General features: G+C 35.9%; 5 protein-coding genes across 9 annotated transcripts; 4 read left to right on the forward strand and 1 right to left on the reverse strand.

Moving 5' to 3' along the window:
• The first annotated feature begins 9,428 nt into the window (after positions 1-9,428).
• Positions 9,429-36,970, forward strand: LOC100264024 (E3 ubiquitin-protein ligase UPL3). Of its 2 annotated transcripts, XR_785260.3 has the most exons (18): positions 9,429-10,904; positions 11,168-11,278; positions 11,413-11,529; positions 11,638-11,808; positions 11,887-12,048; positions 12,377-12,625; positions 12,705-12,826; positions 12,926-14,351; positions 25,820-25,915; positions 26,496-28,061; positions 28,221-28,445; positions 28,569-28,673; positions 28,978-29,058; positions 29,162-29,230; positions 29,324-29,452; positions 36,144-36,269; positions 36,350-36,573; positions 36,768-36,970. XR_785260.3 is itself a non-coding variant. In XM_002278372.5 (17 exons), the coding sequence occupies exons 1-17, from the start codon at positions 10,035-10,037 to the stop codon at positions 36,413-36,415; spliced, it is 5,691 nt and encodes a 1,896-aa protein (XP_002278408.1). In that variant the 5' UTR covers positions 9,429-10,034; the 3' UTR covers positions 36,416-36,970. The 2 variants fall into 2 exon arrangements, 1 of the variants encoding a protein (XP_002278408.1); XM_002278372.5 differs by having other exon boundaries at positions 36,350-36,970.
• Positions 36,971-38,191: 1,221 nt separating this feature from the next.
• Positions 38,192-42,867, reverse strand: LOC100258852 (beta-galactosidase 13). Of its 2 annotated transcripts, XM_002278509.4 has the most exons (19): positions 42,436-42,867; positions 42,247-42,342; positions 42,054-42,166; positions 41,902-41,968; positions 41,723-41,815; positions 41,497-41,640; positions 41,307-41,401; positions 41,117-41,222; positions 40,907-40,991; positions 40,702-40,820; positions 40,437-40,604; positions 40,157-40,338; positions 39,953-40,062; positions 39,752-39,861; positions 39,565-39,672; positions 39,392-39,496; positions 39,112-39,257; positions 38,668-39,013; positions 38,192-38,565 (listed from the first exon to the last, which is right to left on the reverse strand). In XM_002278509.4, the coding sequence occupies exons 1-19, from the start codon at positions 42,616-42,618 to the stop codon at positions 38,440-38,442; spliced, it is 2,502 nt and encodes an 833-aa protein (XP_002278545.1). In that variant the 5' UTR covers positions 42,619-42,867; the 3' UTR covers positions 38,192-38,439. The 2 variants fall into 2 exon arrangements, with proteins under 2 accessions (XP_002278545.1, XP_019074347.1); XM_019218802.2 differs by having other exon boundaries at positions 42,247-42,867.
• Positions 42,868-44,221: 1,354 nt separating this feature from the next.
• LOC100250259 (uncharacterized) lies at positions 44,222-48,965 on the forward strand. 2 transcript variants are annotated; one of them, XM_010648587.3, is made up of 11 exons: positions 44,222-44,369; positions 44,727-44,895; positions 45,058-45,132; positions 45,433-45,670; positions 45,754-45,878; positions 47,191-47,224; positions 47,316-47,362; positions 47,499-47,639; positions 47,953-48,017; positions 48,100-48,160; positions 48,263-48,965. In XM_010648587.3, exons 1-11 carry the CDS (start codon positions 44,291-44,293, stop codon positions 48,426-48,428), a joined length of 1,200 nt encoding a protein of 399 aa, XP_010646889.1. In that variant the 5' UTR covers positions 44,222-44,290; the 3' UTR covers positions 48,429-48,965. The 2 variants fall into 2 exon arrangements, with proteins under 2 accessions (XP_010646889.1, XP_059591754.1); XM_059735771.1 differs by lacking the exon at positions 44,222-44,369 and adding an exon at positions 44,420-44,576.
• A 4,137-nt stretch (positions 48,966-53,102) lies between these two features.
• Positions 53,103-57,507, forward strand: LOC100253703 (rac-like GTP-binding protein RAC1). Of its 2 annotated transcripts, XM_002278559.5 has the most exons (8): positions 53,103-53,212; positions 53,333-53,464; positions 54,222-54,309; positions 54,504-54,613; positions 54,730-54,793; positions 56,712-56,776; positions 56,921-56,986; positions 57,084-57,507. In XM_002278559.5, exons 2-8 carry the CDS (start codon positions 53,366-53,368, stop codon positions 57,186-57,188), a joined length of 597 nt encoding a protein of 198 aa, XP_002278595.1. In that variant the 5' UTR covers positions 53,103-53,212; positions 53,333-53,365; the 3' UTR covers positions 57,189-57,507. The 2 variants fall into 2 exon arrangements, with proteins under 2 accessions (XP_002278595.1, XP_019074477.1); XM_019218932.2 differs by having other exon boundaries at positions 53,104-53,464.
• A 131-nt stretch (positions 57,508-57,638) lies between these two features.
• On the forward strand, positions 57,639-59,533 carry LOC100248604 (ubiquitin-conjugating enzyme E2 28). The gene is made up of 5 exons (XM_059735772.1): positions 57,639-57,865; positions 57,977-58,565; positions 58,657-58,784; positions 58,872-58,976; positions 59,201-59,533. The coding sequence occupies exons 2-5, from the start codon at positions 58,496-58,498 to the stop codon at positions 59,342-59,344; spliced, it is 447 nt and encodes a 148-aa protein (XP_059591755.1). The 5' UTR covers positions 57,639-57,865; positions 57,977-58,495; the 3' UTR covers positions 59,345-59,533.
• The last annotated feature ends 7,637 nt before the right edge of the window (positions 59,534-67,170 follow it).

Here is a 67,170-nt window from a genome sequence, read left to right on the forward strand (position 1 = left end):
TCTCTTCAAGAGACGAGTTCCCTTTAGGAAATTTTTGAAGAGACGAGTTCCCTTTAGGAAAAATTTTTTTTTTCTTTTTTTTTTTTTTAATTTGAGATTTTTTTTAAAACAAAAAATATATTTAAAAAAAATATTTTTTTTTTTCCCATGGAACTCGTCTCTTGAAGAGACGAGTTCCCTTTAGGAATTTTTTTTTTTTTAAATATATATATTTTTTAAAAAAAATATTTTTTTTTTACATAGGAACTCGTCTCTTGAAGAGACGAGTTCCCTTTAGGATTTTTTTTTTTTTTAATTTGAGAGTTTTTTTTAAATAAAAAATATATTTTTTTAAATAAAAAAAAAAAAAATCGCATGGGGAATTTTTAAAAAATTTTATCCGTTCACCCTCTCTCCTCTCTCTCACCCTCTCTCTTCTCTCCTCTCTCCTATGTGGCAAAAACTACCAAGATTTTTTTAAATAAAAAATATATTTAAAAAAAAAATATTTTTTTTCCCAAGGGAACTCGTCTCTTGAAGAGACGAGTTCCCTTTAGGAATTTTTTTTTTTTTTTTTAATTTGGGATTTTTTTTAAAACAAAAAATATATTTTAAAAAAAATATTTTTTTTTTCCATGGGAACTCGTCTCTTGAAGAGATGAGTTCCCTTTAGGAAATTTTTTTTTTCCTTTTTAAATATATATATTTTAAAAAAAAAAAAAAAATTTTACATGGGAACTCGTCTCTTGAAGAAACGAGTTCCCTTTAGGATTTTTTATTTTTTTTTTTAATTTGTGATTTTTTTTAAATAAAAAATATGTTTTTTTTAAAAAATATTTTTTTTGCCATGGGAACTCGTCTTTTGAAGAGACGAGTTCCCTTTAGTTCCAAATTGTTTTTTTTTTCATGAAAACCCTCTCTCCTTTCTCCTATCTCCTCTCTCTCTCACCCTCTCTCCTCTCTCCTCTCTCCTCTCTCCTCTCTCTTATGTGGCAAAAACTACCACATATTTATAATAACTTCTTCTACTACAATAATTTAAGCATAACTTTTTTAAATTACTGTACTATTGAGAAAAGTCCCTCAAAATCTGTCCGAGCCTTAGACTTTCAAGACGTGGGCCAGTTTGAATGTTGGGTTTGTCTCGATTCGATTTTTTATTTTTTTTAATCAAAACAACTTTAAAAAAAAAAAAAGACGAAATTTTTATTTTTTTTTTCTTGAAAATCTAATAATTTTATCAGTTATCTGAAATTGATAAATCTAACAACTGCATAATGATTAAAAAAATAGAAAAATAGTATATCAAATTCATTACTGTGAACCTTCCACTATTTTTCACATATGTTATCTTGAAATAAATCATTTTGAATTTTGAAAAACAAAAATAGCTTGATAATTTGACAAATTTTTCAAAAAAAAATAAAAGCTTTTGCGAGTAGTTATTAAAAACATATTTTTGAAATTCTATTTGAAAAATCAAATATGAAATAATTTTATCGGTTTATTCCTTATAAAAAAAAATATTGTATGTACGTAATAAAAATTCTTGAAGCATTCAAAACAAATTTTTTAAAAATTGTTTTCTATAGAAAATTGTTTCAAATGTGTTTTTTAGAATAGAAATTTGTTTTTATCCTTAGGGACAATTTATAAACAGATTCTAAATTATTTGATTTATTATTATTATTATTTTATATAATTGCTTAAATATTTAATAATGAAATTAATATTCAGAATTTGACAATAATTGGTAACACAAGTTCTTCACCATCATCTTTTGTTTATTTTTTGTAATTTTATTTATGTTCCTTTTGGTTTGCTGAGAAAATTGAGAAAAATAAAAGAAAATACAGAATTGAAACCTGATATCTTTATATTGTTCGGGCATAATTTTTGTAATTGATCACCTCGATTACCTACTTTACACTTACTTGAGGGTTTAAGTTTTCATCATAAGAATTAATTAATGGAAATTATTAAATTTTATTGTATATGGTACATTGGTAAAAATAAAAAATAAAAAATAAAAAAGTAAGTTTATTAAATGAACTCACAAGCCGTGTCAAATACTTTACCCCCATGATCGTACAATAATAAATTTATGTTAGAAATTCATGGGGCATAATTTGGATGAGTTGACCCCATCCAACCCATTATTAAAGCAAGTCTAGGTAAATATTTTTAATATTTTGATTGAATTTGGATTGAGATTTATAACTTGAAGTCAATTATCCTATACAATAATATTTATTTTCTTATTGTATTTAAAATATATATATCAAATTATAATTATATCATATATTTTTTCATTTTTAAAAAGGTATGTAAGTTTTATTATTATTATTATTATTATTATTTTGAATTTCATCTTATTTACTACTTAAAATTTGGTATAAATATATATAAATTAACAAAAAAAAACCGTTATGAACGGATTTTTGAATCATACAACCTAATCAATCAACTTGTTCTTAACTAAGTCAACTCAAATTCAATCCAAATTTAGGGAAATGAAATTGAGTTAAGCATTTCTAGTTAAAGATTTAGTTGAATTAAATTTTGATTGATTATTTCTTAATTCGAATTTGGATTACAAAAATCCAATCAACTTGCACAAGTTGTAGCCTTAGAAACTCATCTCTTTAGCCATGGAATATGGGATTGCATCACATTTTTTCAATCGACATGGGATACGAGTTTGCCCCACCATCTAAACATCACATAAGATTATCCCGTAACACAAACATAGGTAAGATTACAAGAACAATAGATGAATACTCACATTGAATTAAAATGAAGGTCTGGTGTACACATGTTTCAAACCAAGTTTTATACCATCTTTGTATGCACTCACACATCAAGTTTCACAAACCTTTTTTTTCCTTTAAGTATAGGATTTCACAATAACATGATAGGATGGTGACTCTTAGATGAAGATGGTAGGTATTTTATCTCCTTATGATGTGATGTCTGGATTCCTCTAGAAATTTTGATCTGTATTGGTGTAGGTCTCTGATTGTCTCCCTCAATCTGGCTTGTCTTTCTTGAATTATAAATTCCCTTGCCCCAATGGACTCTTGGCAAACCAAGCTTGAGGGAACCTTGGCTGCTGGTGCACTCTAGGTGTGGAATTTTCTTTTGCCTTCATTGTGAAGTTTCTCAACGACATCCTTTGGCAAGACCCAAGACTCCAAGAAGATATTGCCAATTTACTTTTGTAATCAACTTAATGCTACTATTTGGCATTGGCATTTTGCCTTAGAGTCTTTGATATCGTTTTCACTTCATTATTTAACAAATAAAAAAGTCGAAGCAAAACCAATTAATATTGACGTATGATTGAATTTATATGTGGAAGTATATTTTAAAAATAGTCTATTGAAAATAAGATTCATTTTAATATTTTTAAATATTTTAATCCAATGAAAATAGACGATTAAATAATAAAAGAAGTATTTGATCTCAAATATGGACCTCATCTTTTTTCTACGAGATTTTTTGAAAAGATAATTTTTTATTTTTTATTTTTAGTTATGCTTTTGCTTCTATTATTAAACCGATAAGTGAAATGCTATTTCAAACCGATCCTTCTTATACAAGGTTTCAGTTTTTTCAAAATATAGAGAAATGCATAAGAGAAAATGATGCATACGTTTCAAAGTTTTATCCAAATACCCTACAAACAATGCATTCAAGCATATTAGATGAATTTTTAGGTTTGGACTTTTTTTGGTGACTTGTGCAATCAAGTGGTCATGTGAAAACAAAGACAAGGTTGTGTCCTGGGATGAGAAGGAAGGTGCACTGAGGGGGAACATTGAAATTGGATTGTAGCTTTTGGCCATGTGAGTTCTGGGTGTCTGTTGATGTTTATATTCAACTTTTTCTTTCACCCACTTCTTAGAATTTATTGTCATTACCAAACTGTTCTAATGGGCTTAACCTTTACACACCCAGGATTGAACAATGAAGCTAGTAATGGTAAAGGGTCTTTGCCAGGGCAGTGAAGGAAAGACAGAGGGCCAATATGAGGTCAGAGCAAAAGGGAGAGCTATTAATGGAGGGTTCTTTAGGGGGTGTTTCCCATTTACAAAACCCTTATAACTGGAAGCTGTCTTTGAAAAAAAAAATTATTATTATTATTATTATTACTTTTTTTTTTTTTCACAATCCCAATTTGAGGAAGGTTCTCTAGGTCTGCATCTGTCTCTTGGGACATTGGAAACTGTCCTTTCCTAAGGCAAGTTGAAGGGTAGGTAGCCATTGCTAGGTTGAGGGTGTTTCCCACTCAAAGAAAAAAAAGAAAAAAAGCTTCCAATGAATGCATCCCCTAGGCCTGGCTCAGTGGGTAGGTGTTGGGTTGGGTTGGAGATGGGAAACCATAAAGAAAAAAAACCCTCAAAATTTTCAATGAATTAGCCATTGCCTAAGGTGCCTATTCACTCTGGGGATGTGCCCATCATTTCTAAAGTTTGTTAGGTATAATCAGAATAATCATTGAAAAAAATAGGACTTGGTACTACAGGCCTGGCCACATTAGGCCTCTAGCTCCTTTCTCATTGTGGGCATGTGCCCATCTTCTTCTGCTTGGTAGGTGGTCAGAATATTCATTTAGTGTCATTGATTTACTGGTAGTGTTGGGGTTCTCCATTGAGAATTCAGTTATTTGTCCAAACAAGGTAGAGTTTAGTTGATTAAGGGCATCTTCTTTTTGCCAAAAATTGGATGTATGGATTTTGAAATACTGGGAATTTCATCTAAATTTGCTGTCACAAATCTGATATTAGGCCAAATATTCCATCTTTATTTTCTTGATGGCTGCCATAAAAAATTCTGCAGAATGGTTTTCTTTTTCAAAGGTAGGTTATAATTGATAAGAATCAAAGAATAATTTTGTGATCAACTTCAACTTGTGAAGATGCCTTCTATGTCACACTGGCCGGGTTCGGGCATGTTTGAATGGATTTAGATAATCATTTTTAATACTTGAATTATTAAGTTTTTCCAACCCAAACTCAATTTAAGTTGAGTTCGGGCCAAGATTGGGTAACTCAAATCTAATCCATATATATATATTATCATATATGATAATATTCATATTTTTTTAGATTTTAAAAAAATGTTTAATTATAACTATATCATATATTAAATAAAAAACAATATAATATAATTTAATTTAGTGAGTTTTTGTATGTCATATAAAAGTTGTTATTATTTTTTAGTTTTTTCATTTTTTTAAATGAAGTGTATTAAAATAAATGTAGAGGTTCTATTTGGAAAGTGTTCTAACAAAAGTAAGCAACATATTTTTAACTTATTTATTATATTTTTAAATATGTTTAAATAAATAATTTGTATATGTAGTATTTTATTTTTAGTCCTTCCTTCTTTATATTTATATAATTAGTTTTATATTTTTTAGTAAACAATCACTTTATTTTTTTCATTTTTTAATGCATATAAAAATTATTTTTCATAAAAATAAATAATAAAAATGTATAACATTTATTTATGTATAAAATGTATTTTTAATATATTTGGAACCAAAAAACGCATAAAATCTTTGCATGGACCCCGTATTTTCATACGATGCATTCCTATTTGATGGCGTGACTGGTTTTTTTTTTGTGAAAATTTTGATTTTTTGAAAAAAAAAACTTAGAGTCGCCACTTATTTTTGTTTTATTTTTATAGGAAAAAATAAAATAAGAAACAAAAACATTTTTCCTATTAGAAGGTACAATGGTGAGTCGTAACATCCATTTAAGCCCTATAATAAGATCTTTACTAAATAAGGTGAAGCAAGTGTGACAATTAATAAGGAAATCAATGGATACCAGTAAAATGATCAAATAATAAAACAAATCATGCATAAAAATAAGCAAAGTAGGAGTGAGATCGTACCTTAACATAAAATAATAATGCGTTATCATGAAAACAAAATTAGCTCAAATATAAAATTATCACATGCATATCAAAGAGTAAGACAAATATCGAACAATATTCATTAAACATCTCATATGTAGGGTCTCAGCAAAACCCAATTAATTTTACATGAATTAATCTCACAAATTTCATTTCCACTCTGTTTTACAAAAAAATATTGGTTAAAAAATATATTTTTATCCTAAAGGCATAAAATCTTTGTCTTACCAAAAAATAAGGCTTGTTTGAGAAACATTTTAAAAAATAATTTTTAAAAACTGTTATTTAAGCGTTTTGTACAACAAAAAACTACTTGGAATCTAAAATATTTTTAACCTATTTTTTATATTTTAAAATATATATTTAAAATAATTTGTTTATATATAATGTTTTATTTTTAATCATTATTTATGTCCATGTAATTATTTTTTAAAATAATTATAAAAAATTATTTATAATATTTTATTTTTAATCATTATCTATATTTATATAATTATTTTTTATAATAACAATTAAATGAAAACAATTAAAATATGTTATACAAATTTTTTTTTTCTATTTTTATTTTTTAATGAGATATTTTTTCGACGGCCAAGTGTCACCTTTTAAAAATTATAAATTTACGTGCTGGCGGACATTAATATCATGGGACCAAAAATATATTTATTAAAAAATATCATATTATGGATTAGACATAAATACCTCACTTCTAAGGTGTGAAAAAAAAATCGGTGGAATATATGCCTTTTTAAATGATGCCACATTCCTACTTTTAAATAGTTATAATTTGAAAATTATTATATCCCTTTTTAATCAAATATCATTTATTAACTTTATAAAATACTACAATTATACTAATAGACTTTTATAAAATAAAAACCCGTAAAACACAACATAAAAATTACGTTTAATTTTTTTAAAACATATTTTAATTTTTTTTTAAAGGTAAGAGTGCATTTAATAGTGTTTTCACTCAAAGTATTTTGGGTTAAAGTGTTTTTAAGAGAATCACTAATCAAGTGTTTTTTTAGAAAACGCTATAAATAATTTTTCATATTTTTAAAAATATTTCATAAAATTTGTTAAATGCTTTATTTTTGTTTTCAAAAACACTTTTTATCTTAAAAAAACCTTCCTAAATACACTATCAAATAAACTCTAAGGTGATGTTTATTTTTTTACTTAATTCTAAATAGAACCTTAATGCTTAATAGTATTAAATATTAAGTTATTTGTTTTTGTAGTATTTTATTTCTATTAAATATTAAAAAGTAAAAAAAATCAATATGTTATTTTTTATATTTATAAAAATCTGCATATTTTTGTTTTTTTCATTTAGTAAAAAGTTTATAATAAGTCATGAAAAAATAGAAAAACAAACAACCTAAATTCTAAAACTAAATTGCTTTTAGCAAAAAGTCAAAAAAACGATCACCACCTAAGTCTCAACAAAATAAAAAACTTTTATATAAATAAGATTTTTAAAATTATTACTTTTATAATAAAGTCTATGAAAACAATTTTTTTTAAATATCATATAAAAGTTGCTATTATTTTTTTTTTTGTTTTTTTAATCTGAAATATATCCAAATATAAAAATTGATTTTCACAAAAATAAATAAAAGTTTACAATATTTATTTATTTATAAATTGTATTTTTAATATGATTTACAAATATTTAAAATTTTATTTTTTGGACAAAGACAAAAAGAAGAATAAATAACAGGGGCAAGATGGGAATAAGGGTAATCATCCCCGACTTGTCATATATATCAAGTCAATTGATTATCCTACTCATACGAATATATTTTGTGTCTAAATTCCACATGTCAATCAATTTATTAATTGGAATACTTGGCTAAAGGCATAAAATCCCTGCTTTACCAAAAAAAATATCTCTCACCTTTTAAAAATTATAATTAATATTGCAGGTGAACATAAATATCATGGACTAAAAAATTTGGCAAAACCTAGATTTATCCAAAAAAAAAATGTCATCTTATAAATGTAACTTTGATTAGACATAAATACCCCCTTTGACTCAATGTGTGAAAAAATTGATGGAATATATACTTGTTGAAATGTTGTCATATCCCTACCTTTAAATATTTATAATTTGAAAATTATTATATTCCTTTTTCATCCAATGTCATTCATTAATTTCATGAAATATTTATAAAAGAAAAATCCATATAACACATACATAAATATTCGTAATTTTGTAAGCTTATATTCAAATTTAAAAAGATGAACCAATATAAAAAATTGAGCAAAGTACAAAAACCATGGGGTGAATAGATACTGTTTAAATATTTAGTATTCTCTTATTTATTATTTGTGTCGATTATTTAGGCAAAATACCGTTATTCAAAGGGAGCGTAAAATCTTTAGTATTTTTTTTATTTATTATCTATGTTTACCATCTAATTAAAATACCGTTATTCAAATGACATTCTCAAAAAACATTTTTATACTGTAACGAGGTTTGTTGATTTAAGATCATGGGATTAATAGATATGATTCAAATATTTAGTATTTTCTCATTTATTATTTGTGTCGACTATTTAGACAAAGTACTGTTATTCAAAGGGGGTGCAAAATCTTTAGTATTCTTTTATTTATTGTCTATGTTTATTATCTAAGTAAATTACTATTATTCAAAGGACATTCTAAAAAAATCATTTTTATATTGTACTGAGATATGTTGATTTAAGATTATGTGATGAATAGGTATTGTTCAAATATTTAATATTCTCTTATTTATTATTTGTGTCGACTATTTAGGCAAAATATCATTACTCAAAGGGAGTGCAAAATCTTTAGTATTATTTTATTTATTATCTATTCATATTATCTAAGTAAAATACCGTGATTCAAATGACATTCTCTTATTCATTATCTATGTTTGCTATCTAGGTAAGATATTATTATTGAAAAGTAGCATAAGCGGAGTCAAGAGAACAATTATATGAAAATTTGGCACGTCTTGTGATATCTTAATTTGATCCCAGTATGATTTAAGGTCATTTATAAATTATACCCAAATTTAAAATAAATCATTATATTAAGATTTTTCATAAAAAGCATTGATATAAAAATTAATATTTTTCATAATTTTTTATATATTATGTTTATTTAAAAGAAACAAAGTTTTAAAAACATATATATAAAAGTGATTTTTATAATTTATCTAAAATAATGATATAAGTTTGATTTTTGTCATGGTGGCCAAGCAAAGCAGAGTAGAGACTAAAGGTCACCCCTACCTAGAAAAATCCAATGAGCCAACGGCTCTCCATGACTCTCCATTATCACTCCAACTCTGCCACCCACGGTAGAGGTGGAGGGGAGGAGGTGGAGGAGGGAGTTGTGAAAGTAGCGTGTGAAAGCAGCAAAAGGCAAAAAAAAAAAGTAAAAGAGGAAAAATGTACAAAAGGGAGAAGACCAATGAAAAAGCTACACATAGGAGACCCATTAGGGTCTACTTGGCACAACCCCATCGAAACCATTACCCGATAAAGACGCCTTTTGTGGGAGAAGGATTCACCGCCATCCATGCAAATCAAACCCACCTTTGATCTTCATTCACAATTTCATATATTATATATATGTCTACAAAACTCATGTATGTTTTATAGCTATATATATATATGGGTTTATGCATGTGGGTGTGTGAATGAAAAATTGGAAAATAGTCTCTCTTGTTCTTTATTGAAGAGCGATGGCTAGGGTTTCTATTCGTCTCTAATTCTCTGTATTGTTTTGTTTCTCTTTTCTCTTTCTTGGGGACTTACCTTTGTTTGTGAATCGGAACCTTTGATTAATTAGCTTAAGAATTACCTAGTTGTTTGTTTGAATCGGGGGGAGTTTGGGTGGGAGAGCCTAGGGTTTGTGATTTGGGGGGTTTTGGTGTTGTGGGAGCTGATTGGTGTCTGGGTTGGGAGGAATCTAGGGTTTGTGATCTGGGGTTTTGGTGTGGTTGAGGTGGGGAGGGAAAGATTGAATCTTGGGGATTGTTTTTGTTGGTGGGGTTTTGAAGATGGTGGGGAATCGTGGATCGGGTGCCGTCTGATCGCCGCTTTCCCGGTGGCGAGCAACCGTCCGATTTGAGGGGTGGGGGCTTTTGTATGGAAACTCGGAGCCGCAAGCGGGCGGAGGCGTCCTCAGCAGCCCCTTCTTCTGGACCCACCACCCGGTCGAGCAAGCGACCTCGTATCTCCTCTTCTTCTTCTTCGACGATCCCAATTTCATCGATCTCGACTCGCTCTCGCGTGTCTAGGTCTCAAGACTCATTGGCTTCGTCTACCCCCATGGACTCAACCAATGAATCCTCCGGTTCTGCTGCCCGTGGCCGCCGTGGTCGCAATCAGGGCGGTGATAAAGATAATTCCGATAAAGGAAAGGAGAAGGAGCATGAAGTTAGGGTTAGGGACAGGGACAGGGACAGGGATAGGGACAGAGAAGCGGCGGAGAGGGCATTAGGCTTGAATATAGATGGTGGGGGAGGTGGCGATGACGATGACAATGACAGCGAAGGCGGTGCAGGAATTTTGCATCAGAATTTCACCTCTGCTAGCAGTGCCCTCCAAGGGCTGCTTCGTAAACTAGGGGCTGGGTTGGATGATCTGCTGCCGTCTTCTGCGATGGGCTCCGCGTCTTCCTCTCACCAGAGCGGCCGGTTGAAGAAGATTTTGTCGGGGTTGAGGGCGGATGGTGAAGAGGGAAGGCAGGTGGAGGCCTTGACACAGCTTTGTGAGATGCTTTCCATTGGTACTGAGGAGTCACTCAGTACATTTTCAGTGGATTCCTTCGTGCCGGTGCTCGTGGGTTTGCTCAATCATGAGAGCAATCCCGATATTATGCTTCTTGCGGCCCGGGCATTGACCCATTTATGTGATGTGCTGCCTTCTTCATGTGCAGCAGTAGTGCATTATGGTGCAGTTTCATGCTTCTGTGCTAGGTTACTCACAATTGAGTATATGGACTTGGCTGAACAGGTGAATATATCTTTCAGCATGAAACAAATACAAAACAATTGTAAATCAAATATTGATGGACAGTTCCAATATTGCTATTCTCCTTGTACTTGGAATGCTGCATTTGGTGAATTACTTTAAGATTTCTTTTTTTTTTTTTTTTGTGTTTGATGTTTGATTTTGCTTCCTTTGCCAAATTTTATTGCCATAATGATGTCAATGTTACAGAAAATTTCCCATTGCCTGCCTGCTTATAGTATTTATGGTTTTTGTGATGGAAACAGTCTTTGCAAGCTCTTAAGAAGATATCTCAGGAACACCCAACTGCCTGCTTGCGAGCTGGAGCACTCATGGCAGTGCTTTCATATCTGGATTTCTTCTCCACGGGGGTCCAGGTAAATCGCCATTAAAATTTGTGTGTGTATATTCTTTTTAACCTTTTTGTTGATTATGCACGCTGAGGGAAGAATACTGTTTTATATTTTGTGGGGTCATCAAGTAATTTATCTCCTTTTACTATTTGTTTCAGCGAGTGGCCTTGTCTACAGCTGCAAATATGTGCAAGAAACTCCCTTCAGATGCAGCTGACTTTGTGATGGAAGCTGTCCCTCTGTTGACGAACCTTCTGCAGTATCATGATGCTAAGGTAAGTTTGTCATTTTGTAGTTCTACTACGGAACTTATGATCCTGTTATAGTTTTTGTTTCTTCCTCATGTGTCTTTTCTTTCTTCTTTGTTGATTTTTGGTTTCTAGGTGTTAGAACATGCTTCTGTTTGCTTGACTCGAATTGCTGAAGCATTTGCTTCATCTCCGGATAAATTGGATGAACTATGCAATCATGGACTAGTTGACCAAGCTGCCTCTCTCATTTCCACCAGTAATTCTGGGGGTGGGCAGGCATCCCTTAGCACGCCGACGTACACGGTAGATACAACTTTTATTTTCAAAATTCCACATCAAAGGTTTTCTTCGGGCTCCAAATGTGACTTGTAAGGCATGCAGGGGTTAATCCGACTTCTTTCTACATGTGCAAGTGGGTCTCCTTTGGGAGCCAAAACTCTGCTTCTCCTAGGTATCAGTGGCATTCTTAAAGATATATTATCAGGTTCTGGCCTTGTTGCAAGCATATCTGTTTCACCTGCTATAAGTCGACCGCCTGAGCAGGTACTTGCGCACTCTTCTTGCATGTACTGCTGCTTCTAAATGATTGAATAAAAAATGGAGGATAAATTGTGCTGTTTAAAATTCTAGTCGGTCCATTTCAGTCAACCACGTTGCAAGTCTTTTGCTATCACACCCAATTCTTTTTATTGATACTTCTTGTCTTTATTATTTTTTGGATAAAATTTCCTTTAAAATGTTTTTAATCAGGTTTTTATAGTTTTCGGTTATTTTATGTCTTAAATGTTGATGGATAGCAGATTTAGATGATGGCATTGAACCTGAAAACACTTCTTTGTTGTGTGTGAATTTTGGTTTTAATTCCCCTCAGATTTTTGAGATCGTTAACCTTGCAAATGAGCTGCTGCCTCCACTTCCAGAAGGAATCATTTCTCTTCCAGCTAGCTCCAATCTTCTTGTTAAAGGGACTCTTGTGAAGAAGGCTCCATCTAGCAGTTCTGGGAAACAGGAAGATGTCAATGGAAATGTGCCTGAGGTTTCTGCTCGTGAGAAACTATTAAATGATCAGCCCGAGCTTCTGCAGCAATTTGGAATGGACCTTCTTCCTGTTCTAATACAGGTAAGTTTTCTAGTTCACTTGGTTAGCAGCATACAGTTCATAGTTTCTTTAGTTATTGGTATTTTTTCTTGTCAACCAGATCTATGGATCCAGTGTGAATGGCCCTGTTCGCCATAAATGTTTGTCAGTTATTGGAAAATTAATGTACTTCAGCACCGCAGATATGATCCAGTCTTTGATTAGTGTGACAAACATATCAAGGTACTTGCATTTCAAATATATATATACATATATTTTTTATTTCAAAGGTAGTTACTAGAATGCTGGAAATGCTTATGCATTGTTATTACTTGATTCTAGTTTCTTAGCTGGTGTTTTAGCATGGAAAGATCCTCAAGTGTTGGTTCCTGCCCTCCAAATAGCTGAGATCCTGATGGAAAAACTTCCTGGGACGTTTTCCAAGATGTTTGTGAGGGAAGGTGTTGTTCATGCTATAGATACATTAATTTTGGCTGGGTCTCAAAATGCAGTTTCTGTTCAACCATCTTCCAATGAGAAGGATAATGATTCTATAACTGGAACATCACGGTCTAGGCGTTATCGAAAACGTGGTGGTAACCCAAATCCAGATGCAAATTCCTTGGAAGAACCCAAAACTTCTGTTTCTGTAACTATTGGTTCACCTCCAAGTTCGGTAGAAATTCCCACTTCTAATTCTAATCTTCGCACCACAGTAAGTGCATGTGCAAAAGCTTTCAAAGACAAGTACTTCCCTTCAGATCCTGGCTGTGCTGAAGCTGGAGTTACGGATGATCTTCTACATTTAAAGAATCTTTGCATGAGGTTGAGTTCTGGAATTGATGATCACAAGACCAAAGCAAAGGGAAAGTCTAAAGCTTCTGGGCATCGCCTTATTGACACATCTACTAATAAAGAGGAGAATTTGACTGCAGTGTTATCCGAGATGTTAGCTGAACTAAGCAAAGGGGATGGTGTATCCACCTTTGAGTTTATTGGTAGTGGAGTTGTTGCTGCTTTGCTGAACTATTTTTCTTGTGGACACTTCTCTAAGGAGAGAATTTCAGAGGCTAATCTGTCCAAGTTTCGGACCCAAGCACTTAAAAGATTTAAGTCTTTTGTTGCAATTGCCCTTCCATCCAATATTGATGGAAGGAATGCTGCTCCTATGACTGTCTTAGTTCAGAAACTTCAAAATGCTTTATCCTCCTTGGAACGTTTTCCAGTGGTGCTTAGCCATTCATCTAGATCTTCTAGCGGAAATGCACGTCTCTCTTCTGGACTAAGTGCATTGTCTCAACCATTCAAGCTGCGGCTTTGTCGAGCCCAAGGGGAAAAATCTCTCCGCGATTATTCTTCCAATGTTGTACTGATTGACCCATTAGCTAGTTTAGCAGCTGTTGAGGACTTTCTTTGGCCCCGAGTTCAACGTGGTGACACTGGGCAGAAGCCCTCAGCATCTGCAGGAAATTCAGAGTCTGGGACCACGCCAACTGGGGCTGGTGCTTCATCGCCATCTACTTCTACTCCTGCTTCCACTGCTCGTCGTCATTCCACTAGATCCAGAACATCTGTGAATATAGCTGACACAGCTAGAAAAGAACCTCCACTGGAGAAAACCCCAAGCTCATCAAAGGGCAAGGGTAAAGCAGTTCTCAAACCTGCCCAGGAGGATGCAAGAGGACCTCAAACAAGAAATGCAGCTCGTAGAAGGGCATCTCTAGATAAAGATGCACAGCTGAAACCTGTGGGAGATTCTAGTTCTGAGGTATGCTGTATATTACTCTGGACTAATAAAATGCCTCTATTACTGTCAATAATTCAAAATAAATGTTCTAACTTGGCGAGGTTTGTCCTTGACATTTTCTGGTTCTCATTAACATGCTTTTAGTCCCCAATTTAATTTTATCAGCAACAGAATGTGGAGATCAAAATGTACCTTAACTTTATACCAGATTGTGTGGTTTGGGTTGCATATGCTACTAAATTGTTTTGTGACAGTTGAATTATCTGCCTCTCCACTGTTTAGCCCTTCTTCTAGGTTTTGAGTTTGCTTGTGTCTCTTCTAGTCTTTGGATTTTAGAGTGTGGACTTTAGACTAAAGATCCTTCTCATCCATTTGCTGAAGTTTGGTTCCCAGAAGTGGAGACCTTCATTAGACTCATTTGGTTTTTCAAAGCTCCTAAATTCAAAGCCTGCTCTGAACTATGGCTCATAAGAGGGTTGACATTGCAAATGTGCCCCAAAGAAGAAGTTCAAAATCTCTTTGGGACAATAGGTTGGAGAACAAGGTCTGAGATCATTTCCATTGGCTGGAAAACAGTTGTATATCTCTGTGTAACAACACAATTGGCTGAATCCTTTGCTTTCTTTGATAGAGAGCATCCACTGTGTGGTTTCTAACTTAGCATTTACTTTGAGTTGTCAACAAGCCCTTTATTTAATCCTTGGAGAAGGGAGAATCTTGGCTAGAGTCTTTTGCTCAGCCTTTGACTCTAGGCATTGTGTTATTCTTATAGATAGTAAAATCTTGGCTAGGGTCTCCTGCTCAGCCAAGGCTTCGGGTATTATAGCTCTTTGTTGCAAAAGGTGATGAAGCTTAGGTTTGAGGTTTGCTCCCTTGAAACCCTGAAAATCTAGAATTGATAGAATATCTAGGGGTCATGATGGTGCCATCAACTTTGGGCTCCATATGTAGAAGTTCAGGTAAGGGAAACAAAGTTGGAGGACTGAGTAGGACCTTTATTTGTCTTCCCTAAGGAAAGAATCCTTAAAAAGGGTTTGGTTCACAATTAGGAGAGACAAATTGAATGTAATTTCTTTTTTGATAGGCTTAGACAACTTGAAGTTGAATGTAATTAAATATGCAAACAAAGGGGTAGGAGGCTATTGGAGCCTCTCTTATTAGAGGAAGCCATTATTGGATTTCAAGATGAAGGCAATATTGTGCCAAGTGTTGAGTATTAACTCTAGAAAACTGCATAGGACATTCCACCTTGGTTTGTTGGCTTTCTGCATGCTTAATGAAACCTCTTCCTCTGTTTTTACTCTTTCATCCCCTTTAATAAATTATGATTTCTATGAGAAAGAAATAAACCGGGACACACAAACATTTATTTTCAGCCAAAATACCCATGTAGATATGCTTATCAAAAAAATAAATTGTAATAAAAATAAAGAATTTTTAAATTAATTTCTAACTCTTGTATTTTATCTATTTCTTAATTTAAAAAAAAAATTATAATAGATAAAATTTAAAGATAAATGTAATTTTTTTTATCATATAAAATTTAAAGATAAATGTAGCAATTGATAACATAAAATATCAAAATTAATATCTTAAAAAGTTTAGATATAAATTATAATAATTAATATAAAAGAAGTCAAAGTTTTCACAAGAAAAAAATTAAATATGAATTATATTTTATCAATATATAATGCATTAGAATTTTTTAATTACAAAATTGACATAAATTTTAAAATTTTTAAACTAATAAAAGGTTACTAATAATGTGGTATTTTTAAAGATTTTTCTGGCATTCTATTAAAATAAAAGACATGATAAAATTAGTAAGATTTTTCTTATCAAACACTTAGCATCTTATTAAAATAGAAAAAATATATAAATATGTTATCTAACTACCATGAACCACGTAGTATTATAGATGACTCCCCTTACTGTTATTTACTGTGAATTTATTTTTCGTTAATGTTGTATCTAAGTGTCTACACCTATAGTTGAGGACCTTTTCAGCCGAATCCTTGTGTCATAAGATTTTAGGATGCAAAGGATAAGACATCTAGACACATACCTGCATTTGACACCCGTACTTGAACCCATGTAACATAGGAGATAAAAATTTCATTTGTGGTTATGATGACTGACGGTAATCAGAAGTGAAATGAGTTTTTGACAATATAAATACATGAATAGATTTAGGATTTTATGGTATTTAATCAAGTTTGGCAAGTGCATATGATTCTGGTGTAGCCTAGTTGACTAAAGTTCCTTGAGTAGGTCATAAGACTATGGTATCCTTATTTTTTTGATAGGTAAATAGATTTCATTAAGAGCCAAAGGCTAGAGAAAGGCATACACGGAGTATACCAAAGACATAATAGCAAAAAAACAAAGGGACAAAACAAACATGACCCTTACTTGGTGGCTAGCCAGTCAACAAAATCTATCAAAGACAAAGTGTGTTCCTCTATATACACCCTAGCCCAATTCACAAAAGTGTACAAAAAAATGGATTTAATGTCTTGATCATTCCTCTCCATATCATCGAATGCTCTCCTATTTCTTTCTCTCCAAATGGTCCACATCAAACAGAGGGGGGCAGCTCTCCAAGCTTTCTTCCTTTTCTTGCCCACAAAAGAACCATGCCAACCTAGGAGGTGTTTTTTCACAGTGGAGTGCATCACCCATTGCACCCCAAACAGGGAAAAAATTAGGAGCCATAACATTCTGGCTTTCTCACAAAACAGTAGAAGGTGATCTGTGGTTTCCTCCTTATGTTTACACAAAAAGCATCTATTGGGGATGCTCCAACCAATTCTCTTCAGGCGGTCTGTGGTGAGCAACCTATTCCAAGCCGCCTCCCAACCAAAGAAACTAGCCCTAATTGGAACCCAAGGCGTCCAAATAGTTCTAGCCGGGAAGGGGGGTTTGGAATCCCTTGAGAATGAGCTATAAAAGGACTTGACAGAAAAGGTTCCATTCTTGTTCTCTTTCCACCGGAACAAGTCCTCCACACCTCTTCTAATGGTCAATGGATGAAGCTTACTTAATAAGCTTTCGACTTCTCCCACCTCCCAATCATTAAGGTGTCTGTTAAAACAAAGCCCCCAGCTACCTCCTCCTTCGTCTTCCTCCCAAGCCTTAGCAACCCATCCTTCTTTGTTGACAGAGAGGTTAAACAAGATGGGGAAAGCTTCCTCCAGAGATTGATTTCCACACCACAAATCCTTCCAAAACTTCACTCTGGTGCCGTCCCCAATGATGAAGCGGGAATGAGAACGAAAATTCTCCCAACCTTTTCTGATGGCCTTCCAGACCCCCACCCCATACCGGTTTCTTGCATCTTTGGAGCACCATCCTCCCTCTTGAAGATCATACTTACTAAGGATAATATGCTTCCATAGGGGCTCATTCTCATTAGCGAATCTCCACAACCATTTCCCCAGAAGGGCCTTGTTAAAAGTAGCTAGACTACGAATGCCCAAGCCACCTTTCTTTTTATCGGCACAAACAGCCTTCCAACTCACCAAGTGAGGTTTTTTCTCTAAGGCTCCACTGCCCCATAAGAAATCCCTTTGGATCTTTTCAAGCCTTGCGCACACTCTCTTGGGGATCACAAAAAGAGAGAGAAAGTAGGTTGGGAGGCTTGAGAGGGTGCTTTTCAGCAGGGTGAGACGGCCGCCTTTGGAGAGGTATTGCCTTTTCCAGAGAGATAACCTTTTCCTGAATCTTTCTTCCACTGCATCCCACACCCTAATGGATTTGTAAGGGGCTCCAAGGGGAAGACCCAAGTAGGAAGTAGGTAAGCTACCTATCTTACAACCCAAGACCGCCGCGAGAGTCTCCATAGGAATGCCTTCCCCCACTGGTATGGCCTCTGTTTTATTCAGATTGACTTTTAAACCTGAAATCGCCTCAAACCACATGAATGTCCAACTAAGGTATTGCAACTGATCTGCATCGGCGTCACAGAAAATTAAGGTGTCATCGGCAAACAAGAGATGGGACACGACCAGCCCCTCACTTCCTCTTCCTCCCACTTTGAAACCGGAAATAAAGTTTCCATTTCTTGCTCGGGACAACAATTGGCTAAGAGCTTCCATGGCCAAAAGGAAAAGATAGGGGGATATAGGGTCGCCCTGTCTCAGTCCCCTAGAGCTACGAAAGAAGCCCGAGGGGCTTCCATTGATAAGGATCGAGAAGGAGGCCGTGGAGCAACACCATTTTATCCAATTTATCCATCTGTGCCCAAATCCCATCTTAGACATCACCTACATAAGAAAGTTCCAATTGACATGGTCAAAGGCCTTCTCAATGTCCATCTTGAGAAGGAGACCCGGGATGTTGTCTTTCAATCTAGAATCAAGGGCTTCGTTAGCAATAAGAACAGCGTCCAAAATCTGCCTCCCATGGACGAAAGCATGCTGAGAATCAGAAATCACCTCCCCCATCACTGTTTTCAGTCTATTGGCTAAGACTTTGGCAAGCAATTTGTACACGCTCCCTACCAGGCTGATTGGTCTGAAATCTTTTAGATCTTCGGTCCCCTCCTTTTTAGGAATGAGCAAGAGGAATGTGGAGTTTAAGCTTCTTTGGAAGGTCCCATGGAGGTAGAACTCCCTAAAGAGGCCTAAAATTTCTGGTTTAACAACGTCCCAACTGAATAACCAGAAGGCCAATGTGAAGCCGTCCGGACCTGGGGCTTTGTCTCCACAGAAACTGCTTAGGGCTGCGAAAATTTCTTCCTCAGAAAAACTAACTTCTAGGCTGCTGGCCAAGCCTTCTCCCAACACCTTGAAGGTAAGGCCATTAATACTAGGCCTCCAATCCCCAGGATCAGAGAGAAGGGTTTGGTAGGCATTGCAAACACCTTCTTTTATCTCTGCCAAGGATGAGAGATTCACCCCATTTACTTTAATTTTGGATAGGAAATTCCTCCTTGCCCTAGCATTGGCCATTTTGTGGAAATACTTGGTATTTTTATCACCCTCTCTTAACTAGATTTCTCTTGACTTCTGTCTCCAAGAAGTTTCTTCTAGAAGGGCCCATTTCTTATATTCCTCAAGGTCCAGATTTTTAGCCTCTATATCTTCAGGAGTAAGAGCGTTTTCGTTCTCCTTGGCCTCCCACTGCTGCAAGCGGGAGAGGGCCTCTGCTCTGTTGAAAGAGACGTTGCCTACCACCTCCTTGTTCCATTTTTTCAGGTCCTTCTTAAGAGCTTTGAGCTTTTCAGCGATGCAGTGGCTGCTGTAGCCTTCAACCGAATATCCATTCCACCAGCTTTTTACTAGGTCCTTGAACCCATCAATTTTCAGCCACATATTTTCAAAGCGGAAGGGGCTTTTGCCTAAAGAGAAACCCCCAGCTTCTAGAATAATGGGGTTGTGGTCAGAGACCAGGCGAGGGAGAGCAGATTGTGAGATGGCTGAGAAGTGGTCCTCCCATTGGTCAGAGATTAAAAAACGGTCCAATCTAGAGGTAGCTTGAGAGTTCAAGCCCCCTATCCAAGTGAAAGGACCTCTAGCCAGTGGTATATCCTTCAGCCCCAGCTCCCCGATCACCTCTGAAAATCTCCTCATATCGGCTGTGAGTCTCGGGGCATTTCTTCTTTCATCTGGATATCTAACAGCATTAAAATCCCCTCCTATGCACCAAGGGTCTTCCCAGAGGCCACGGATGGCTCCAAGCTCTTCCCAAAAGTCTTCCTTTTCGCTACCTATCACTGGCCCGTACACTCCAGAGAAGATCCAAGAGAATCCGTCACTGCAGTTTCTAAAACGAGCAGAGATGGAGTACCCCCCACTTTCTACCTCCAAATTCTCCAAGACTCTGTTATCCCATATGAGAAGGAGCCCTCCTGCCGTGCCCCTTGCGTCCACTGAAGCCCAATTAAGAAATCTTCCTATTCCCACACTATTCACCAATTGCGTAGAAACATCTTTCACCTTTGTCTCCAAGAGACAAACCAAATCAGCCTTCTGATTCCTCACCACTCCCTTGATCAGTTTTCTTTTATCACAATCATTAAGCCCTCGAACGTTCCAGCAAAGAATTTTAATTCTCATTAATCAACTGGAATCAAGTCCCAGGAGCTCTGACCAGATCTTTTGGATATCCCTGATGTCCCCTTATAACTAACAGAGCATTCCAATCTTTTTAACTCTCGTTCAAATCGGGTGGAACATGATTTTTTCTTTTTCCTTCTCTTACGGAGAGAGTTACTTCCAGTCCTCAGCTTCAATTTCGAAAGCAGCTCCAGAATTTCGACTTTATGCCCTTCAACAGGCATTCCCAAGACTTGACTAAAATGTAATAATTTGGAGAGCTCCTCTTCTGACCATCCTTCTTCACCCGGGGGGTAATCCGACGAGTCTCTCTGCTTAGCCATGTTGTTTCCCAGATCAGAGGTCGGGGCTGTAGGCAAAATCACTGTCGACCCATCTCTAAGCATGATGGACAGGGGGTTCGGTGTCACTTCTACGTCCCTTGCCATTGGAAAAAAAGGACTAGAGCCAGATTCCTTTCCCTTCTCAAGCCCCGTGTCCCAGAAATGAGAAGAAGAAGAGGATGAGTCCCCTCTCAAGGAGATCGGGGGAAGAGAAGGCATACCTTTTTTATTACGAGCTTCGACGGGGGGGGAAGCTCCTTTACAGATGTCGGCACTTCCACAAGGTGCGACGCTTCCAACTGGGTTGAATTGCGAGCTTTGATGGGGAGGGAAAGCTCAATAGCATGCATCGGCGATTCCACAGGGGATGACGCTTCCATCTGGTGGGATTTGCTAGCTTCGACGGGAAGGGATGCCGTCGGCGCATCCAAAAGGGGCGACGCAACCTTCTGGGGAGTCCTTGAGAAGGAAGGTGTCGCAGAGGGGGCTCCACCCCGACGCAGCGAGCAGCTAGGGCTTTCTTGCCCTAAAGCTTTGGAAGGGGCTGGGTCAAGGGGTTTAAGGGAAGAACCCATAGAGACTTGGGCCTTCCCTAGCCCAGGCCCAAAGGGCCTTCCACAGGTTAGGCTCGAATGGGCCAAGACATCCAGAAGTTGGCCTGATTCCTCAACGCGGGCTTGGGAAAGAGGAAATTGGCCCTTCTCCATGGCGCGGGCAGGAGACGAGGGAGCAGCTTCACCCGTCATGTCTGTAGTAGGTGCACTAGTCCCTAGGGTCGGCGAAGGCAGCTTTTCAGGTTGCAGGATGACAGAGGAAGGGGGCTGGGGGTCCACGCTCCCCATAGCGCGTGAAGGGGCCACCACTTCATCCCCAATCTTCCAAACACTAGACCTGCAGGTGGGGATCACAGAGGAAAAGCAGGGCTCTTCTTCCCACCATAGTTGCAGAGCATAACAGGAGGCGCCAGCAACTACCTGCAGCGAGCTTGGGTGTTGCCATCCACTGGTTTCGACTAGGACTCTGGCCCACTTGAGGTTCCGACGCTCAGCTGTGTTTTCATCCACAGCTACGTACCTCCCACAGGAGTCTCCGAACTGCTTGAAGAGGCTTCTTCCCCAGAGATGGAGAGGGAGTCCTAAAATTCTAACCCACACATGGCGCGCCTCCTCATTAACTCCCTCAAGACATCCCACAGATGGCTTCCATTTTTCTAGGCGGAAGCTTCTTCCTCTGAAACGTCTTGCCCCTGAGCTAAACACCCTTTCTGCTTTGTCCTCAAATTCAAACTCCAGGAGCATGAGATTTTCTCTCACGTTTGAAAGCCAGAGGTTTCCTTCCAAGAACCATGAGTTCTTCGCCCATGACCCGAAAGAAACGGGGTCAGGAAGACGATCAGCGTCCCCCTCCCAAGAGCCCACAAGACACCTGCCCAGCAACTCCTCATTCCTATCCAAAGTTTCTTTCTCAATTTCTAGCCAGACGGCATCTCGAGGCTCGGGGCAATCCCGAAGAGGGTATGAGCCTCTGCCTACGCTACTGCTGGGTGAGACTTGGGAAGGTGATTGTTTCTCCAGCAAAACACCTCTCCATTGGAGGGGGGCGACTCCCACACTTCTCAGTTTACTAGCCAGCATTTTCCAGCCTCCAACAAGCCCCCTTCCTTCAGGGAAAGCCAAGGAAAATCTTTTGTTCTCCGCATCTCTTACCACGCAGAACAAAAATCTTCCTGCTCTATTGCCTCTGAGTTCCAAACTGTAAACTCTATCACCTTCTGACCAAAACTTTCTGAAAGGGGTTCTTTCCTTTAGCCCACAAACTGATTCAACCCCTTCTAGCAATAGAGATAAGCCTTTTCCTCCAAATCTGATCCATGAAGAGAACTTGGGGCCTCTTTCACAGATCTTTCCACGCACTTTTCCTTTGTGGTCTTCTATGCTAATCTCGAAGGTCTTCAGATCAATGCCAAACCAGCACTTACCACCAGGGGAAGATACCGGCATTTTTACCGGCGAGCATCTAGCTATAACTAAACAAAAACCACATGCACATACAAAGAACCTCTCGAGGAGACACCCATCAAGACTATGGTATCCTTATGATGCTGATGTAGCCTAGTTAACTTAAAGTTGTTTGAGAAGATCAAGAAGGCTATAGTCTCCTTATGGCTAAGCAAGTGGCCTAGTACTTTTTTGTCACTAGGCATTGGATACTGCCTCCATGAAAGAAGTTAGACTAGTGCTCTCTATGTTCTGTATGTGAATTAAGTGGTTGCTTAATGATATTAGCAGTTTTAAATGGCATGAGGTGCACTTTAAGTGCAAAGTGAGCCAAAGCCCAAGGCACAACCTTCAATGAAGTGTGATGCACCCTGATGCAGGACAGGAAGTGAGGTGGACCCTGATGCAAGGAGAGTAGTGGTATAGTTGAAAAGCCCTAGGAATCACTCTTAGAAACCTTTAGGCTTCACACCCAAGTGCTCTTTTTATCACACAAAGAAAATAGTAGCTGCTGAAAATTTCATAATTCATTCATTGATTCTTTCAAAAGACTAATCAACTACTATATAGAACTTTTCTAGGGGCTTAGAACTCCTTGGACCTAGTTGCATAGTAGTAATGCATCTTGAAAATAACAAAAACTTGGATTGACTACTAGACCACATAAAAGACTAGGAAAATGACAATATTAATGACTAAAAAGACTTATGACCATTGAGACCATAATTTGATTTCTGGAAAGTACTTTCTAGGTTGAACCCATATTGAATTATATAAGATTCCAACTAAGGTGGTGTTTGTTTTTTTGACTTTTTGCTGAATGCAATTTAGTTTTAGAATTTAGGTTATTTGTTTTTCTACTTTTTCATGATTTATTATAAACTTTTTACTAAATAGAAAAAGCCAAAATATGTAGTTTTTTCTAAATAGAAAAAATAACATATTGATTTTTTTTACTTTTTAATACTTAATAGAAATAAAATACTATAAAAACAAACAACATAATATTTAACATTATTAAGCATTAAAGTTCTATTTAGAATTAAGTAAAAAAACAAACACCACCTAAGCCCATTATCATCCAGAGAATGCCAAATTACAGTTTGGGCCTTGGAGCGCATTCTTTTGTGCCTTTGATAAATTTTTAAAGGTGGTTGCCAATTGTCTCCATCTTACCTGAGGTTGCATATATAATTTTATGTTAATGTTGTAGAGGAATATATATTCACAATAATTGATTGATAAATAAATAAGTTAATGACTAATAAGTAAACTGAAATAGATAAATAAAGGATAAATTAATAAAATAAAATAGAAATATTACATAATTCAATATAAAAATTTAAAAAAACATGTAGATAAATAAATAGTTTCACAATTTAAACTTTCATTATACAATTATCATAATAAATGGATAGTAAAAAAATAAAAATAATTCATAGTATCTTGTTAAATAAAAAAGAAAAAGATAAATAAGTAGTTTTACCTATAAAAAAAAAGAAAAAAAGAAAAATAAGTAGTTTCAATTAGATCTTCATTTTATAATTATAAAGTTATCGTTAAATAATAAGTGTCTATTTGGATGCACTTCTTGTTTTCTATTTTTAAAAACAGAAAATGGTAGTAACTTCTACATAAAGTATAGGGACTCTTAGAGGCTTACATTGAAAATGGAATGATTTTAAAAAAAAATCAAGGCATTAAATTTTTTTTACTATCTCAAATTTAAAAAATTTTGAAGTAATTTTTAGGGACATAAGATTTTGAATAGGGTCGTGAGGCCACTGTGCATTGGAAGAGAAGAGAAAAATGAGCCCTCTCTGAGAACTGCCCGCAGCCACCAAGTATGTGACACCCTTTTCTCTCTCTCTTTTCTTCTTCTTCTTCTTCTCTCTCAGCTATTCTTATTCCTACTCTTCCCTAACTTTGGTGCTTTTATTTTTATTTTTTTTTAATTTCACCCCAATGATGATGTTTTAATGCTGCCTTTTAAAAAAAAATCATGTCAGTCCTAGATGTCGTATTCCCCCCTTTTTTTTTTATTTAATTTTTTTTTTTATAAAAAAACTAGTCAATATGACTCCTTTATGGCCAGGAGGGGGGAAGTAGCACACAGGCGTGCCTTCAGGGAGCCTTGCACCTATCTCAAGGTGCACACCTTTCACCCCCAAGCTGCAACTCTTTGACTAGGTTATGCCTGACCTTAGGCAAGGCCATAGGTAGTCCCTCGTCATGCTGCCATGTGCCTGGGCACACCTTTTAAAACTATGAATATTAGTTTATTTAGGACAATAGCAATACACAGGATTATTGAATCTATTAAAAAAATATTGATAGCTGCTCGTAGTTTATGAAGTGAAATCTGATAACATAGGTAACTTTTCTTGAAAGGCACTTCTTTACCTACAAAGATAAAAGGAAAACACCATTTTGAAACAACAAAAGGTATGAATTTTGAAACAGATATAACAGAAAAACAAATTTATGTAAAGAAAGCATCAGTTTATAGAAAATATTACGTGAAAGGAATTGGATTTGAAATAAAACCCACGAGTGTACATTTTTCTTAATGACAACTAAATAAGTGGAGAACGATTTTGAGAAAAGTTATGTTATTAGGGCTATTCTTAATGTGGACATGTGATACACCATCTGTAGCTGCATTTCATTGCCTAGTTTTTTGTAGATTTTGTTTTGCTAATTACATGTATTTGGTAATTGGTTTACATGGAGGAGCTGTGTAAAGTTCAGGGCTTTGGTGGGATTGAAGGCTGATAAATTATTCAACATTTTAAATTTATTGTTATATTTTGGAGCTTTATTGCCTATATTTAATTACCTCATGCCACTAGCTATTTGCTAGTAGACTTGTGCTTTGGCTTCCTGAAGTTTTTTTATACATGTTTCATATTTCTTGACATTTGCTTGTTCCTGTTAATGTTGTTTGGAATGTTTTGAGGCTTTGTGGTTTAGTTAGTCATTGTCTTGTTGCATTATCAGTTAGTCATTGCCATTGTCTATGTTCCTTTTTGAAGTTTTACACCTTTCTTTTGAACAATGATGCTGTCATTCATGCTTTATTAACCTTTTTGGGGGTTTTTGCTATGTAGGATGAAGAGTTGGATATATCTCCTGTTGAGATTGATGATGCATTAGTTATTGAAGATGATGATATCTCAGATGACGAAGATGATGACCATGATGATGTATGTTATGAAATATTTTTAGTGTCTCCTAGCATTACCTTTTGCATGCAGAGGCTATTTAATTTACTCCAACCATCCATCACAGTTTCAAAATTGTTCTGCTGATAATGCAGAACATGAAACCCTAATGTTAACGGGTATTTGTGATGTTTCTTCAGTTCCTTGCTATCTTGATTAAAGTACCTATTTTCTTGTTAGCATATTTTGAAGGCAGAAGATTCTTTTTTTTTTTTTTTATCCTCTGGGTTTGTTGTTGGTTCCCCGCGTCCTCTTTTTCTTCTTCTCCATTTGTGGTATGTTGGAGTGGTTGTGTGGGGTGCTGGTCTTTTGCATGGACTTGCATTGTCATCCCATGTGTCTGGACAGAATAATATTTAGATTTTGCAAGCCCTTTCATCCTATATATCTAGCGAGAACGATGTTGAGTTTTTGGGCAATTTCTTTTTGGTGGATAACGATAATACACCAAGTGAAAACAAATGAAAAAGTAGTTGTCTAACAATTAAACTTCAACGCTTCTTATTGTTGAGTTGTTCTGATAATAAGTTCCTAATAGACTTCTACCATGTTATTTTTCCAGGTGCTAAGAGATGATTCTCTACCTGTTTGCATGCCAGACAAAGTGCATGATGTGAAATTGGGTGACTCAGCTGAAGATAGTAATAATGCTCCTGCAACAAGTGATAGTCAGACCAATGCAGCTTCCGGTTCTAGTAGCAGAGCTGCTGCAGTTAAGGGTTTGGACTCCACTGAGTTTAGGAGTGGGAACTCTTTTGGTTCAAGGGGGGCAATGTCATTTGCTGCTGCTGCAATGGCAGGACTTGCATCTGCAAATGGTAGAGGTATCAGGGGAGGCAGAGATCGGCATGGACGCCCTCTATTTGGTTCTAGTGATCCTCCTAGATTAATATTTTCTGCAGGCGGGAAGCAGCTTAATAGGCACTTAACAATTTATCAGGCCATCCAACGCCAACTTGTGCTAGATGAGGACGATGATGAAAGATACAATGGCAGTGATTTTATATCTAGTGATGGTAGCAGGTTATGGAGTGATATTTATACTATCACATACCAAAGGGCAGACGCTCAAGCTGACAGAGCTTTGGTAGGAGGATCAAGTTCTGCTACCCAGTCAAGATCTACCAGAGCTGGGTCTGGTTCTAGTTCTAATACTGACATGTCACTTCATCGAATGTCGCTCCTAGATAGCATCTTGCAGGGTGAACTTCCTTGTGATTTGGAAAAATCTAATCCTACTTACAATATAATGGCATTGTTGCGGGTACTGGAGGGTTTGAACCAACTTGCGCCTCGCTTAAGAGTCCAGGCAGTATCTGATGATTTCTCTGAAGGGAAGATTTCTTGTCTAGATGAGCTTAGTGCAACTGGTGCCAGGGTTCCATATGAGGAATTTATCAATAGCAAGCTAACTCCGAAGTTGGCCCGCCAAATCCAGGATGCTCTTGCACTGTGTAGTGGTAGTCTTCCATCGTGGTGTTACCAGGTGACAAAAGCATGTCCATTCTTGTTTCCTTTTGAGACCCGGCGACAGTATTTCTACTCAACTGCTTTTGGATTGTCACGTGCTTTATATCGGCTCCAGCAGCAACAAGGTGCAGATGGTCATGGATCAACAAATGAAAGAATTGGGAGATTGCAGCGCCAAAAAGTTCGTGTCTCAAGAAACCGCATTTTAGACTCTGCTGCAAAAGTCATGGAGATGTATTCTAGCCAAAAGGCTGTTCTTGAAGTAGAATATTTTGGTGAAGTTGGCACTGGATTAGGTCCTACATTGGAGTTCTATACCCTTCTAAGTCATGACCTACAGAAGGTTGGGCTTGGCATGTGGAGGTCAAATTTTTCACCAGATAAACAATCAATGGAAATTGATGGAGATGAACTGAAAAATGGAAAAACAGATAATATCTCTAGGTTGAGTCCTGCTGCCAGCGATATTGTCCAAGCTCCCCTTGGGTTGTTCCCTCGGCCCTGGCCTCCAAATGCTGATGCTTCTGATGGTAGCCAATTCTCTAAGGTTATTGAACATTTTCGCTTGGTTGGGCGTGTGATTGCCAAAGCCCTTCAAGATGGGCGGCTCTTGGACCTGCCATTATCGACAGCACTTTACAAGCTTGTGCTTGGTCAAGTATGTTAATTGTGTTGTCTTAAATTTACTTCTTTCGTAGTATTAACAAAATTTTTGAAAATTGCTGTTTTGTTGCTGTCATTTTGCTGCTGTTGTAGTTATGTGTGTGCGCGTGCGTGCTTTTGGTTTGTGACATTCAGCTATCTCATTTTCTTGTAGGAGCTTGATTTGCATGATATTCTTTCTTTTGATGCCGATTTTGGGAAGATCTTGCAAGAACTACAAGTCCTTGTTAGTCGGAAACAGTATCTAGAATCGACGGGTGGTGATAATCAGGATGCGATTGCTAATTTATGTTTCCGTGGGGCGCCAATAGAAGATCTCTGTCTGGATTTCACTCTTCCTGGTTATCCAGACTACATTTTGAAACCAGGAGAAGAAAATGTAATTTGCATACCCTCTTGAATGCCTCTTCAAAATTTTGATGGATTTTTTTTCCCCTTTGGCATATTTGTGTTGTTTGCAAAGATGTTCCTGAAAGATCTCCTCATTTGTTTAATTTTTCAGGTGGATATTAATAACTTGGAGGAATATATATCTTTGGTCGTTGATGCAACCGTTAAAACTGGAATTATGCGGCAAATGGAAGCATTTAGATCAGGTTTCAATCAGGTTAGCAGCTTCCTTTGTTATTTGTGGATTTCATGTGGGACTTCTTTCTGCTACACCTGGTTAACTGGATTACTTATTGAGATTTGAAGAGGTGCCATTGCCATGAAACATGTCGCTGCTGGTCCTTATTTGATTTTTCCGTTTTTTGTGAAGTCCATCTCTTGAGTTCCAAAAATTAAGTTTCTAATTTTAATACATTTTAACCAAATAATTCTGACGAGGTTTGCTGGTTCTGGATGAAGTTTGTGGTGGTGGTCTATATATTTGAGTGATAGAACTTATTCTCATCCTCTGTTGCAATCAGGTTTTTGACATCACATCTCTACAAATATTCTCTCCGGATGAATTGGATTATTTGCTATGTGGCAGAAGAGAGTTGTGGGAGGTAATCTGCTCTTTTCTATATTGTGTAGCTTTCCTCACACAAGCCATGCTTGAAATCTGTATTGTGAATTATAGTAGTTAAAATATGATTTTCATCTATGCAGGCTGAGACACTTGTTGATCACATAAAGTTCGATCATGGATACACCGCCAAGAGCCCTGCAATCATTAATGTATGCTTCTTCTCTGGATTTACAAAGTTGATGCAAGGGGGTTTTATTTTGCTTTATTTCATTCATATGATGTCTTGTTTCTGACCTTTTCAGTTACTTGAGATTATGGGAGAATTCAACCCAGAGCAGCAGCGGGCCTTCTGCCAGTTCGTCACTGGCGCACCTAGACTGCCGCCTGGTGGTCTGGCAGTGCTGAATCCAAAGCTGACTATTGTCAGAAAGGTATTGTCCTAGAGTTCAATTTCATTCAAAATAGCATATGGTGGATTTATTTACTTCTATAGATCAGTAAACTATCTAACATCATGAAGATGAGGATCCTTTAGGTGCATCTGAAGGTTTCTTGGTGGTGATTTTTTTTTTTTTTGAATAGATAAATACAGAGAAAATATATATTAAGAAAAAAGGGTGCTTAAGAGGCAACCCAAAGCTCGCCAAAAGACAAGAACAAAAAGAAGCAAAAACTCACCAGCCTCCATCTAGAACCCAACCAATCAAAAAAGTTGATTAAAGGTAAAGGTCCTACATCTAAACAAGACTTAGAAAAAAGACTTAGAGCAAGACCAAAGATTACAAACAAATGAATTTTTCATTCTTTGAATCGAAATATCCTCATTAACAAAAGCTATTTTGTTTCTTTCCTTCCAAACCATCCAAAATAAACAAAGAGGAGCTGCCATCCAAGCCTTTCTACGCTTCTTGCCCACAAAGGAACCATGTCAACCTAGAAGAATGTCTCTAGTCGAAAGCGGAAGGACCCACTTAACACCAAACATAGCAAAAACAAGCTCCCACAAAACCCTCTCCTCAAAGCAATGGATGAGAATGTGATTAATCGTCTGCTCTTCAGCACAACAAAGGAAACATCTATTAGCTATGTTCCACCCTTTCCTTTTGAGTTGATCTAGGGTTAGGACCTTCCCCCACAGCTTCCCAAGCAAAGAAACCCACCTTAGTAAGAACACAAAGGCTCCATATGATGTTCCACGGAAACGGGACTGCACATCTAGGTTCAAGAGTACTATAAAGGGATTTAACAAAAAAATTCCCGTTCTTTGTCTCGTTCCACACCACCCTATTCTCCAAACCAAAAAATAGTCTTTTTCCTTGTAGAGTCAAAAGGAACCTCTCCACCACTTCCACCTCCCAATTATTGAAAGATCTAGAGAAACGGGGATTCCACCCCTCCTTTTCCCCAAGGAATCCCAACAATCCACTACCCACGCATCTTTTGAATCCGCTAAGGGATACAAAGAAGGAAAAGAATCACAAAGGGTATCGTTCCCGCACCATTTGTCCTTTCAAAATCTCACTCTTCTACCATCCCCCATAGAAAAAGCATTATTTTTAAGCATCAAGAAGCCTTCCTTTCTAATTTCCTTCCAAAACCCCACCCCATAGCCCTCCCTTACTTCACGGGTACTCCAACCTCCTCCTTCCTCACCAAACTTCCTACCAATAACAAGCTTCCACAAGGACTCCTTTTCAACTGCAAAGCGCCAACTCCATTTGCACAAAAGGGCCCTATTGAGAATAGAAAGACTTCTAACTCCCAAGCCACCCTTCTTTTTATCTGAACAAACAATTTTGCCCACTTTACAAGATGGGACCTCTTCTCCAAAGCTCCCCCACCCCAAAGAAAGTCCCTTTGGATTTGCTCTAGTCTCAATTTAACAACTCTTGGCATACGCATCAAACATGAGATAGATTGGCATGCTAACCAAAGTGCTCTGAATGAGAATAATTCTCCCTCTAGAAATGAAATGCCTCTTCCACAAGGCTAGCCTCTTCCAAATCCTCTCCTCCATTCCATTCCAAACCACCATCGATTTGTGTAGAGCACCCAACGGCAACCCCAAATAAGTGGAAGGAAGAGCTCCCACTTTGTAGCCAAGTTCTAGGGCCAACATCTCTACATTCTCTACTCTTCCCATCGACAAAATTTCACTCTTATCCAAATTGATTCTCAGCCCTGATATGGCTTCAAACCACATTAACAATCAACTCAAAAAAGCCATTTGCTCCTGGGAAGTATCACAGAAAACCAATGTATCATTAGCGAACAATAAGTGGGTAATTTGAAACCTGTCACCACCCCTTCCCCTTATCCTAGAGCCTGTTAAGAATCCCCCCCTTGTTGGTCTATCTATGAGACAACTTAAGGCCTCCATCCCGATCACAAATAAGTAGGGAGATAGAGGGTCTCCTTGCCTCTGCCCCCTAGTGTTGTGAAAAAAACCCGTTGGCAAGCCATTAATCAAAATTGAATATGTTGCAGTAAATATACACCAACTAATCCAACCGGCCCATTTCTCCCCAAAACCCATTTTTTGCATCACTAGCAATAGAAAATTCCAATTAATATGATCGTATGCCTTCTCTATATTCAACTTACACAACACTTCATTTTCATTCCTCTTCAGCAAAGAATCTATGGCCTTATTAGCGATTAGCGCAACATCAAGAATTTGTCTTCCTTCAACAAAGGCGTTTTAGGATGAGGACACCACCTTTCCCACGATCTTCTTTAGCCTATTAGCTAAGACCTTTGCTAGCAACTTGTACAATCCTCTCACCAAACTGAGGGGTCTATAGTCTCTTAGATCGTCTGCCCCACCTTTTTTTGGAACTAAAACCAGGAACGTGGTGTTTAGGCTTCTGACAAATCTTCCCCTCATGAAATTCTTTGAAGAAACCCATTATCTCATCTTTAATGAATTCTCAATAGAACTGCTAGAAAGCAAGGGGGAACCCATTCGGATTTGGCGCCTTGTCCCCATTCAGCTTTGAAAGGGCAGAGTAAACCTCTCCACAAAGAACACCTCCTCCAAAGTGGCTGCCTCCTCAACCCCAATTCTATCAAAATCTAAACCATTCAAACTAGGGCGCCAACCACCAGGATTTGATAGTAGATTCTGGTAGGCCCTAATCACACCCCTTTGAATCTCTTGCTCTTCTGTCAACTAGAGACCATTAATTTTGATCTTTGCCAAACAATTCCTCCTATTAGAATTTGCCATCCTATGGAAGAATCCCATGTTCTTATCACCTTTCTTCAACCACGTTTCTCTTGATTTTTGTCTCCAGGAAATTTCCTCCATTAGCGCCTGCTTCTTGAAATCCTCCCTAGCCTCCTTTCTAGCCTCTAACTCCAGCCCGGATAAAGCTCTTAGCCGCTCTTGATCACCCCCACTTTGTCCAAAGCTAGCCTCTTGTTCACCCCCACTTTCCCAAACACATCCTTGTTCCAAATCTTCAAATTGGTTTTTAAAGCCTTTAATTTTTCTGTCAGGATAAAGCTATAGGTCCCGTTGAAATTGAAACCTTGCCACCAGCCTTTTAGCATCTCCTTAAACCCCTTCTCCTTCATTCACATATTTTCAAAACGAAAAGGAATTGGTCTCCTCCTCACCCCACTCCCATCTAACAAAATTGGAAAATGGTCAGACACTGGCCTTGGGAGAGTACACTGCGTCACCCTGCTAAAATGAGTCTCCCAATCCTCCGATACCAGAAACCGATCTAGTTTTGACATGGATTGACCATTCAACCCTCCACTCCAAGTAAAGGGCCCCCTCGTAGGGGAAGGTCTCTCAAAGCCAACTCATCAATCACCTCCGAAAACCTTCTCATGTAAGCAGACATTCTTCCTTCTCTACTATGCTCACTAAGAAATATGATCTCTTTAAAATCCCTTCCAATACACCATGGGTCAGTCCACAACCCTCGAATAGCCCCTAACTCCTCCCAAAAAAATTCTCTGTATCTTTTCAAGGTAGGTCCGTAGACCCCCATAAAGGTCCACAAGAAGCCATCCTCGCAATTTTTAAAGCGACGCGAAATTGAGAAGAGACCCACCTCCATACCTACTAATTCCAAGATTGTTAAAATATCTTGAATTGTAGTCTCTGGAAAACACACCAAATCCACTTTTTGAGACTTGTTAGGGCCTTGATTATCTTCCTTTTATTTTTGTCATTAGCCCTTCTAACATTCCAAGATAAAAATTTTATCTTCATCTAAGGGTCGAGAGTCTGGCCCCACTTCCTCTGATCAAATTGTTCCCCTTGCTTGCACCATTATAATTAATGGACCACTCTAATTTTTTCAGTTCTTGATCAAACTTAGTAGTCCTTGTTGTTTCTCTCTTATTACTCTACTCTCTTCTTCTCTTGGACCTTAGAAGCAAATTCAAAATTTCACCTTCAAAGTCTTCCGTTGAAAATCCCATAAACTTGTTGAACCTCGCCAAACAATTGTCATCCTATCGACAACCTTTTCCCTCTAAATCCTGAAGCAACCCCTCATCCTCACCCCTACTCCCTCCTCAGCCAGAGACTTCTCCCCTTCAGAGGCCATCTCCCATGTTCTGCCATTAGCCAAAATAATACTTAGCGGGTTATGCTCCTCCCTACCATTGACGGAGGCCAACCTGCCTAGAGACCCCCCTTTCACTACAGTCCGACCGAACCTAGAAGGAGTAGAAGAAGAGAGATCCCGACCCCTCACGAAGAACGAAGGAGAGTTGACGTACCTGGATGCCTCTGCAAACCGAGCTTCATTAGTAAATGTCACTCTTTCCACCACCTCAAGGGCCTCTAGCGACAAAGTGGCTCTTGACATCCCTTCGAGAGGATCCTCGTCTCCTCTTTCCTCTCTAGCCTTGCCAATCGAAGACTCCTCTAGTGCCCTAGATTTTGGGACTGAAGACTTTGGCCCTTTTGAATACCCTCCTCCCGCTGCATCAACAACTTCAGGCCCAAAGCCCAAAACATTTTCCTCTTCACTGCCCACTAAACACCCTTTTAAGGCGTTTAAAGTGATATGCCTTAAGACATCATCCTCTCGACCCAAAACCACCTGAGGCTCCTTTTCTTGTCCCTGGGCCTCCCCAAGGCCCAAACCAGTCGGCCCACTTCTGAAACCACCCGACCCTAAACCATGTCCACCCAATCTATTTAAAAATGACTTCTCAACCCCGCTCTCTTGGGACTCTGCAAGGAGGCTTACCTACTTTAATCCTCTCTTCAACCTCTACGTCAGAAACCACAGCAGGAAGAGCAGTTGAGTTGCCTCCATAGGACGACACATCTTGTACCCCAAGCTGCAGGTTCAACTGCTCCGCCTTCTCCCTTTGACTCCCATAGCAATCAGCATGGATTTCACCCCTCTTCTTCTCCTATCCCTGATTCACCCTCCCCGCAATTTCTTCCTGTTGGCACCACCTGCATGAAACAAGGTGGTGTTTCCCACCACAAATGAAAGGAATAGCACCCCAACCCCATGACAATCTGAGCAGTGTTAGGCGCAAATCCCTTTCTGCAAGCTCCACCAAGATCTTAGCTCATTGCAACTCAGTCAAAGAAGTTGTGTCTTCATCCACTGCAATAAAGCCTCCACACCCATCACCGATTCTTTTAAACTCCTCTCGACTGCACATGTGAAGCGGGAGACCCACCACCCTCACCCATGCCTCTTTAGCAAAGGAATCCTTGCAGAGACACCCCACCTCTAGGTTCCATCTATCCAAAATAAGAAAGTTGTTCTTGATACTCCTTTTGCCTCTCGCTAGAACTCGCTCAGCCTCACTTGGCGACTCAAATTCAAACAGCAAGAGTCCTCTGCCTAGCACAACACTACTAAATTTCCCCTTTAAAAGCCAATGTTGATGCATCCATCTCCTTATGAAATCCAACTCAGGTAATGGAGCTGTATTATTACCCCACCAGTGCACCAACCCACCAGACACTGTTTCATCTGCTTTAACCTTCCTCGCACTTCTCTTTCCCCTAACTCTAACCAAATTGAATGACCCATTCTTCCCGGTTTCGACTCTACAACATCTGCGTAGGAATATGTCTCCACCCCTTTCTCCCTCCAAAGAACCTTTGGACCCCCCTTCTCCCTCAATGGAACCTTTGGAACTCTGGTTTCCTTTAAGCCTCCAGAAGGGACCACTCCAAGGCCTCTCAACTTCTTGGCCAGAGTATTCCAACCGCTAGACAGCCCCTTCCCTTATGGAAAGATAATGCTGAATTTTTTTGTCTTGAGATCACAGACAGAGCATAGAATGAACCTTCCTGCCTCATTTGAACAATGTTCCAGCCTATACTTCCTACCCCCCTCCTCCCAACCAAGAACCCAACTTCTGTTATCGATCTCTCTACAACAAGCTTCAACTACGTCCAGTAAGCAATGTAAACTAACCTCCCCAAATCTAATCCATGAGGAGATACCTCTGCTTCTCTCCCAAATATATCCTTTCAGCTTCCCTCCCACATCCTCAACTGAAATCTCGAACGACTTAGACTCCACCACAAACCAACTTCTTCCACCCTTGGCAGCTCCAATTTCTCCCATTTAGAGCTTCACGCCACTTCTCGAATATGTTATGAGTATCCTATCCCACCAACCAAATGTGTTTCTTGGTGGTGAATCTCACCTTATATTTTGTGAGAGCATGTTTTGTGTTCTATAGAGTGTAGTTTTACCATTTTAATATGGCGTATTTGCATTTCACCATCCCGGATTTGCCAAACATTTCCCCCTCAAAAGGGTTGGTTCTAATTTTGTTATATAAGAAGAGATACCTTTTGATAGCAAGGAAGATAATATGTAATGTTCCTCATTTATTAATTATAATGGATGTGTAACTACCCCCATTATTACTCTAAAAATTTCCAAGAGTACCCTTACCTATTTATTGCCCCTGTTCTCTTAGTAGATAGCAAGGGAGATGATAGTTGTAATATACTGCAATGTTATTCATGTTAAAACTAAATTTGCTCGGGCTTTTCTTTCATTTTTTTTTTGAATTTTTGACTATTTAACAAATATGAATTATCATTAAGGATCAACATGAACTTTTGACTATTCATATTCATAGAATTTATACTTGCATATCATGGTGCAGCATTCTTCGAGCACAGTCAGCACAGCAGCCAATGGTAGTTCTGGCCCATCGGAATCAGCGGATGATGACTTGCCCAGTGTCATGACATGTGCTAATTACCTCAAGCTTCCTCCGTACTCTACCAAGGTATGGTATTTTTGTGAATTGTGAAGATGTCCAGGAACTCATGGATTTGTTGTCATTAACCATCGCCTTCCTTTAACCAGGAAATCATGTACAAGAAACTTCTGTATGCGATCAGCGAGGGACAGGGGTCTTTTGATTTGTCATGAGTCTCTCCAAAACTAACCAATTGACCTGTGTATATCACATCACATCACCACAATGTCAGGGTCAATTCTCTTCAGGCTAATTTTTGACATTGGGAGGTAGTAGCCATCCTCTTCTGCTGCTCAAATAATATGGCTTCTTTTTGGAAAAACCCTTCAAGGTTAGTTTCAATTTTCTCATGGATGATGCTGTCTGATTGAATTTTGTCCAGGGATTGATGGTATGGACCCCATTGTCTTGGTCATAAAAATTATCCTGTAAAGTTCCAACCCTTTTTGCAGATTCATCCATCCATCCATCCTCCTTTTGATTAGTTTTTTGCAAATGTCCTTGAATGTGTGAGGTCTTGTTCAGGTCAGTGACAGCAAACATGATTAGAGAGAGCTTTGAAGGGTGGGGAAATTTGCGGATCTCTATTCGGCTGCTAAATGCTTTGTAAATAAAAATAGGAAAATCTTGATTCTTCTTATTGGCTGGTAGGAGTATACATGTATGCCCCAAACATGAATGATATAAAGGGAAAAATAAATCCATTCAGACATTGTTTTTGGCTTTCATTTTCGCCCCCTCTTTTTTCCACTCCATACATAGATTTTGATTTTGTTGGTGGATTATTTTGCTGAATGATATACAGAAAAACCCCATATATATCCCATGGGTCTGAAACATATCAATTTCTGGGGTTTTTTTTTTTTTTTTTTTACTGCCCTATCAATCGCATATCTTTCGGAATACCAAGAAATGGTTGTGTTGATGGGGGCAACAGTGGTGTGGTTATAATCTATGTTACTAATTCAGCATTGATCTGGATCATTTAGGTGTGCGGAAAAAACCCGTTGTTGAATGAGGGTACAAACATATATTTGTCTCTTAGCTAATAAGATCATGTGTTAGACTAAATTATCCATCAAGGCGTAAAGCAATGCTAACGATGTTGCATTGGTGCTCATAGAGGAAATTGTTGTTCACTTCACTCAAAAGTACAGGGTGTTCTTTAGGTATCCATAAAAGTAATCAACTGAACGAAGAAAGTGACTCAAAGCAACGATTGGGAATTCTTCCCGATCGTTGCTTTGAAACTGTGGAAATGCTTTTTTAATAACCCATTCAATCCATTTGGGATGAAAGCCTATTTTGAATAGAATTACCTTAATAAAATCTCATTCAACCTTATCATATGTTATTTTCATGTCAAGTTTAATCGTCATATATCCCGATTTGCTTTTGGGATAAGCTATTATTTTATAAGCATAAGCTGATAGACTATAGTGATTTGAGGATTTTGGGTTATCTGAATTAGGAATCAAAATGATTAAAGTATGATTTATCTCTTTGAGCATGTGACCATCATAAAAGAAAGCTTTGACCATTTTACATACACATTTTCCAATTATGTTCTAATATTTTTGATAAAAACTAGGTAGAGGCCATCAAACCTTGGTTGTTTTTAAGACTATTGATGTGGAAAAGAGCGAATTTCTTTCTTTTACGACTTCTTTAATTAATTCTCTATTTTATTTTTCTATGATACAAGAATAAAAGAATTAGTAGCCCAAAGGAATTATCAATATTTATATATATTTAAATTATTTAATTTTTTATGTTAAAAAATAAATATAATTAATTAAATAAGTTATTAATTTTAATTTATTTTTCCTTTATTTTCTCATCCTTATGTTTTTCCATCAAATTTTTTGAGATAACATTTTCGAACGCGGTTCTTGAAAAATAGTTTTCAAGACAAAAAATTGAAATTCTCAGTAGCTGCTTCTGGAAATGCTTTCATCTTCATTCAAATAAATATTGGTATTTTACCACAAAGAAAGAACATAAAAGGGAAAACTCATCATCACCATCGTCATCCCCTTTGATTCTTGATGCTACATTTAGAAAAAAAAAAACCAAATCCAATATCATCTCCAAGTCTCCTCCACCATTGAAACAACGACCACTTTTCTAAAATCTCTCCTTCAAAGCGATGCTTCTCTTTCATTCAACTCCCCTGCTCTCATGTCATCTCTTTTCTCTACACTTTCCGCCCACATCTCACCTGCACAGCCAGTGTCTTTGTGATATCGGAGCAAGCTCCACTGTTCCCATCAAAAATCCCCGCCTCCATCGGTATTTCACAAGTGGTCTTCCCCATACAGTGCTGAAAAAAAAGGCCAAATTGCTCTCACTATATAGCGGCTAATAGTTAAGACATACGTATAGTGTCGAGAGAACTTTTTTTCCGAGAAAACTAAAGGTTTACCTGCTCGACAACTTTCTTGCTGTTGGGGGCAGTGCAGTTGCCCATTTCGAAGTCTCCACAGGCGCCCAATGGATTGCCGAAGCTGGCAAAATCCACCTTCACGATCACTTTGTAGTTGGGGCATTTAAGGTGGCCCTTGGGTTTCACTTCGTCTACCACCGCCCGGATCTTGCTGTCGTGCCTTTGCCATGACTTGACATGGGGTGGGTGATACTCGGTTACGATGCTGCAGATTGTGTCTCTATTCACTAGCTCAACCTCTATCTCCTCTGGGTTTCCTCCAGTTTCCTCGAAAATGACCAGGAGATTGTCTGAGGGCTTTAGCCAGGCTCTTGGAACATGGTATCTGAAACAACCGAAAACATATGTTAATTGAGGAAATTCAAGAATGCCCAGTTTGATTTTCATGGAGTTTCTGTGATAATTTGTAGTTTTTGTACTTACTCAGACTGACTTGGCTTTTCAAGAGGTGATAGGTAAGACAACCAGTAACGACCTATGTTTTTCCCATTCACCCAAGCCATTCCTTTAGCCATACTAGTCATCCGGAGAATCACTGGGTCATTTCCTTCAGGCATGTCAAAGTAGGTCTGCAACAAGAGGGGTAATTTTCTCCGCTTAAAAAACCCGGAAAAATATACACTTCCAGTTGGAAAAAGACTTCATGGAAGCCACTGTAATATGGATATCAGCAATTTTTTTTCAGCCTTCCAAACATAATTACCTTGTACCATGTCATAGCGGGTCCCTTCCCCTTGGCTGCAGTCCACTGCACTCTGTGTGATCCTCCCTGAGTGTAGGCCTTGACGTGTTCTCCATTCACACCCACCTGAAAATCACCCACAAGTTATGATCATGCCCAATCTCACTGTCATAAATTGCAGATCAGTCTCTTACCTGTTGTCCCCAACCATTATTTGTGATATCAAGAGTTCCAGTATTCAACCCGAGGATCTGCACACTATGGATCCCTGCATACCTATGCTCCATGTAGGCTCCGCTATTCTTCATTGATTTAGCAGACCTCATTAGTATTTGGGCCTTAGAAATTGATGGAAAACACATGAAAGGAATTGTCCATTACCGGTAGTCCCACTGTCATACACAGCAGGGCAATGTAGTTTGTTCCGGCCTTGAACTTCACTGGTTTCCTGAAAACAAAGTTTTTCTCTACATTGCTCCCATGGGCAGACCCTGAAAAATCACACCCACTTGGTAATGAAAAAGCTTATTACCTATAAATTTGTAAACAGAGATGTGGATCAGCATGCTTTTGTGTGATTACCAATGAAATTGCCATTGACGAATGCGAGCATCGCATGGCCAAGATTCGAGATCTGTAGGACTGGGATGATGTCTTTCTTCATTGGTAGGTCATAATTACTAAGTTCTATGCTGAAATTTGGGATTAAAACAATCATATCAGTCAAAACTTACTCTTGGTTCTTGGCATTCCCCTGTGTATTGGATTTGAAAATTCTTGGTTTACCTGGTAACGAACCAGGCGTAGTCTGATCTATCTTTAAGGAAGTTGTAAAGCTCCATTGGTGACTTGGTGAGAATTTTCATGTCTGTCATGACTGGAATCGGTTCTTGTGACATTTCCCATTTGAGATTCTTGTTTGCTATCTTCGATTTAACGAAGTTTCTCGCATTATGTTGTGCTACAACCTGTCATACAATCAAAAACAGAAATCTAACGCTCAGCAATCTTCTCCACATCAAAGAGTAGGCAATTCAATGATCATTTTTTTTCCTTGGTGAGTTACCCTCTGAGTATTGTAAACAACAGTCTTGCAATCAGGAAGGATGCTGATGGAATGTGGGGGCAGGAAATATTCCTCTCCCCTGAAAGTAAGAGTTGCCGCTTCTCTCGAATGGTTGTTGGTCAGGAAAGCAGCACAAATGTGGGTTCCAGGCTTCTCATAGAACCTTACCTACAGAGCAAAACAGCTTAGTCTGCCATATTTTTTACCTATATTTTTGTCGTGTTTTTGCCTAAAGTTTTGCATTCTATTCATGATATATGCTCACCTCTTTATCCTTTCCCAACTTTTCAACCCCGGGGCTCCCCGTAAACAGGGCCTTTTTGCACAATCTCAAAGCAGAATGCAAGTCTTTGAGGTGACCCCATTTGGGTTCCCTCTGCAGGCCTGAAGAACATACAAAGGAGAAACTCAGTTAGATCTTTAGATTTCGTTTCTTGATCAGTCACGGAGAAAGAAACGATAATCCCAACCGTATTCATCAAGAGGGGCTTCATCATAGTAGCGTGTAGTCACAAAGGATGAGCCTGTTCTCCCAAAATTTGTCCCACCATGGTACTGCAAACACAACCATAAGGGCCAATCTTGTGAGGATTTTCTTTTCAGGCCAATGGTATGTTTTTGTGTGTTTTTTTTTTTTTTTTTTTGAAGTTTTGGGAAGAGAGAGTCTAGTATCTTCCTACCATGTAATAGTTGGCAAGTGTTCCATTCTTTGAGATGAATCGAGCAACCGAGAAAGCAAGATCTTCTGCTGCTCTTTGGGATGGTGGGTCTCCAAATACTCTATACCTGCAATCAATAAACACCATTGAAAGCTGATCAGAACCTGAATATCAGCTTAATTTGCTAATATGATAAGTGTGTAGTACTTACTGAGCTGTCCAGTTCTCAGTCCATAGAGAAGGCTTGTTTGGTCTATTGGGGCCAGTGAATGTATCCCCGCAGTGCCTCCCGTTGCATGTATTGATCTGCAGACAAACCCAAGTACTCAATTTCCAAAACCCTAGATCCAATGCCTCTTCAGAGGACGACGATGAAACTTTACGACGACATATAAACTTACCACAGGATCAGGGGCATCCTTCTGTTTGCACATAATCCAGGGGACTCCAGCTCCGAGTCCCACAGCCATTTTGCCTGCCCACTGCACATACTGGACCCCTAGCTCCCTATATGCAAGTTGAATACTATTGTACTCATTTTCGATCTGAATCATAGACGATGTCAAAGAAAATCAGAACATAATCAAGGTTTGTAAGAGGATGAGGCCAATTGTAAACAAGCCAGACCTGAGCTAGTATGATGGGGCCTCCTTGAGGAGCAAACAGTTTTGCTTCTTTCATCATTTCTATTATCATCCTGCTGTATTTTTCCATGTGATACTGCAAAAATGTGAAAGATTTTGTTCATATTTGTTTAAATTCGTGTAGTGTGATTACTATCTTCTGTATATGATCTTGGTCATCACCTTGAATGGCTCATTGTAGGACCGGAATATGATGTCGGGGACTTCTCTTAACCAATATGGAAATCCTCTGGAATCAGAACCGAGAAAATTTGTATGAGACTACTGATAGAGAATGGTGTTGGGGAAGAAAATGAGGGGGTGAATGAAGGTACCCGTGGTTCCATTCAGCCTCGATGAATGGCCCGATCCTGAGGGTTGCATACAAACCATAATCGCCTATCAATTTGATGAACTTCACTAAGTCATAGTTGCCTTCAAAGTTGAACTGCAAAACTCAAAGTTAGCCCGTGAAGCAAACCCGAAAAATTTGGAATTTTGCATGGAGGACTTCAAATATAAGTCTACCTGGCCCTCAACCGGCTCATGGATATTCCAGAACACGTAAGTCTGGATCAAATTCAAGCCTCCATGTTTCGCCTTTTGAAGAATGTCCGGCCACATCTGAACCCAATTCACCAAAACCATCAATTCAATCCCCAAATACCCAGAACAGGAAAAAGAAAGTATCATCAATAAACTTGAGTCCGGGACTACCTCTGGGGTGCTCCGGGGGTAATGTATCGAGCCTGAAAAGAGAAGCTCCCGTCTTCCATTGACGATCAGAGACCTTCCATCATATGTTACAGTCTTCGCCCCTTTAGCGATGCCATGCGCGGCCGCATACGAGACCAACAAAGAAAGAACCGCGGCTATCAGCGCCTGTCCTGATACCACCATAGTTAATCTCTCACAGCGGTTCAGAAGAGAAAGCTGTGATAGAGGGCAGTTAGCCAATATATAAGTAGTGTCTCGAAGAATTTTTCTGAAGAATTTCGAGTAGGGATGAAGTGATTTGGAGAAAGATCTGGTAAAATATAAGGCAAAGGAGGAGAGCCCGGAAACTGAAATGTGGTTCAGCTGTTGGTATCTATTGGTTGCTGTTTCTTCTTACAGATCTTTGTTGGAGTTCCTGTTGTTTTGGGCATTGTTTTCTCTTCATTTCTTGCTATTTTTGAAGGAGAAAGACCGAGTTAGACGTTTGACTAGCGGGAAACAGTTGGTTCCCCTGTAACTGTAACGACTATTCGAAATTGGCGGTAAGGAAAGAGTCGCTATCCTCTGCTTCACATGGGTTGTTTGGGCTTTTGCATCTTCCAATCGAATTTGAGTATAAAATATCTCAGGTAACATATATATATATATGGTCAACAAATAAAAAGACCATTGAAATAGTTTTTTGTTTTTCTTTTTTTTTATTTTGTAGGACTTATTTATTATATTAGGGCTATGGGGATTCAAACAGTTGACCTTCTCGACAAAAATAGATCAAACCGATTATTATCAAAATGATCTGAACTCTTTCAAAAACCCAACATGCATTTTTTTTTTTTTTTTTTTTTTGAAATGGACTTTTATCATTTGCTAGTAGTTAATCTTCCATATTTTCTCTTTACCGAAAGATAAAGAGATGATCTAGTGACAACATTGATAGTGCCCTTAATACGAAACCAAAGTTGCTAACTATGATAAATGTGTTAACTATGGATATGTTAGAAATAGACCGATTTTATCACTTTTCAATTCAATTTAGTAAAAATAATGTCTCATTGTATAATATGGATTCCAAACATTCATGAGATTGAAAACTTTTAAAAACCGCTTTCAAAATCAATTCTTAATTTTGTTTAAATATGCAATTATGGTTGAAAAGAAACAAATTTTATTTATTTATTTTATATGAGATATTGCACACTTATGTATACCGTAAAAGTTTTGAAGGTAATTTCTATATTTTTAATTATTTTCAAAATATTTTGAAAAATAGTTTCCCAACCTTAGTATTTATCAATTTTTTATGAATTTGAGGTTTTTATTAGTGAATTTTAATTATATGGATAAAAACTTTAATAATAATCAATAATTTAATTAAAATAAAAAAATAAATATATATTGTATTTATGACATTTAATTGATGTATATAAGTTATCATATTGAATTAATTCAATTTTTTTAAAATTAAAAGAAACTGTTAAAATACATACAAGAATTCAATATGTCAGAAAAAACAAGAAGAAGAGATTTTTAAGCTTATTCTTCATAGAGTCCTGACCTCCTAAAAAATGATATCAGAATCTGTCTAAAAGGGAAAATCAATTCCCCTCCACCAAACACCTCCCAATATAAATTCGGCCCATGGGCTGGAGAGTGAGCTAACCTGGCCAACTCCAAAATTTTCGAGGCCCAGCCCAGTATAGGCCCACAAAAGGTTCATGGACTCGTTCTGTTTCCCTCCAAAATTGAAATCTCCCGCTCCCTCCACAAAAACTCAAAACCTCTCCCTCTGTATTTAACACAAACACCATAACTCTATCACCGATTTTTCACTCCCATCAACCAAATCAAACTCTCCATGTCCAATCACCAGGAGGATCTTGATCTCCTTCTCTCTCTCGAAGATAGGGTTTTGGAAACTCCTCCCCACTCACCAGGTCAATCTCTCTCTTTCTCCTTCTATGAGTATTTCTTCGTTTGCATCCAGATGTGTTTTGCTTCAAATTTCTTTATGGTTTTTGATTTTTTCCATGCTCCATGAAAAAACTATTTGGGTATCTCTGAGTTTTCCTTAAATTGCAGTATATGCACAGGCGTTGGGTGTTGTTCATCCATTTCAAGCATCAATTTGTTGGGAAATCTATGTGGGGTTCTCTTAGTTTTTCTTAATTTGCATTATATTTGAATATAGTTTCAAATTTATATTACATGTATTGGACATTTTTTTTCCCATTTCAAGCATCTATTTGATGGGAAATCTATGTTGGTGCCTCTGAATTTCTCTTGGTTTACAGGATACCTTTCTGATGATGGATCTCCAACGCGAACAAGGCAGTCAGACATGTCTGTCTTCAGAAATGCCGTCCAAGATTGTCTTGATTTTGAGCCTGAATCTGTGAAGAAAGCTCCCAATTTGAAGAAGAATGAGACTGACGTTGAGAAGTTTTCAGGTTTGCGTATAAGGTGGGTGCAGGTCAACTCCGATTGAAAACTCCCAAAAGATTTTTCTCACTATAGGTTTTGATAATTTTTTTTGGGGGGGAGGGTGAGAATTCCAATGGGGAGAAACCCTGATGTGTTATGAGATTGTTTGATGTTTGTTTGTTTTATATTTTCTTTTTCCAGGAATCAACTGGTCTCCTCTGTTGAGCTTAGCAGCCAATTTTCAGATATTCGATTTGTTCGGCTATCAGCAATAAAGTATGTTATTGCACTTAATTTATATTCCTTTATGTCAATTTGTGTGGTCTAGTTCATTGCTGAGAAACCGAGGAAATTAAAATAGTTGAAACCTGAATGTTCTAATGTTTTAGTTCCTAAAGAACACAAAATATCAACTCAAATTCAGCCTTATCCGAGTAACAGGTCAGCTGGTCAGACGGTTTCTTTGTTCCCTAACGGGTTACATCAAATAAAACAGTTTAAGTGTTTTTCTTTCTTTTCTTTTCCTCAGTTTTTTGGCAATCAAGCAGAGTATTAATGCAAGTCTTGTTTTCTCAGGAATTTGCTGGTGGGGGACACCCTTTCAGGTTGTTGGGCGACCGTTGGTGTTTTGACTGAGAAGGGGAACCCAAAGACTAGTTCTGCGGGGAAGAACTATTGCATATGGAAAATTGGGTGCTTGGATGAAGACACTGTTAGTGTTTTCTTGTTTGGTGATGCTTATCAGAAGAACTGGAAAGAGCAGGCTGGAACAGTCTTTGCATTATTCAATTGCAGTGTTAGGAAGGATGCCATGGTATGAACTTGACATGCACTGATGGGGGTGTTTGTTGAAGTTTAAAATAGTGCTAAATTTCTCCTTTTCTTTTTGTTTGGCAGGGAAATGGGTTTTCATTAAGTGTCTATTCTCCTGGTCAAATTTTAAAGTTGGGCACTTCAGTTGATTATGGAGTTTGCAAGGGAAAAAGGAAGGATGGGATGGCTTGTACACTAGTCATAAACAAGTACGTAACTAGCACTTCTTGCTTCATTTGATTGAGTAGACTCATTGTTACAACAAAATGCACTTGAAAATATTGCAAGTATACATCAGTATTGATGACATAAAATTTTGGTTCTAAGCAATGGGGGATGAAGAATGTTTTTATAGTTATTATCAAAATTCGGTAGTTATGTCAAGTTAAAAGTCATATGTTAACTTTCGATGTGTTCAGAGTGTTTTTATGTAGTTTAGTATTGGGTCACTGGCCTCACCTAACAGACAGATATACGACCTTTTGATCCAATGATAGTTTCTAGGATCATGCTTTACAATTATAAATTCTGATCCAAATTTTAAGCAAAATTTTATATGGCAGCATCACCCAAATTCATTGTGCTTTGTAATTTTTCAAAGGAAATTAGGAATGCAATAGCATTATAGTATGAAAAAATTAGAGATCTCAGTCAATCTTGCAGTTTCCAGTGCAAAAATAAATGATTTGATTTACTGCAAGAAATAGTCATGGCATCCTTCAACTTGTAAATTGTGCTAAATTTATTCACCATATAGATACAAATCAGTGGTCGAGCTTCAAGAAGTCAGGTGGAATATTATGATTTGGAAAGTGTTTCCCTAAGAAGAAAAAGATCCTGGTCAGGAAATGTGTTGCTGGGGTAGTTAATGGGGTGGGTAGCTCCACTAGTTTTCTTGAAGAAGATGCTATAAAAATCATTGGACTAATTCTGTGATAATCAATCCTGATGTTGTTTATAACATGGATTGTTTAATCCAACAATCAAGGAGGTTAAGCTGAGTTTACTTTCTTGGGCATGATCTAGCATAGCATTTTTTGTAGTAATTCTTGCAAAAATAAATAGAGGTCTTCTGTGTGACATGAGTTGCTGCTCAACCTTGCATGACATGAATGTGCAACAGGAACAACTTTACATTAAAAATATTAAGCTTCCTATCCTTAGATGGTTTTCTCATATGCTCAGAGTGATTGGGCTTGTTTTGACCCCTAACTAATCCCTCTTTGGTTACTTAAGAATTTTCTGTTGCATTTGTGGTTAACTTGATAAACCATTGTAGCAACCAGAGACTACCTTAAAAATCTGGGTACAGCATGAAGATATGGGACTCCTGTATTTCAGGGCATATTGTAAATACCTCCTTGAGTTGCTAGGTTTGAACCAGAAGAGAATGATCTATGACTGGCTTATGTTCTTGATCTTATCTCAGTATTATTTTCATTATTGAAGTTTATCTTTGTGGTATCTCTTTGTACTATAGAACCCCTGATGATTTAACTCAGGCACCTTGTGTGATTTCAGGCGTCGTGGGGTGTATTGTAGATACCATAAATCGGTAAGATAATTGGTTCAATACCTTAATTTGGTGACCAGTTTATCTCAAAAGAAATGTGCTAACTTATGCTTCCTACTCATTTTCTTTATAGAAAGCATCTGAGAAATATTCCATAATGCGAACTGAGCTCAAAGGAGGGTACGTGCTCACTGTTCAGGATAATTTCAATCTCTTTGTGTTTACTGTTAGCCACTTGCCAAAACAGGGGGCTCGTATGCTTTGCTTTATTTTAATTTCCCAGTAAGTACCTTCAACTTGTGATACTTCTTTTCAGGAACTTAAAGACAGCCTTTCGGGATCCTCTCAACTCAAAAGGAGTTTACTTAGTTGACCCCCTAGCTGATAAAACCAATGTAAAAAGGCCCATGCAGCCACTAAAGTTGTTATCAGTGGATGGACTGAAGAAGGCACTTAGGTTCGTCACAAGCATCTTTTAATCTCCAAACAATTTTTCAAATGCTCTGTTTGGTTATTTAGAAGACTACAATCATTTTACAATTCCTATTTTATTATCTTTTCCCCATCTTCTTAGCAACCAAACAGATTATATGATTCCCTTCACTTTTCCCTTATTGAGTTATCAGTACTTCATGATAACTCGATGCCTAAAAGTTAGTGCAAATTCTTTTTGTTTTGTCAAGGTTTGAAACAACTGTAATCTATCTAATGCATGGAAGAATCTAGAAATTTAGTGAAGCTAATGTGTCTGCAACGTACCAACTGGACAGCAATGCAGGTAAAGTGACAACAAATGCACACTCTCAAGGAATAAGGTTTCTAACTGAAATCACAGGTTTGGGGTCCTTTCCACCTCTGCTCATTTGCTGTGATCCTATTTGATTCCTTCTCTGAGACATTTTAACTTTGTAATACAGGGAAGGTGGGCTCAAAAATTACAAAAGAAGGATCAGGCCCTAACCAACAAGTGGCCAAGAGGTGAATTCCCTAGTAGATAAACCATTAATATTATGTTCTTGTTTATTTGCCATTTGTGGGTGGTCTTTCCACTTCATTGAAGATTCATCTATCAAAATTCAGGCCATCAACAACCATTAGAACGGATTCGTCTGCAGTTGCAAGAAACCAGCAGCCTGGCACAAAAAGAAAGAAAATGGAGCAGGAGCAACCATCATCTGGAAAAGCCAAGATGGCTACAGAAAAGATGATCGAATTAGAATTTGTTAGTTCAGATGAAGAATTCTAGCCTTCCTTGCTCACTCTTACAAATACAACCTGGTGTGTTTAATCCACCAGTGTTGAGCCTCCATCTTGTGGAAGTAAAGGTCCAAAATAACCAGGAAAGCTGCTTTACAGTCGAGAACTACAGATTTTACAAGTTGCAGCTGGGTAGAACTAGAAAATTTGTTGGTGACATCTTGGTTGAAATTTTGACATAATTTTTAGATGACATAATGGTCAGGAGTTTCATTTCCTCCATTGGTCTTCAGATGTGAGTAAAATCTCTCCAGCATAAAGTTCTATTTGCAGTGAGCAAAAAAGTTTAGCAAGTTGAAATGCAGGGCAATTTGTCTTGGCTATTTATTCAACTGACAATTTTGTAAGATTCTTGCCTGTTCTCTTTCTTCTGTTGTGTAATAGAATCTGTTTGATGTTTTTATTCGGTTAGCATCTGGGAATTCTTGTTAGATGCTTTCTAACATGATAGATTCTTTCATTTTGTTATGGTACTCAATACTTTATTAGTATGTTCTGCAGTTATGTTGCATTATAGTTGGGATGAGATTCATAAGATTCCAATTTTTATAGCTTCTTTTCCCATGTATTCAGCATGTGAAGGTTTTTCAATATTCTGTTGTATGGGTAAAATCAGGCTTAGTAAGCACACCTATCAATTGGGCTATGAAGCTTCATTTGAGACTGAAAAACCAGTTTCATGAGTTATAAGCCACTGGTTTCAAATTTTATCCCTTGGCTTTATAGGAAAAATGAAGGAACGATAAAATATTACTAATCTTTGGTTGCAAAATCTGTACTATGAAAATGACTGGAGCCAGGAGTCTTCCTCTAGGCTTGAAAATCAGGGAAAATTTGCCAAAAGCCGAGGTGCTCAATGCAGATGAATTTTGGCATTCAATGGCGTGCCTCAATTCAAAATTTAATAGGATTTGCTCCAGGGTGGGACCTGCTTTTGAATTCTTCGAAATTTTTTCAGTCAGCTGACAGCTATTCTGATACGACATAGAACAATAATTAATCAATATGCAGAACATGGGGTGGCCTAGTATGCTCAACCAGCATCATTAACTCACCCCTTAGAACAAGTGTGTTTGTAGCACAATCACATGGAAATTAATTCTTCCTTCCCCTGTATCTCTCAACGATGTGGGCATTTTTTTCGCTTCTAATTAATCATTTTGGTCATCAATTTTTCTGAGGTTCATTTGCTAGCAATTCATTGTCATTGATTCTGATGCCTGCATCACTTACCTCATAATATTTAAAGCAGGGATATAATATCGTTTTTTCAACAGCTTAAGGTTACCAAACTTTCATGGTAGATGAAGGATGTCTACTGCTGGAACAACTTCGCATGAGGTCAGTACTATTTCCTTTATCAAGTATGCTTATGCAGATTTGATTCAACAACCTGCCATACGACAATATTATACAATGGAAGTACCTTAGTCATCAAGCTATTCATATTAAATGGTTGAATTGGAAGCCATGGCAATAGTGAAAGGGCCAGTTACAGAGATATTGAATTGATAAGATAGTAGGGGAAAGCATTTGTTAATTGTTATCCATGCACATGGGGTTGGTATGAAGCTCCCCATGTGCTCTCCTCAGTCTTATTTTTGTTCTTTCTTTTGACATCATTAGAGGAGCAGGGCTACCAAAGTTCAGGACTTTTTTTGTATTAGGTTTAATGTGCCTTTCTTGTTTTCTTTTTTAATGGTTAGGTTTCGCCTGCCTGTGAGCTGATCTAATTGAGACTGAGGACCTAGGTTTGGTCTCCAAATCCATCTTGGGGTAGGTTGTTACGATATTGTGTCTTATTAGGCGAAAGAATACAAGAATGCAGGTTTGGACAAGCGTTAGGTTGAGCTGATCAGTCAAGAAAGCAACTGCAGGCAACAGCTGCTAGTCCCTTAAGAGTAGTGGATGGAGGATGTTGGGGAGGCTTTCTGAGGAATGACCCCAGCTCTTCGAGACTCCAAGACTCCAACCACCTTGAGCCGGGGAAACCAATGACCTGAACACTAAACTGGTGGACTCGATTTGAATTTGTAAGAATTTGCACTAACCCAGATGGACCTTAGGCCATTTTTTGAATTTGGAGGCATGGTTACATTCCAATCCCATTAAGATGTCATATTTCATGGCGTAAAGCCTCCTGTTAGGTGGCAGGTCAATGGAGCCTTAACCGCTCAACCACCAGCTCCATTGATGTATAATTCAAGAAAAGATGAGGTAGTTGATGAGTCATTGAGAGTGTCATGGGACAATGGGCATAGAAAGAAAGAGCAAGCTCATTACTCCTCTCTCATTTAGTCCTCTTCTGCATTTCTGTCATCAGTGGCTTCCCTCTTTAATGGCCTCAAATCCTAATCCATCTGTCCTTTCTCATTCTATTTCTCTCCATCTCTGCTTTCTCAAGAAGACCAAAAACCCTAAATGTGAATGAGTCATTTATAGCAATGGTTTTGTATCAGACTCAAGACTTGTCTCCATCAAACCTGCTTAGTATTGAGGTTGACATGTTCCACTGTCACAAGATCAATTTTGTTTTACAGCCCAGTCTTAATAGATTTTAGATTTAGTAAAATTTGTATTTTTTTTTTCAAAGTTAAAGTCCAATTTTTAAATATTTTATTTGATCACATAAAATAAAATATTTGCTCTTAAATGAAATTTAAACGACAATTTGGCATCAATTTCTATTCGAATTTCGGACAAAACAAACATCATCTAAATATTCTCATATATTTATGAGCTTGATAAAATAATATTTAGACCATGTTTGATATTTGAAAATTTTAATGGAGAAAAATTTAATGAAAAATGTGAGGAAAGAAAATAAAGAAGAAAAGTAAAGGGGAATAAAAAATAAAAAATAGATTTAAAGTTAATAAATCATCTTTATATATTGCTTCAAATTTATTCTACTTATAAGTTGAAAATGTATGAATTTTGAATTAGTATTAATTATATTTGAATTTCTTTAATATTTTTTACAACACAATCATTTATAGGAAAATTATTTTTTGTTTTTTTTTTCTTTTTTTACTATTTTTTTAGAAACCAAACATTACTTTAAATTAATTTAATATCTCACTTTGATGGTACTTTTTAAAAGTGTTTTTAGTCTTAAAAATACTTTTAAAAATGTTTTTAAGGTCAAAACTAAGTATTTGACAATATTTTGAAAAACACTTAAAAATTTAGAGTGTGTTTGAGAATAATTTTGAAAAGCGTTTTTAGTATTTTTAATACTTAAAAAATAAAAATTTTCAAGTGTTAGAAATATTAAAAACGCATATCAGAATTACTATCAAATACATTATTAGAAAAACACTTGAAGTGTTTTTTAAAAAAATACTTTGGAGGTGTTTCTTTTAAAAAAAATATTTCAAAATTTTTATATATTCCTAAAATATATTTTTTTACTATTCTTTGTTTCTCTTTCATTATCCGCATCTTTCTTACTCTCTTCTTCCTTTTTTACTTTCGTTTTATAATACTAAATTTTTGAGTTTTTTTAACAATAGAAATATTTATATATATTTTTATAATAAAAGTGCTTGGTTTATTATAATATTTTATTTTTTAATAAATATCATTTTTAGTTATTTATTATTATTAAAAATATTTTTATATTTATATAATATATTATAAAAAATATTGTTAGAATCATTTTTCTGGGTTTTTATAAAAGTGTTTTTCATAGAAGTGTTGAAAAAAAAAAAAAAAATTCAATAAAAACACTTTTACTTGAAACAGTGTCAAATGAGTGTAAGTTTTATCAATCATGTGGGATCTTGCATTTGTTTAGGCATAAATCCATTTCTCGTTTAGGTATCAAATGGACAAAGGACATCTAACATTGTGGTAAGCTCATCGTCGTCTAGTATGATCTCGACGCATAATTTAGAGCGATGCATGTTATACACAAGAGCCATGTAGCCTTGTTTGTTTGACCCTATGGTACTAGACAGACATAAAACCAATCATGTGCATTGCATACATCGTCTGACAAACATTAACTGTGACAGAAATTAAGTGTCTTGATTGATACAATTATTACAAGGTTAAAGCACCAATTTTTAAGGCTTGTTAAAGCATGATAGCCATTATGAGTCGACAATCATTGACATTAAAGACGATAACACGTAATAAAAAACACCATTAAGACACTTGAGAAAACATTACATTTGAGTAAAGATAAATAATCGTTTTTAATCATAAGAAAGGTATATTGTCATTTCTCCGATACATTTCTTTTCTTGCTCAAACCTTTTTTCTCTAACTTAAACTTTGAAAGGACGTGCCTAGACAATTCGTTCGAACATCTTTTTGTGTAGGCAATAGCTCTATCTACATCTTAGGAGTTAGATGGAATATATTGTGTTAATTTTATCCGTTGGGATCTAGTCGGACCTTATTGTTGTTGGTCATGCGCCAACAAATCCAATGAATGAATAGGTAAAGAAAATTCATGAGAAATCAGACAAAATAATGTTTTAACTTTTGGAAGATAACTTCCAAAGAAAAAATTGTTGAAGAAAGTTCAAATAAATTTCGTTACTAAATAAATATTTTTATTTTATATAAAATTATTATATTTATAAATATTGAATAAAGCTAAATATTATAAAACGAATAATATATATATATATATATATATATATATTATAGTAGAGGTTGAGTGGTGAAGACGGGGGTATATAATAGATTGAGGTGGCAAATAGCTGGCGAGAGGTGGGGTCAGTACCAAACGCCTCTACTGCTTGCCTTTCCTCTTCCCAGGTCTCTCTCTCCTCTCTTTCTGCCTGGCTTTTCTGCTAGGGTTAGGGTTTGGGTGTCCTACTTTCTTGGTTGTTTTTGCACAGCAACTGACATTGAATTAGGGGTTTCGTTTTGAATCAGATGTGTAGTTGAAGAGTTCAGTTACTTCCAAAAATGAGTGCTTCAAGGTTCATTAAGTGCGTCACTGTCGGTGACGGCGCCGTCGGCAAGACTTGCATGCTTATCTCCTACACCAGCAACACTTTCCCCACGGTCAGCTCTGTTTTTGGTTTTTCTTCCTTTTTTTTTTTTTTTGCTGTTTGGTTTTCGAGAAAATGAAGTAGGAGAAAGGGGAATTGGGCTTTTTGAGTGTTAAATGCGTCACCGTTTGGTACCCGGCAAAGCAAGAAGAGAAAGGCTACCTGGGTTAGTTGAAGTGAATTAAAATTTTCGGGGACCCAAGCAGTAGCAAAGTTAAAGGTTGAATTTCTTTTGTTTTCCTCCATTTTCTCAGCTAAGAATAGGAGAATTAGGGTTTTTCTTGGGGTATGGAAATATGGCAGCCTTCTTGAGGTAGAATGCTTTCTTTCTTTGACCACTTTTGGTTTTACGGAATGAATGAGGGAAAGGAAGTGGAAAATTTTCATTTGATGAAATTAGGGGTTTGCCATATTGGCCTTGCCAGTGATATTTCATTTGAATTTTAAAAATGGTTGCTCTTTTACGCTCTATGTGAGAACTTTTTCTTTTTGTTTACTGTCCCTCATTCTTTTTCTAAGTATTTTCAAACAATTTCATTTCCATAGCCTCTTTTGCGTGTAGTTAGGGTTTATCATAGGTTTTGGAAATCGGTTGTATCTTTATGTGTTGACATCTTCTGAGAAATACATGGAAGCTTGAGTTATGGACTTCTGCAATGGCTTTAACACGTGTTTGTGTATTTTTTTCCAACTTGAAGTTTGAATTGATGGGGTTACCTTTGTATTGATCATCAACTTGTTTTCTTCATTTGGAATGTGACCTGGAGCAGGATTATGTGCCAACTGTATTTGACAATTTCAGTGCAAATGTTGTGGTGGATGGGAGCACTGTTAATCTAGGGTTGTGGGATACTGCAGGTAAAGTTCCAGACCTGTAGGAATTGTTTGTTCACATTTTTTTGAGGTACTTTGCTTGCTCTCAGGGTAAAAAATACATTGTTCTTAAAGGCAAACAAAAACTACTTTAAAGATGCTGTCTCAATGGTTGTCTTACCACTACACCTCTTTGAGGGTTCTTAATATTGAACTGATTTTGTTAATTTATGGAACAGGCCAGGAGGATTACAATAGGTTGAGACCTTTGAGCTACCGTGGTGCAGATGTCTTTCTGCTTGCTTTCTCCCTCATTAGCAAGGCTAGCTATGAAAATGTTGCCAAGAAAGTAAGTTTGGCTTCTACTATGAGAGATTTTTTTCCTTTTTTCTCCCTCCTGCAACATGTCGTCTGGTTAATATGGTTTGCTGATAAATTCTTTATGTGCTCTGTTTCCATATTCAGTGGATTCCTGAGTTGAGGCATTATGCACCCGGTGTTCCAATAATTCTTGTCGGGACAAAGCTTGGTTAGATTCTCCTAATCCAATTTTTTTAAGTGCTATTAATTTTTTTTTTTCAATTACCAGAACAAGTGAGCTACAAATGTAATGTTTATAATTTTTCTCTTTATGGAATTGTAGGTTAGATTGTATGTTCAGTTGCCTGTTATTTTGTACCATAATGTGCCCTGATCTGGATTTACGTATTTTCAAGTAAACTTTACAAGTTTTAAGTAACTGTAAAAATTACAAATCCACAAGTAATTTCAAATTTTGCTAACCATAATACAATTAAAAGTTACCAGAATTTTCTAGGTTGTAAACTTTAATTTTTTAATTTTTAATTTCTCTATACACTAGATGTTTCTGATTTTGTGCAGGAACCTTTATTTGGAGTCTAAAAAAATACCTTATCACCTATTTATATTATTAACTAAGATTACAAAAATTCCCAAATAAGTAATACCCAATAATTCTTCATAGAAACATAACAAAATAAAATAAAATCTGACATTTTGGATCTTTGGATATTTTTCCACTGAAAATATAGGAGCATTTATGATACAGCCCTTATATTCCAAATATAACATTTCCAACAGTGTATTTAGCCTTTTCTTTGGCATTGTTGGAGAGTTATGAAAACCGGGAAGAATCAAACAATTATCATTGATGGAAATGTTAATAATTAATGCAATAGGAAGCTGCTCTGAGGACTGTGAGGAAACTAATGGAATGTTTGTCTATCATTATAGAAGTGTGCAACTAAATGTTTTCTTCTTGAAAATTTTCCTAGATTATGATGTTTGTATTATTTACTGTATGGGATCAGCATCAGATGACTTGAATGGTTGAATATGTTGTTAAAGTAATAAGAATGGTGGTAAACAACCTTCTGAGGGTTTATGTAAGTTGTCCAAGCATTTCAGAAATGCTCTTTCTCATAACAAAATGTTGAGTTTCCACTGTGTTTTAACAGCACTTCATAATAATTTATGTTGAATTTCAAAGGTATAAAGTTGTTCAATTGTTTATGAAATTTCACAATAATTGATGAAGGGGGATCATATAATTTCAAAGGTATAATTGAAGAGGATTTTCAAATTTATCTTTCAAGGTTTCTTTTACTTGTCTAAATTTTATCAATTCTGAATCAGTACCATAATTGACATCATTTATGCTGGCTGGTCCTTGGTAATTATCATTCATGTTCCACTAGCATGTTATTATGCTTGTTAATTTATTTTACTCATGTACCTTTTGGAATAGAAATCATAACCCCTGTTTGGAAACTGTTCTTGAAAACATTTTTATGTTCTTAAAACAAAAAATAGTTTTTTAATTTAGAAAACATGTTTGGTAAACTTTTGATGGAAACAGTTTTTTGAGAATTTGTTCTAAAAACGGGCTGTTTTTTGGAACAACTTTTAGGTGATTTTAGTTGTTTTTTTGTAAAATGTTTTGAGCAACAATTGAAAATATGGAGAATACTTCGAAAACTTCTGCATTATTTGTAAGTGTATCGTACTTTCATCGAGGATGAGTAGAAAAAACTGTTTTTCATATTTGAATTCTCAAAACAGAATTTTGTTCTTGAAAACAAGTAAGAACTGTTCTCAAAATTTGTTTTTTAAGAACTATTTTCAAAAACATTTCCAAACATAGCCATAGTTTCTCTTCATATGAACTTTGGAGGTTTTGCTACAATTTCTTGGTTCTCCCTTGTATTTTAACTTTTTTCTGTTTTAGAGACACCAATAGGAAGCCCTCTTTATTTTGAAGTATGTTGAAAACAGACCTGCTTCCTTTTATTGTCATTGTTTTTTGTACTAGTTATAGAATATCTCAGAGATGCTTTTTGTGTTTACAATATTCTAGAACTATAAATGTGATCCCTTTCCCTTTTCAACAAGCCTTCAATGCTAATTACTTGCAAATTTGCTTGTAGATCTTCGAGATGATAAGCAGTTCTTCATAGATCACCCTGGTGCAGTGCCCATTACCACAGCTCAGGTATTTTTGATATTGCCTTGTGTGATTTAAGATGATCTTGTGAGTACTACACTGTTTATTGCATCATCCTTGTGCTTGTATCCCTTGGATTGTATTGCAATCACTGCCCAATTAAATGGGCCTGATTTCCTACTTTCTTTGAAGGGAGAGGAACTGAGAAAGCTGATTGGAGCTCCTGCTTACATTGAATGTAGTTCAAAAACACAGCAGGTTGGTATATCTTATTCATGTTACTGAGAATCGTTACTCAGAAGTTTGTCATTACCTTCATTATTAACTGTGATATGTGTTCCCCCTTGTAATACAGAACGTGAAGGCTGTCTTTGATGCGGCCATTAAGGTGGTTCTCCAGCCACCAAAGCAGAAGAAGAGAAAGAAGAGAAAGGCACAGAAAGCTTGTTCTATATTGTGATTGTTGAAAGTTTAGGTGTGGGGAGGAAAAGATGACCAAGTAGACAATTATCATTTTAGGTCTTACCATCAATCTTTTTCATTCTCTTTCCACTTTGAGGAAGCTGCAGGCCGTGATCTATAGTTTCAACTGACAGAACTAGAGAGCTCCCTTAAAAGCGTCAGGTGGTTGTTTGTTGCTTTCTCGGATGTGTTTGTATATCAAAGACACATGCTATGTGTTTGTAACATGCACACCGCTTCAATTTGGTTCCAGATTTGCACAATGTATTAACTAGATTGATGAAGATTGCTCTATAAAAACTGAGACTGTTTCCTTTTGTGGCTGTGATTATATGTTCATATTTTGTAACAAAATTAGAATAATACTTCACGATGCTGGTCTATATGTGTAATGTTGCTTTGAATTATATCATATTTCTATGCTATAACCTAGCAGGTTTACTCTGAAATTCACATCTGCCTTATGGCCATCTAGACAGATTCTCTTGCATTTCTGGAAAATATATTTCTATTATAAGGCTAGTCATTATGCACTTTGCAGGTTTATTATTCCTTTATGATTATTATGAAAGTGGTTTTGCAAACAAATTGCAGCATGGAGTCAAGAGGGGCAAAAGAGAACATTATGGGCTACTGTCATCTTCTGTTTGTACATGACATTGAGCCATTATTCTGGTGAAGAATTTTCTAAAACATCTATCATGTTTTCTAAATTACCAGTGGCAGATTCTGTCTTCAGCCCACCTGTTTCGAGCTAAGCACGAATATCTTTTCTTTCATGTCCAGTGGCTGGTGATAGCAGTCGTTTCCAAGATTCCTGATTGGGTGGAGCCCTAGCTAAAAGTCTCCCTAAAATTTCAGCCATTCAGTGAAAGTAACCCATTAAGACCTGGAATCCATGGTTAGTTTATTTATCAGTAGTGTGTTCCATATTCACCATGATTTGTGCTGTTTTGATATCAGTTTGTGGGAACTATGATGAGTGATTTGAATGTGGAACTTGCCTAGTAAATGCCTTAAAAGTTTTCTTGTATTTTCTATGTTGTTGCTGTAGTTATCTTGCTTTAGAGCTCTTGATTCTTTCCTTGCAACTTTTTTCTGGAATTTATACTGTGCCCACTTCCATCACTGTCAAGAATCAGTGAACCTTCTCCCCCTCTTCCCCACCATCACCACAAACCTCCATTTAAGGCTGACTGATCTTCCATTATGTGGGTGTACGTGTTTCATTTCCCTTTGCATTCTCATCTTCCCTCTTGAATTTCTCCTCTCAGTTTAAGAATTACTACTGCTCAAATTGCTACAATGGCATCAAAGAGAATTGTGAAAGAGCTCAAGGACTTGCAGAGGGATCCCCCAACTTCATGCAGTGCAGGTATGAGACCTTAGAAACTCAACTCAGCTTCATTATATCGTCTAATTCTTTCTTGTTTGAGAGGTTTCTGAAGGCTTGCTGGATGTTCCAGGTCCCGTGGCTGAGGATATGTTCCATTGGCAGGCAACCATCATCGGTCCCAATGACAGTCCATATTCTGGTGGTGTTTTCCTTGTGACCATCCATTTCCCACCTGACTATCCTTTCAAACCTCCAAAGGTATACCACAAGGACGACATATGTAGTTCTTCCTTGTACATGGTTTTAGACCAACCCTGATGTTTTCCCTGAAAAATTTTCTTGCAGGTTGCCTTCCGGACCAAGGTTTTCCATCCAAACATTAACAGCAATGGAAACATCTGCTTGGACATACTCAAAGAACAATGGAGCCCTGCACTCACCATATCCAAGGTAGTGATCTTGGAGACTGGGCCCATTTTATTTTAATATAGCAGATGGTGGAAGACTAGAACCCGATACCTCCAGATAATCAAAACACTAATACTATATTAAACTACCATCGTTCTTAAAAAGCTGTTAAGATTTGGACCCACAATTTATATGATGCTCTAGTTAATTTGAAGCTTCTAAATCATTCGAGTATGGTTGTGAAATAAGGGTTTTGATTCTTGCAGGTTTTACTCTCCATTTGTTCACTGCTCACTGATCCTAACCCTGATGACCCTCTTGTCCCTGAGATTGCTCATTTGTGCAAGACTGATAAAGTGAAGTACGAATCAACAGCTCGCAGCTGGACCCAGAAATATGCCATGGGATAAACCCCAACTACCGCAAAGTAGACCTCACTTGACTTGATCCTTCAATCTTCCCCGTATTCCACTATGTGTATGAGGTATAGAGCTGGCCTAGATATTGTTATTCTTGGTATTTATAACTTACCCTTGAAGGCTGTAACTTGGAATTTGAGAATCCCTTGAAATAAATGGCTGGCAAGATTTGAGACTTAAGTCTTAACCACTGTAATTCCCTTGCTTGGCATTGGTGGTTTTTGAGTAGTCTGAAAATGTAATAAACCTATCATCCAGGAGTTTTTTTTTTACAGAGTGCATCGTTATATACCTTAGAATGCGTTTGGAAATGATTTTGAAAGCACTGAAAGTGCTTTTAAAATTAACTTTTTAGAATTAGGTGTTTGACAAATTTTGAAGAACCTAAAGAATCGTCTAGTGGTTCCTTAACAATTACTTTTCGTTATATAGTATGTCCAAATACGCGAGAAGAATTTTGTAATAGTTCCTTACATTGATCGTTCATGCCACCGAGCCTAGACACGAATGGGACGACCTTGGTAGAGATGACAACAACCTCTAAGAGGCGGAGGAGGTTGGAAGATGTTCTTTGGGAATTGTCTTTTGAACCCTAGATCAAGTTTAGGCAAAGTTAAGTATTAGCTCTCCACATTGCGTTTTTATATAAAATTAAATCAAAGTAATTTAATTTTTTTATTTATTTATTTTCTTTTACCTTTTTCAACGCATTTAAAAACAAAAATACAAGTCCATTATTTATAAAATACATTAAAAATTAATTATTTTATTTATAAATTATATAAAACTTTTTTTAATTTTCTTATAAATTATAAGTATTTTAATTATATTAAAATTTTAAAAATAATAAGAAAAAAAATTTAAACTAGGAAGGGTAGGTATTGAAAATTCCTGAGTCCATCGTAATATACCTTCCCTAAATACAAGTTTGAGAACAAGGTGAAGTACAATAAAGATGATTTGTCTAAAATTTATTCAAACTTATTCTATTAACATCCTTACACCTTGTGATAATTGAAATTTATCCTTACACCTTGGAAAAATTGAAGTTTATGATATAAATGATTCGTCCCAAACTTATTCAAATTCATCCTATTGACATCTTTATATTGTTAGATGATTGAAGTTTATATTACAGAATAAGTATAACTTAATTCAATAACTTTACTACGTAAACTCCAATTTTCGTTCTAGTTTTTTTTTTCTAAAATACACCAAGAGTGTGAAAACAAGAGCGAAAACGCAATCTTCCTTCCATTTCCTTCCATTTCTTTCCTTCCTTCCGCTTCATTTTCTCAACAAACAAACAATGGATTAAGATTTAAAAAATAAAATAAAAAAAACTGAGGATTCTTTCATTTAATGATTTGAGGGTAAAACATAGAAAAAGCTTATTTACATTACTTCAAAGGACCATCGATCGTTGTCACTTGCCCCTCTAAAGATCAAGAGAATTTGTATAACTGTGTAGACCACATATTAAGGTGGGATAATTGCTCCAAGTCGTCAACAAAGCATGAATGACAATTTGATGAATAATTTTTTTTTAAAAAAAGGATAAAACAAAGTTCCAACAAAAACTTAGCGTTTCAAAAGTATAACTTAATTCAACAACTTTACTACGTAATCTCCAGTTTTCGTTCTATTTTTTTTCTTTCTAAAATACATCAAGAGTGTGAAAATAAGAGCGAAAACGCAATCTTCCTTCCATTTCCTTTTATTTCTTTCCTTCCTTCCACTTCATTTTCTCAACAAACTAACAGTGAATTAAGATAATAAAAAATTAAAAAAAAAAAAAAAACAGATGATTCTTACATTTAATGATTTGAGGGTGAAACATAAAAAAAGTTGACTTACATTACTTCAAAGGACCATCGATCGTTATCACTTCCCCCTCTAAAGATCAAGAGAATTTGTACAACTGTTTAGACCATATATTAAGGTGGGACAACTGTTCCAACTCGTCAACAAAGCATGAATGACAATTTGATGAATAATTAAAAACAAAAAGAAAAGGATAAAACAAAAAAACAAAGTTCCAACAAAAACCTCACATTCAGACTTTTATCCTTGGATTCAAACTTTATTCTTTCCTTCAATTTATTAAAGCAACACATCAAAAACCTATGGGGTGTCACAACTTCCTTCTTGTGGGCCTTGTAATAATCATTCTAATAAGGTTTTACTTTAACGTGGCCCATACAATGTTAATCCATAGCTTAATATAATATTAGAATTTTGATTTTGGGGAGCTGATCATGATTAAATTAACTTGAATGATTATATAGGTTCATGGTCAATGAGGATGAGTCTGACCCTTACACCTAGTGGTGGTATATGACCATATGGACCCATTTAAAAGAATACTTCAAATCCAAGCAAAATCCCAACCACTTCGCATATTTCCCATTTGTTAACTGTCTAATCATGGAGAAAAATAAGTAAACTAATACGTTCAAGAAATTAAAAATTATCTTGATTGGGGTAGTTCATGCACAAATTCAACTCTGATTGCTTGACGTAGAATTGATCTTGAGAATGGTAATCAGGGTCTCCTTTTCAAGCAGGTAGACTTTGATTTTGAATACCAATCTTATAGTAAAATAAGACAAGTTAGTAGCTAATTACAACTTACAAGTCAATACGACCATGTGTCACACGGCAACATCAAAATAAATATTAATATTAATAAACCAAATCTAATGTCCTTTTAAGTATTGTAAGCTACAAGGGTTAAATCTTATCACCAAAAATTTATTTTTTTTAAACAACATATTTTTAATGTGATATCTCATATAGAATAATGGAAGACGTTTTAGACATTATATATGTAACAAGTTTTTTTTTTTAATCATTTAAATACGTTTTAAAGTTATGAAAACTCATTGAGACTAAAACGATAAAAATTTATATAGAAAAGAACGAGTTATGACAAAATGGTATAAGAACTGATTTCCGACCCTAATATGGGACTCTGTGTGTTTGATCTCAAGAGCTATTTATTCGTCGGATTATCATTTCCTAAATTATATTTGTATAGGATGGTGAATGTGATATTAGGAAGATGTAAAAAAACAACCACCCAAACACACCCCTTAAAATAAAAAACCATTTTTTATCTTAGAAGACAAAAGTATCATGTCCTTTTTTTCCTAAATAGCAGTTGGTATTTTTCATCTCTACTAGTTCTCTTCTCCCACGCCAAGATCACCTTTATCAATCAAACTTTCCCCATATTTCTTTCAACATTTATTAACCAACAATCAAAGATTCCACAAATTCATGCCAAGCCAAGACACAAAAAGGATAAAGTGAAAAGTGCCCATCTTCGGTCTTCCACATTAAAATAATTGTGCAATTACAAAAGTTACGCTCTTCCCCAAAAAGCTTCAATGCATGGCTCCAAATAATTTGTTCACATCCACTAGTTTCTCTTGCTTGCTTGACACTCATCATTAAGGTCACCCTTTAATTTAATGTCAAATAAATAAATTGGGTCATAGCTAATTTCACCTTTTTTTAGGAGTCTACTTCTACATCTGCAAGTGGTATTTGATTCAATATTGAAAGTGATCTTCATGATAGCCATGTTTTTTTGTTTGATTCCATGTGTTATTAATTTTTTAAGTTTGTTTAGGAGAGGGTGGTTAAAGTTTGTTATTCAAAGAGAACTTTTTTCTCTAAGTATGCCAAGATTTCTTTTTATTGATCCTAATAAACTATTTTTCTAAAAAAATAAAAAAATAAAAAAATTTGGAGTTGTTAATTTTTACTCTCGAGAAACTTCTTTTTTAAGGGCTCAGATAGAAATATTTCGTAATAAAATAATTTATGAGTGATTCTGAGTATGCATAAATAATTTTAATTTTATAAGAAGTTACATAAAATTAAATAAAAAAATTATTTGATTTGTATGCACATATAGAAACCTACCTACCATTGGGACCAAGGTATGAGAAAGGAAAGGGCACTAGACATGCCACAAAGTAGGGTTTTTGACACCAAATATTGTGAAAAGAAAGGGCACCAACCCTAGACTTAGGGCACACCCATTAGCTTATCTATGGAGTTTCTTTGATAATATCTAGTGCTTTCAAGTGCAATGTACTAATCTCACACACACCATGTGGCCTGCGCTTGGTACATGGAAGAACATTATTTGAGACAAATATAGGGAAGAAAATTTAAATAAATAAATCAAAGTTTAAATTTAATAAGAAAAATTTACACATTTTTTAAATTTATTCTTCTCTTTTTTATTTTAATCTAGGAATGATACGACAAATAAGAGAATTTTGTTCCTTTTTAATAATTATTTTTTAAAATAATTTTTTACTCTTTAGAACAAGAATAAAATAAAATAATTTGACCAAAATATATATTTTGAAAATATGTTTTTTTTTTTAAAAAAAAAATGTTTTCAATTGCTTTCAGGATTTTAAAACTTCTATACCATATCTAATTTTGAAAGGCACAACCCAACAAAATTATTTTTCATTTTCAATTCTTTTTAAAAGATTTTAAAACTTATATATCATACTTAATCTTGAGAGGAACATACCAACAAAACTAATTTTTATATTTAAGTTTTTAATTGAAAGTCTATTCATGAAAACAATTGAAAAACAATTCTTAAAACTTATTTATTAAGAATTATTTTCAACTTGACGTGCAAGAGTCCCTTTGAAAATTATTTTTGTCCTTTAAGAAAACCAATTTAAAATTGAAAATATATTATTTTATAGTATTTTGATAACAATTGAAAATATAAAAAATAGGAGACAAACTTTTATATTATACATAAGTGAATAACATATTATTTTTACAATGAACAAATCGGGGAAAATTGTTTTTCATATTTAAAATTTTAAATAATTTTTTCTCCCAAAAAGTAATTAAGGACCATTGTGGAAAACTTTCCAATTCCTCCCTAATCCAAACAAAGTCTAATCTCAATGCCTCTTCTTCCCAAACCAATCTACCTTACAACAAGTATCTATTTGTCGGTGATGATTCAGATTTAAATTCAAATTCCAGAGAAAATGACAAGTGAGCAACCAACATGGAGATGGGAATTGAATTGAATTTTCCCATCCTAGAAAATGAAGCAGATCCGATATGGGTCTGGTTATGGTCGGGCATACCTTGTTTGTGAAAAATCTTCATCTTCACTAGGAATTTAAGCCATTCAATGCTTCCCTGCCGTCAAGTCCAAACCCTACCTGTTTGTTTGGTGGCATGCATTTTTTTTTTTCTCTATTTATTTATTTATATTTTTTTTTACAAAGGCTTGAATAATTAAAACTTATATTTACAACTTGTGAGTGGATTTTGACGTAGAAAAAGCAAAAAGACGATGAAAGAGAGCGCAGTGGCCTCACATGTGGAAATATTGGTCGTGGTTCACGTGGGTTTTGTCGCAATTCACAAAGCTACCTCAATTATTTGTGATTGTTTTGTTCATGGTACAAATTCATTGGCCCCCCAAAGTACCTGAAATTATTGAAAATAATAATAATAATTCTCTAAATTACCCAAAAAAAAAACAATATTTTTGTTTGAATTAAGGTTTCTCAGCTAGTGAAAGTCTTAATGCAAACAATGTTACATCAAGAGTATAAAGATAAAATAATTAACACATTCCATCAATTATATTTATATTTACAGATAGAATCATATATAATTATTGAGTTTATAAAATATCCAATATTTTTCCACTACTTATATCATATACGAGGATCCTCTTCACCCATATCTTTCATTTTTCTTCATATATTTTTCCACATCATATAGTTTTACATGTTCATTTCCACTACCCAAATTTTATAAAGATATTTTCCATAATTTTCCTTATTATATAAGGAAATATTTTATACAATATTTTTTTATCAAAAAAAAATCTCTATTAATTATAAATTTGGAATTTTTTTCAACAAATATAATATATAGAAGTGTGAATAAAAAATAATTTATTATTTTAGTCTATATTCTAATTATATTATTCATATTAGAGGTTATTTTATTTTAGTCTAATTTTTTTTCCTAATCATATTTGTTATATGCTTATATGGATGACAACAAGATAAGTTCGGGACTGGTTACTCTCATCCCAACTTCAGCCTATTTACTCAAAACGATTCTCATCCTCATCCCATTAAAAATATTAAAGAGGATAGGGTGGGTATGAAAATCGTTTTACTTTTTTTTGAATTTTTTCTTTTAAAAAAAAAAATAGTTACATTAAAATAAATATTTTTATAGATAATTAAATTATTATAATTTTTTATAACTTATTTTATTGAAAAATATTTTATTATTTTTATTATTATCTATATATTAAAAATAGGAAAATAAAAATTAAATTAATTTAATTTTATATATAATTAAGGTAGTACAGAATAGGATAAGACAATACCCGAACCTGCTTTGAACCTATCCCGAGGTTCTTATAAAATCTCAAATTCATTTATTTAAATTTCAAACTTATCTCACAATGGGTAAAGTGAGATGAATACCGAAAAAAAACCAATCCATTATCATCCTAATATGTTTTATTGTATTTTCATACTTTATTTGTATTCTTATTTTATACATGTTGAATAAAATTGGACAAAAATGTTTGATACACCATTAAAAAATGGCATCTTATTTATGGGTCTTTTTCTATAACACCAATAAAACCCTTTTTTTCTATATCATGATGGAAAGTATCACCTAATTAGGAAATACGTCGTGATAGAAAACTATCTTTTTGCTTTGTATTTAGATAATGATTTAATTACTTCATTTATGATTTAGGTTTCAATTATACTCAAATACTTTATTTTTATTTTTATTTTTAAATATATATATATATATATATATATATATATATATATATTTGACACCATCTTGAAACCATGGCTTTAATGTAAATATTTATCTAAAATTACGGTTTCTAATTTTGAAATAAAATTTTAAACAAATTTAAAGAAAGAAATTATAAAGAGGTTACCTTTAACAATGATTTCAAAAGGACACCTATAACTTATACCATGTTTGTGAAATGGGAAAATTTGACCCCACATTCTTATATTTTTCTTTTTTTAAACCAAACAGGACTCCACACTCACAATGTATTTTTTTTTTGGGAAGGTCAAATGGCATTATTGGTAAGGAAGAAAAAGATGTTTTAAATGCTACATCTCTTTCAAAAAAAAAATTAATGCATGCATGTGCTACAAATGGATCCTTTGCCTCATCTTCCGGCAAGAAAAAGATACCCCTAGGGTGGGTTTTTTTTTTTTTTTGGGAATTAATGAAAAAAAAAAAAAAAAAAAAGAGATGGGTGTTTCAAAGGATATGATGGGATATTTATTTTTTGGGAAATTAATTTTATACAAATAAAAATTAATAAAAATTTCATCTAGTTTTCATCATTTAGTCTAAAGTGAAGTGGACACCATTGCATAGCGTTGTCACAATGAAGGCATCCTCTTCTTGAATTGGTGTCAAAGATAAGGACAAAAGGCAAAATGATGGCTCAAGCCAAGTCTAAGATAATCATCCAATTTTGATTATTTTCAACAATTATTTTGTGTGATACTTTTTAAAAATAATATCACATGAAAATGATTATGAAATTCATAATATGCTACTTTAATTTTTATATTTTCGATATGTATAAAAAACAAATGATATTATTCTTTTATTATCGATCTCATTATTTACACCTAATGTTACCTTTTTATGCTTGAATTTTATTATTTGTATTTTCATTTAACATTTTGGATTGATATATATATATATATATATATATATATATATAATTAAAATTA

Source organism: Vitis vinifera, chromosome 3 (genome assembly GCF_030704535.1).
Source record: "Vitis vinifera cultivar Pinot Noir 40024 chromosome 3, ASM3070453v1".
Taxonomy (NCBI): domain Eukaryota; kingdom Viridiplantae; phylum Streptophyta; class Magnoliopsida; order Vitales; family Vitaceae; genus Vitis; species Vitis vinifera.

Bases quoted from the DNA above. Each gene is read 5' to 3' on its own strand.
- LOC100264024 (XM_002278372.5), top strand. From the start codon at position 10,035: ATGGAAACTCGGAGCCGCAAGCGGGCGGAGGCGTCCTCAGCAGCCCCT. The intron at 28,674-28,977 runs GTTAGCAGCTTC...TGTTGCAATCAG, and splicing joins TTAGATCAGGTTTCAATCAG to GTTTTTGACATCACATCTCT. The intron at 29,453-36,143 runs GTATTGTCCTAG...ATCATGGTGCAG, and splicing joins AGCTGACTATTGTCAGAAAG to CATTCTTCGAGCACAGTCAG.
- LOC100258852 (XM_019218802.2), bottom strand. From the start codon at position 42,618: ATGGTGGTATCAGGACAGGCGCTGATAGCCGCGGTTCTTTCTTTGTTG. The intron at 40,992-41,116 runs GTAGGAAGATAC...TTGTGTTTGCAG, and splicing joins CACTTGCCAACTATTACATG to TACCATGGTGGGACAAATTT. The intron at 39,673-39,751 runs GTAATGGACAAT...AAATCAATGAAG, and splicing joins GTATGACAGTGGGACTACCG to AATAGCGGAGCCTACATGGA.
- LOC100250259 (XM_010648587.3), top strand. From the start codon at position 44,291: ATGTCCAATCACCAGGAGGATCTTGATCTCCTTCTCTCTCTCGAAGAT. The intron at 45,879-47,190 runs GTACGTAACTAG...GTGTGATTTCAG, and splicing joins TGTACACTAGTCATAAACAA to GCGTCGTGGGGTGTATTGTA. The intron at 47,363-47,498 runs GTACGTGCTCAC...ACTTCTTTTCAG, and splicing joins CGAACTGAGCTCAAAGGAGG to GAACTTAAAGACAGCCTTTC.
- LOC100253703 (XM_002278559.5), top strand. From the start codon at position 53,366: ATGAGTGCTTCAAGGTTCATTAAGTGCGTCACTGTCGGTGACGGCGCC. The intron at 53,465-54,221 runs GTCAGCTCTGTT...GACCTGGAGCAG, and splicing joins CCAGCAACACTTTCCCCACG to GATTATGTGCCAACTGTATT. The intron at 56,987-57,083 runs GTTGGTATATCT...CTTGTAATACAG, and splicing joins GTAGTTCAAAAACACAGCAG to AACGTGAAGGCTGTCTTTGA.
- LOC100248604 (XM_059735772.1), top strand. From the start codon at position 58,496: ATGGCATCAAAGAGAATTGTGAAAGAGCTCAAGGACTTGCAGAGGGAT. The intron at 58,785-58,871 runs GTATACCACAAG...ATTTTCTTGCAG, and splicing joins ATCCTTTCAAACCTCCAAAG to GTTGCCTTCCGGACCAAGGT. The intron at 58,977-59,200 runs GTAGTGATCTTG...TGATTCTTGCAG, and splicing joins CTGCACTCACCATATCCAAG to GTTTTACTCTCCATTTGTTC.